This window comes from Miscanthus floridulus, chromosome 3 (genome assembly GCF_019320115.1).
Source record: "Miscanthus floridulus cultivar M001 chromosome 3, ASM1932011v1, whole genome shotgun sequence".
Taxonomy (NCBI): Eukaryota; Viridiplantae; Streptophyta; class Magnoliopsida; order Poales; family Poaceae; genus Miscanthus; species Miscanthus floridulus.
In genome coordinates, this window is record NC_089582.1 from 146,753,853 (window position 1) to 146,825,941 (window position 72,089).

Genomic DNA, 72,089 nt, shown 5'->3' on the forward strand with positions numbered 1-72,089 from the left:
GACAAACCATGGTTTGCTACGTGTGCCACAAGGAAGGTCACAAGTCCTATGAGTGCAAGGTGAAGAATGGGGGAGGAGCAAAGAAGAAAGAGAAGAAGCAAACAAGCATGCTCTCCAACACCTACACAAAAAAGGTGGATAAGAAGGTCTCCACACCATACTTGTTAAAGAAGAAGAAAAATGACAAGGTGGTGGCCATCAAGGTGAATAAGCAAGCCATCAATGGGGTCAAACGCTTTTGGGTGCTAAAGAAAATCATTTCCAACATGAAGAGCACCAAGAAGGTTTGGATCCTGAATGGGAAGTGAGAGGTCCAATGGACTTTAGGGAATTTGTAGACTTGGCAAAGTATGGGTGCATTTCATGGGGTACATCATGATGGACAAGATCATTGCCAAGTGGGTTAGTGAATACTATGAACCCGAATTCCCCTTCCCATGTTAGGTAACTAGATTCAATTTGCTTCAAGTGGTACTAGATTTAATTTCCTACAAATGGCATCTTTAAGCTTCTAGTTACTCTTCATGCCTAGGTTTGTATTTGCATGCTTATATCTTTTGTCATGCATACACTAGGTATATCTTATGGTAGGCTTGCTCGGTTTCATTCTTAACCCTTGGAGCAAACCTACATCGTTTAAAATTGTTCATCATCCCAACAACACATTCAACATTGACCGAACACTGGCGGCAAATCGACCGGACGCAGAATAGCAGCGTCTGGTGGCATGTGACCGGATGCTGGAAGCATCCAATCAGTTGATCACGGCTCTAATGGTCGGGACGACCAGACGCATCTGGTCATGACGTGATCAGCGTCCGGTCAGTAGCAGAAAAGCGGGATTTCGTCCCCAACGGCTACTTTCTCAGTGGGGCTTATAAATAGACCCCCAACCAGCCATTTGAGGTGTGTGGAGCTAAGGAAACATATCAAGGGTATTGATACACCATTTTAGTGATCTCCACTTACATAGTGCTTAGTGATTCATTAGATGATTAGCATAGGTGCTTTGCGAAGTGCTTATGTTGATTAGACCACCACTTATGTGCTTGCTCTAGGTTTAGGCCTAGTGTTTAGTGAGGTTTGCATACCTGTTACCACTCAGTGCTTGCGCACACCATTGTTTTATATCAAAGGGGCTAGTAGTCTTGCGAGATCACACCAACTATGGTTGTGGTGTGGCCACCACAGTGTATCGGAGGGAACAAGGCCCGCATGTCTCGATGCATCCACCTCTTCGCTCCGTGGCTTCAAATACCAGCAGAGGGCTCCGGCCTCGAACACATCCACACTCATAACCGCTCCTATTCCTTTGCACTTCTCTGCCCTCGTAGAACTCTATAGCGGCCTTCCTTCCTTCCTGTAGATCTGATCAACTTCATGGCCGACGAGGAGAACCGTAGTAAGTGCGTGGCGGCGGAGGTTCTAGAGGAGAACATGCCGGTGAATCGGCGCCTCTGACGCATGAGGTGAGATCGACATCTTCTGCTTGTGATGATGAACTATTCTGATTTGTCTATAGATTTGCCTTAAATGTAGTCTTCGTCCTCTTCCTAGGGCCGACGAGCCCTTTGACGCTGCATCTTCCACACTAGCCTCGTCGTCGGATTCTTTTGACTCGTACAATGGTGATGATGCTCGGCATTTCATCTGAGAGTGGAGGGTGGCCCAGGATCACGATTCTAAGGCGACTTAGAAAAGTGACCAGCTTGAGATCTGTCTCAGGGTCTTCCAAGTGGCCCTTCATGAGGCCGAGGAGGAGACCAGTGTCATTCGAGCATGGCTGGCTAAGTCTGACGCCGCGGTGGAGGGTAAGATTAGCTCCATGAAGGCTTCTATTCTGATTTCCACTGCCTTTTATCTTGATAGTTTTCTACTTTCTGTGATTGTCAGCCTTGATAGTGAAGTTGGAGTCCCTCCAACTAGCATCGAACACGGCCATGGATACCGTCAATGCTTAGGGTCCCCTTATCAACACTCGCCTCCAAGACATTCTGGCTCGCGTTTAGGAAATCACCCTCCATGACATTCGTCATGGTGCGTCGGTGGCGCTGACCGCGGCGCAAGTCTAGACCGGGTATGAGCTCCATGCCATGGAAACCGGCTTCCTGATGGGCGATGGCCCCGAGGAGCATGAGGATTTGCTTGAGGAATTTGTCGTTGCGGCTGAGGCCATCGTGGACATCACATCTACTCAGGATGTGGTGAACAAGGTCTTTGATTAGTCTGTACTTAGGGCAAACTAATGAATGAAACATTCTATTCTTTCATGAATGTATCTCAGTGCAATGCCCCTGTATGTGTCATGAATGTCTTTGTTTTTGCTCTGGAGGCGATACATATCGTATCGGCTTTTATATACTCGAAGATCTTTATTTTATTTTTTTGAACTAGAGGCGATACCTTTTCGGTACCGGCTATTAGAGGTGATGACTAAACAAATCGGCTATCAAGTATTGATAAAATGCTAGGATAACATCCCTTTAAATATTTTTCGTCGATCGCTATTGATAGGTTGCACCAAAACTTTTCAGACCAAAGGTTAAACGATCAATCAATCCAAGCCAAGCATCTCATCAAGCGAAACAAAACTTCCTTTAATAGATCTATCAACTCTGAATTGCACTTATGATTTGACTTAGTATTCACATATGTTGGCCTAAATCCATCTCTAGGACCAATGCTTATTCTTCCTTAATCCAATGGCCAACGTGAAGGCGTGACTATTTACTAGAACAAACTCTCAGAGCTGATTGCTTGCATCGGCTGTTGGCTTTCATTGCTGATTTTAATGAAGCCTCCTTCTCATAACTTGCCAAAAAAGCATTCAAAGTCTGCTAGCTCCCAAAAGAGTAGATCAGCTATTGCGATACTTACAGACTCATCAGCGTGAACCAGTTTGATATTATCTTCATGCCATTGAATCAAACATTGATGCATGGTTGATGGTACACTATAGTTCGCATGAATCCAATCACGACCAAGGAGTAAACTATATGACCCTTTTCCATCGATGATGAAGAACGTGGTAAGTAGAGTTTTACTCCTGATTGTTAGTTCAACGTTCATTGCTCCCGAGTCTTAGACGTATTACCCCCAAAGTCCTTAAGCATCATGTCGGTCTCAATCAAATCTCCTGGTCCCTTGCCAAGTTTACGAAAAGTGGTGTAAGGCATAAGATTGACAGAAGCACCTCCGTCCACCAACATCTTGTTCATCGGCTTCCCATCAACAAAACCTTACACATATAAAGCTTTTAAGTGTCGATGCTTGACTGGTTTATCAAATATTGCTTGCTGTATAACCGTCAACTTGACAACTACCTCCTCTTACTCTGATTCATCAAAATCCAAATAAACTTCTTGATCTATCAAAGCTCTGAACTCTGATGGCAACAGGAAAGCCATTTGAATATTAGCCGATGGTTGCCTTCTATCGGTTGTTTGTCTAGCACGCCATACTTGAGGTTTATTAGATGCCTGAGCCTATTCTAACTCTCTATTCATTAGGCATTGCACCCTTCTCTTCTGGCTTCTTGTCAAACCTCCTGGACACCATTGGCCTTCCTGCCAAACATATTCTCTCTCGTTACTTTCTTCTTCATAATCAGCCCAGTTTTGATCAACAATTCTTTTTCCAAGCCGATTATGAACATTTCCATTGTTTAAGTGCCGATCCATGTCATTATGATGATACACATCTTGAGCATGGATAGACCAGTGGTTGGCTTGAGATTGTCTAAACTCCCAATATTGATCGCTGCACTCTGGACAGTTATTCCTAGTAGGCAACTTCAAACCTTCGTTTTAGCAATGTCTGAAGAAAGGACAATTCCAATGCGATTCAGCTTGCCTTCTTTCATACCTCTCTTTTTCCAGTTGACGCTGGTATTCTTGCTCTTCTGACCAATGCTGATAATCCTTTTCCTTCTGTCGCTGGCATTTATTTAACAGAATTTGAGATATAATCTGTGGCTTTGTCGCCCCACCTTTTGATGTTTCTTCCTGCTCATATTGGCTCTTTTGCTTATCGTGATGTTTTCTAATTTCTCTGTATTCGTCAGCCGATATTTGCATCTTAGGATCGACTAATCTAGCTTCTCTTGATTTGGCTGATGTTAGGACCTTAGTCTTTTCTTTGAGCAGCCCAGCATTGACCATGTTTTGATCTCCTGGGAAATGATTATCATCAATTTTTATTTTTTGAGGCGTATCAATTTTGTGACGTCAAAGTCATAGCTCTCCTCGACTCCTCTTCTCTAAGGATTTAGCATCATTACTGTCTTTTGCCCCAATTCCATTCAGCCACGACAACCTCTTCATCTTCATAGCCATCATCGACTGAATATGGATTATAAGCTTCGGCCATAGTGGTACTCTTCTGGAATCGGGTATCTCTATGCATACTCTAGAATTGGCTATTGAGAGTCATCACTTGTTGAGCCAATTGACCCAAGTTGTCAAATTCTTGTCCTAGTAGCTTTTCTTTCCATGTTGGCAGCATCCCTTGAACGGCCAAAGCGGCTAGCTGATCATCAACCAAATTTAATGAGAAGCATAAATTCCTAGTTTCTCAGAACCTCTGAAGAAACTCAGTGCCCAATTCGTTAGCTTTCTGCCTTATAGTTGTCAAATCGGTAATCTTCTTTTCTTTAGTCCTAGTATAAAAATATGTATGAAATTTCTTTTCTAGGTTAGCCCAATTGGCAATGGAGTTGACTGGCAGCGATGAAAACTAAGTGAAGGCTGGCCCTGACAGGGACAAGGAGAAGAAACAAACTCGATGGGCCTCTTCAACGGATGCTTCGCCCAACTATGTAAGATACTGACTGACATGTTCTATTGTGCTTGTGCTGTCTTGGCCAGTGAACTTAGCAAACTCTGAGAGCCTGTAATTTGTAGAAAGAGCGACCAAACCATACCATTCTAGATATGGGCATTTGTACAAGAAGGTCAGCCCTTTTGGCTTTAGACCGAACTGATTCTTCATCATCTCGGTCACTTTTAGCAACAATTCATCAGCATATGAATTTGGATTTCCCTATACTTGCTGACCCATCTATGGATTGAAATCCCATGTGCCTTGATACCCTGGATTCAGAATCATGTGAAGGGTGTTATAATCTGTGCCATAATGATACCTCTGTGGAATCTCTATCTGCTGGGTCCTTTGCTGGTTTGCTGCTTGAAGTCTCTGGTTATAGACATTAGGATCTATATATCTACAGATCCTTTGAATTGATGATGCTATTTTTTAAGTCGACGATGGTATGTGGCCTGATGTGCCAAAATTAACCACTTGGTTCTGACCTTGCCCCACCGACTGTTGCACATGCTACACTAACGATCTAGGATTATACTATATCTGATTTATAGTAACTCCTTGAGCTTGTTCAGATGAACTCTAAACTGCTTGGACATTATCATTACCAGTTGGTGCTGCTTCTTGATGGCCAGTACTAGTTTGATTAGTCCCTTGAGTCGACGGATGTGGACTGTTGTAATAAGCCGGTCCAACCTGATCAACTAGAAACCCATAAAACACCTCTTTCATGGTGTTATGGAATGTGTTCAAGAAAATTTCATTATGGTTCGATATGACATCATGAACATACTTGTTTATAGCTTCCGTGAAGAAACGCCTATCTTTAGTCTCATCTGCATCTGTCTGCCCATGCAACAGAACTCTGGGTAGTGGAAATTTCTGAACAATTGTATTATCACATGTTTTGGTGTAGGACAACAAACACTTGTTCTAAAATTCTTCTATAGCTTTGTCGATGACATCTTTATCTCCATTAGGTAGGTCTTCATAAGGTACCATAAGGATGTCATTGTTGTTGTAAACCGCCATGACGATTGTGATGTCCCAGCGGGCATGCCAGAACGTGAGTCGACACAAAATTTCGTCCTATGCTAGGGCACACGAGCAAGCCAGAAGGGTCTGCTCGATGGAGCTAGAGATCCACCTAGCTTCAACGTAGGGATTATCGATCCTACATACTCCTCCCAAGATGTGTCAGTCAATTTGACCCTGCAATTGACAAGGAGAAAAAGCTAATCAATAATTTAAGGTAGAACATGCTGGTGTTGCTAGACAGTCCTGAATGTGTGGCTTTGAGAGCCGATATGGAAGGAGATCGACTAAATAGCCGATTCTAGCATACTCATAAGAATAAATCAATTAAAGCTCGTAGAGTTATGGAAGGAAAATCGGTTATCATTCAGGATGAATCTTGTTATTTAGATAAACATTAATCAATGACAATAGGGTGTCAACAATAATTAGTTTATGCTAAGCCGATGACTGCAAGTATCCGAATCCCTTTTTATATAAAAGAAGCAGCTCATCATCATTTAACCATTTAAAAGAGATAAATCTAATGAACATATTAGATCGCATCTATCGTTATGACCAGTGGAGCATGAGGTAGAATCTTGCAGGCCATAGAAACAGCAATAAATTCGATGACCCTAACATATTACTAATATCAGTGAGGCATGAGGCAGAATCATGCAGGCCATAATACAATAATAAGATCATGGGGCTAACACATCTTTCGACCTACCTTTACTTTAACGGTCTCGTGACATGAACTGCATATGTGAAAGCACTCAATATCGGCTAAAACAGCCGATTAAGGCATAGCGCACAGTTAAGGTCATGCCCTATCAGGAACAGATCTACCAAGTAACAATCCCCACTCTATGGTGCTAATAGTGGGGTGTTAGGCAAAATCACACAGGCCATGATAACGGGCCATGGAACGGTTCTCGTTAGCCAATAGATCTATTCAAGACTAGACATACCTTAACCGCACACTATGCATGATCAAGATTGACATAAAATAACCGATAAACATAACTTATCGTTTAAAGTGCAGATTAGATCAGTTTAGATTAATAAACAATGGACTAAATAGGATATAAGGCTGATCTAGATCAATCCCAATCAGGTGAAGTGATATTGCTGTAATTAAATAAACAATGAAAGTAATAAGCAATATCGATAACTTAATGAATCTATCCGAAGGATGCCACCCTTAGATAGAGCCGATAACTTGACCTTAATATAGTTTGAGCAGTTGAGGTCGATCGGATCAATACAGCCGTACTTGAACTAAACAAGAGTTGATAAGTAGCTTATACCAGAGTCGCAGTGGAGGTCGACCGGATCGATGCAACCATACGAACAGAAGTATAAGCCATGATGGTACTTACAGACAAGCCAGAGATCGGCCGGACCGATGCAACCCTGCTCACTAAAGAACTCGCCGTGATCTACTCTACTCTTACTCCTAAGGGGTGGCCGGAGTTGAAAAAAGTAAGTAACTTGTATTTGATTGATTGTGTGTCCTCTTACAATAGCCAGGGTCAGATATTTATACCCAGAGCCTAAACATGAATCCTACTCAAGCATGACTCATTATAATCTTTGGCATAGAAGAAAACATTCCTAATTTAAGATAACTTGGACCCTAATCTTTCCCCTTTTGTAGAGTCTGATATGTAGTTTCTTAGCACCAACCGTAGCTCATCATCGCTATCTGCTGACATTATCCAAAGAGACCCGATTCCAGAGTCGTATCTGAATCAGCTGATATCGATCCTTATGCAATCGATTCCTTGATTGGCACAATCTTGGAAGCCTTCGAATTCCTGCATTCTTCTCCCAAATTTTGGTGTAACCAAATGGAGATCATAAGGATTTTCTCACTTGTGTATCGTTCGACCATCAACGACCTGCTTACATCGAGAAAATTTATGCCATGGCCTTATAGCATTGTTATCTCTCCTCATGTATGTTGTCTATTGTTGTTTTCATGTATGTTACTGGTACTTATGCTCTTTTCTGACTTTACTATCTTTGTATCTCTGGGTTCATAACCTAACCTAAGTAAAAAGTAAAAAATGAGAAAAATTAATCACCTCTTTTATACGCTACCATCTAGTATTTGGCATAGACCATGCTAGGTAACAAATAATATCTTCACAAATACTGAAAGTGGTATATGTAGCTATGTAAAATGGCTTTTAACATAAAGGTTTCATGTAGGCATAGTAAGACATATTTGGAAGGAGTGAACAATTTCTTAGCTTTTGCATTTAGTAACTCAACTATTGGTAGAAAGATATTATGCCCATGTAGAAAGTGTGTTAATTCTTTTTGGAAAGAGGCTAGTGAGGTCCGTGAACATTTGATATGTGATGGATTTCTAAAAGGGTATAGAACATGGAATCTACATGGAGAACCTACTCCTTGTGTGAATCAAGGAGACTTTGACGGTGATGACGTTGAGGTTGTGGACGAGTCCAATGAAGATGATGACATATCTAACTTGCTTAGAGACTTAGCAGCTGGCTTAGATGATAGGGGAGATTATGAGGAAAATAGTTCAGTTCCTGATCCTTGTGAGGAGCTAGTTGCCATTCAGAAGTTAGTCATAGAAAACAGCAAAGAATTGTACCCTACTTGCAAGAAATACACACAACTTCAATTTATTATTAGATTACTCCACATCAAACTCCTTGGAGGATGGTCTGACAAATCTTTCAACCGGCTACTAGATCTACTTAATGATGCATTCCCTGAGGGTTTAGCACTAGCTAAAACATTTCATGAGGCTAAGAAATTGGTGAAAACTATAGGAACTGGGTATATTTGTATTCATGCAAGTGAAAACAATTGCATTCTCTATTGGAAGGGGAATGTAGATTTGGAATCATGTCCAAAGTGTAAGGTTTCATGATGGAAATCAGTAAGGAAGTCTCTAGATGGGAAACATATATATAAGGTTCCTAAGAAGGTTCTACGCTACTTTCCATTAAAGAAATGTCTCCAAAGATTATTTTTGTCCTAAAAAATAGCAAGTCTAACAAGATGGCATGATGAAGACCAAAAAAAGATGGTCTCGTAAGACATCCTGCAGATTCACCTCTATGGGAGGACTTTAATAAGAAACATCCAGAGTTCATCATAGATAGTCAGAATATCCGTCTAGCAATTGCCACTGATGGTTTTAATCCATATAGAATGCAGAATGTTAGCTACAACATTTGGCCCGGTATTTGTATTCCCTTAAATTTTCCACCATCAATGTGCATGAAGCAATCAAATTTCATTTTGTCTTTTCTTATACCTGGTAAAGATGCTCTAGGTAGTGATATGAATCTCTATTGTGAGCCACTTGTTAATGACTTGTTAGATATGTTTGAAAATGGTGTTAGAACTTATGATGCTTCAAGGGGTGAGTACTTCCAATTGCGGGCATCAATATTGTGGACTATTACTGATTTCCCTAGTCTGGGATATGTGTTGGGACCTATCACATCAAGTTTAGTAGCATGTCCTGATTGCCACTTCTTTACAGATTCATTTAGACTTGGTAATGGTACCAAGACTTGTTATATGGGTCATCGAAGATTCTTGGATGAAAATCACCCATTTAGGTTTGATGCCGATAAATTTGGTGGTAGAACTAAGTTTAGGCCAGCACCTGCACCACTTAGTGGGGAGGAAATTTTGGAGTGCACTAAAGATCTTAGCACTAGTTTTGGCAAGGATCCATCCGGAAAGAAACCCACACACAAGAAACACAAGGAAGGTGAACTATTAGTCATTTTCAAGAGAATATCCATTTGGTTCAAACTTCCATATTGGAAAGATTTGATGTTGAGACATAATTTTGACTTCATGCACATAGGCAAAAATATTTGTGAAAGCTTACTGAACACATTCATGGGCACTGTTGGAAAATCAAAGGATAATCTAAACTCTCGCTTAGACCTTCAACCTCTAGGTATTAGAAGTGATCTTCACCCAGTTGAAGTAGAGGACCAATTTTATTTATCACCTGCACCATACTCAATGAGTCCTGATGAGATGAAATTATTTGGTTATGCATCTAATATAAGACATAATGTACATGTCAATGAGAGAAAGATATTTGGTCTCAAGAGTCAAGAGAGGCACATTAGTCTACAGCACTTGCTACCAATTGCTGTGAGAAAAATATTACCAGAAATAATCAGTGCTGTAGTGATTCGTATATATAATTTCTTCAAGAAACTTTCTGCCCCTATCATTCAAATAAGTGATATGGAAAGTCTATAGGCTGAAATTGCTAAAACCTTGAGCCTTCTTGAGACTATATTCCTTCCATCTTTTTTTGACATTATGGTACACTTGATAGCACATCTTCCTGCCCAAGCTAAAATAGCTGGTCCAGTCCATTTTCGCAGCATGTGGCCTGTAGAGAGGTAACTATCATAGCCTATATTGCATCTTAGTGGATAGAAATGTGTACCTAGTACTTGTATAACGTGCCTATATTATTCATGTGTATAGGTATCTCATGAGATTGAAGGGTTCTGTACATACAAAAAGTCATCCTAAGGGATCAATTATGGAGTGGTCTAATTTCCCTGAGTGCCTCACACTTTGTTCTCGCTATCTACATGGTGACACACAATTGTACCACCAAATTAGAAAAGATGAAGATGATAGTATAACTCCTTTCTTTCGTAGCATTGGTCGAGGATTGACTAGAAAATGCACATTTAGTTTAGACGACAAGACTTGGATGCAAGCTCATAGATATGTTTTGTTCAACTATGGAAACGTAGTACCGTACTTGGAGTAAGTAATCCAAATCACTTACATCATATCATCAATTTTGTAACCAATCTTAAAGTCAAATAACCTTTGCAGTAAGCATGCTCAGTACCTTTATTAGCTTTCGAAGTCAACGGGAGATCAACCGCATGCATCATGAATCCTTTCGTGCGTGGTTTAGGTTGCATGTAAGTGAAAGTAAAACTTAGCACTTGATATTGAGACAAATGGCACATTTACTTTTATAATAGTAGTCTATCATAATCACAGGTGCAAGAAATATGTGAGGAAGCACCAGAGGAGATCAAAATTTTGGCCAAGGGGCCAATGATAAATGCACTGACCATACATCATACATCAGGTAACAGGAGCTTTGCTTGTTCAGGGCATAAAATGGTATGTCAAACTATATTTGAGTACTGAATGGGAAATAACATGATAGTAGGATTTCTGATTCCATTGGAAATTGGAAACCTTTGCATTGATGCTCCTTTGTTTGTTCAAATATTAGCCATTGTTTGCTCATTTTGGATTTCTGTTCTCTAGATTCAATATTACAATGTGTTTGTCCTATTAATTATCAAGACTGCGAAGGTCCTAATCTGTCATTGATTTCGATAAATTATAAATCTCATGACCTGTAGGCTGTTTAACTAGGGCGTCCTCCTCGAAGAGATGAACTGTATATCAAAACACATACGAGAAAGAGTGGAGGTTCATTATTGCCTGTAGAACCAATCATTGTAAGTTTTTTCTTCAACAACTATTATCGTAGCATGAAATTCTACTTTCTGGTGTATTTATAATGATATTCTATATATTTAGAATAAACTAAAATCAATTATTGAAGAACATCCTGAGTTGACACAAAGAACAATCCAAGAAGGCGATGCATTTGCTACTGCTTGTGGAGAAAAAGAGCCAAAAGGACATGTGCGTGTTTTGGGTCTAGGACCAACTCCCCAAAGTGTTGGTACCCCAGGGGTGAAATCTTACACATCAACAAGGATTCAAATGGAAGTTCTAGCCCATAGAAAAGCAGAAGCTTAGCAAGAAGCTCTATGACAACGCATAGTGGAGCTAGAAGAGAAACTGTTGGAGGAAATGTTAGCGCATGAAAGGTCAAATATGGAAAACATCTCACAGAACGGCTCTAATTCATGACATCACGTGGTAAATCATTTATACCTTCTCTAATTCATTGTGTATGTTTATCGCTTACATCATGTGATGCATGTGGCTTATATATGGTATATTGTGTTCATTTAGAAATTTGATATGTAGTGTACATAAATCTGATCTTTAGTGCATAGAAATCTGATCTATAATCCCTCTTGTATGTTTGTAGAGCCCAAGGTCTGAAAATGATGGTGTTGGGGCAAATCTTGATGCTAAAATTCATGAAGATGATACATATGCAGAAAATTCTAATGAGTGTGAATACATTGTGCGTAGGCATGCTATAGTCCCCCCAATCTAGCAACCCCCTTAGTCCAGCCCCATGAGTGCAGCTCCATTTGTGCAGCCCCATCTGTTCATCACTACTAGTGGAGCCCCATTAGAACAACCTTCTCGTCGTCAGTCCAGCCTTGTTCATGCAGGCACATTAGCCGCAGCAGCCTCCTCAGTCCACCATGAGAGCAGCTCCATTTGTGTAGCCCTGTCCAGACATCTCTACTAGTGGAGCCCTGTTAGAACAACCTTCTCGTCATTAGTCCAGCCTTATTCATGTAGGCACATTAGCCCAGCAGCCCCCTTAGTCTACCATGAGAGCAGCTCTATTTGTGCAGCCCTATCCAGGCATCTCTACTAGTGCAGCCCCATCAATACAAGCTTCTTGTTGTCAGTCTAGCCCTATTCATGTCCAGCAGCCCTAGCCTCGTCCAGGCATCCATACAAGGAATGGTGATACTAATCGTTTCTCACATGATGAATATATAAGTTCTCATTCATCCTACAAGTTTTTGCTTCTAGTTTAATGGTGTTTTTATTAATTGATACAATTCTCATACATCCATCATTCGCTTCAGATTAGCAAAGAAGTTATACTATATCCAAACATGAAGTCTGATCAAGCTGTGGCCAAGAGAATCGTTATTTCAACTAATCCTAGCAGCGTGTTAGCAGGACAGGCTCTTGGAAGGCAATATTGTGAAGTTGTTGTTAAGGTTGTGATGAAAAGAGATGCAATCTTGCCTCGCCCTTATGTTGGTGTGGAAAAGGTGGTTGATGCAAAGCACCTAACAATTGCATGGCCATATAATTGGGTAATAAACAACACTTGTTCTTGTTTTCATATGTGACGTGACAAGATTTTCTAATTAGTGATGTTTCTAATAGCTTAAGCTTAACAAGACATCAAAATCATCCCATGATATAGGTATGCAATTTTGAATTTCCTTAATCTTCATTCACAACATCACATAGTCGATAGCTTCATGTGACTAGCATTTTGAAAATAGTGATATAAAACAGCCTTGTACACAATTTAATTAAAAGAGCTTGTTGCTTGAGCAATCTTGAGCAATCAGTACATAACTATAAGCCTGGGCAAAATACCCGATACCCATTACCCGTACCCGAATTATCCGAACCCAGACCCGAATTACCCGAACCCAAGGTACCCGATCCCAAATTCGGATAGCGATTTTGATTACCCGAAATTAGTTTGAGTAATTCGGGTAATATCCCCCGGTACCCAAACTGCCCGAACTACCCAAAGATTTGTTTTTGTCTTTGTATTTATCATGTGTTGTTAGCTGAACCATTTAATTTATCACTTTATTAGAATATAATTCTCTCTATTTGAATGAGTGACTGTAATATATTATTCTCTACAAATTGCTATTGAAATTCTATACAAATTGCTGCTAAAATTATGTATAGATCGCTACTAAAATTTAGTGTAGTTTGTTGTTTTCTGTAAATTTGGGTATATCGGGTAATACCCGAACCCGAACCTGAATTATTGGGTACCCGAATTTGCGGGTAGTGTTTTTTTGGGGTAATATCGGGTAGCAATTTTCATTACCCGAATTTTGAATTACCCGAATTACCCGACCCGAAAAAATCGGGTAACCCAAACGCCCAGGCTTACATAACTACACATGTACATAATTTAATTAAAAGAGCAATGCAAGATGCAACTGTTGACTTGCTTGCCCACCTACCTGAATGCCTGAATGGCTGTGTGCAATAGCTATGCTGCCAATAGGGTGGTACTCACAGCATTCACTACAATGATAGGATGATAGGATCAACACACATCATATAGACAACTATACAGTAAGTTGCATGGGAGCATTTGGGCATCTGTGATTCAGTGTGATGCATGGGAGCATTTGGGCATCTGTGAGTGTTATGCTGCATCTATCTATCAGCTAGTCTGCTTTGCATGCCCTAGCTGGATCTTGAGCAATCATGTACACAATTTAATACAGCCTTGTAGGAATGATCGACTATCTGCTCTCATGATGCTCAGAACTTTGTAGGAGTTGGATCTCTAGTTTTTAGTTTACATGTTTATTTCAGCTTACATTTCTAACATAATTGAGAAAATGAGCGGGGCAATTAGAAGTACTGCTCAGTTTACATGTTTATTTCAGCCTTCCTATACCTGCATGGATAGGCTAAGTTTTATTTGTTTGGCAACAAAGAGGTAGCGGTATTTATGGAAGAACTTGAATGTAGTTCCTTATACCTAATTATGTTCGATCAGGAGGAGTGCCATAGCTGAGGTGCCTCCTGGTGCCAAATTTGTGATAGTCATTTTCTTTTTTTTGAACTTACTAATGTCAAGTTTTTGGTTGTACCACTGATGGATGTAATCTTTTATTTTCAGGTGGAAGGTAATGGCTAGAGGTAGCCTGATGCATGCAGGAAGCAGTTGGATCGAAGTGTGCATGGCCAGTGCATTATTTTGGACATCCTAACTAGAGATGAATCCTTTTGTTAAGACTTACTAGTGATGAATCATTTTGTAATGAGTGCAAGCAAACCATATGAGATGTGAGCTGTGCAACCAGTGCAAACATCTTTGAGCTATATATGCATTATTCTAGCTTGATGGCCAAACTGCCTTGATGTAACTTGTTTCTGCAAGAGTTGTGGAAAATGACACAAGACAAATGCTTATGGCTATAATATAATTGTGAGCTATGATGAGCTTCTGTGTCATGATTGTGTATTGTCCAAAATGGAAATGTTAATTGTATGATTCATCGATTGTATGATTAGTATTGATTATGAGGCTAATGTATAAACAAATGATATTATGTTGTCATTTTCTTGTATCGATAGCGTTTGGCAGTTGGTCGCTATATAAATATATAGTGTCAAACCATTGGTCGCTATATCTTTAAAATACTATCGGACGGTCGGCCGCTATAAGTGGGTCGGTCGCTATAAGTTATAGCGACGCCACTATCAGCGACGTAACAGGTTGGTCGCTATATATCTATAGGGACCGACCGTAGGTTGCTGTAGCCACTCATACCGACTGACCATAGGTCACTGAAGATAGGCTGTGGTATAGTGTGACACGCGCGACACCCTCGATGCCCATCGGCATACCCACAGTGATGCGGGGGAAGAGGCCAGCCGCTGCTACCACCCTCGATGGGGCGAACGCTATGACCACGAGGAGGACCGGAGTCATAGCCCTGAACCAATGGGGCCCCTAGCCTTTGGTTGGCATATCCTCAAGGAGGCTCTCCCACCCCGATCTGCCCGCCGACTAACATCCCAAAATACTCCAGAGAAACGAACCCTAGTTTGTGGCTCGAGGACTACCAACTCGCCTGTCGGGCCGGTGGTGTGGTCAGTGATGACTTCATCATCCACAATCTCCCCCTATTCCTGGCTGACTCGACATGAACATGGCTAGAGCACCTTCTGCCCAACTGCGTTCAGAGTTGGGCGGACCTAAAATAAATCTTTGTGGGGAACTTTTAGGACACTTACGCGCACCCTGGGAACCCCTGGGACTTGAAGAACCACCGACAAAAGTCAGGAGAGACTCTCTGTGAGCACATCCAATGCTTCTCTCGATAGTGCAATGAGCTCCCCAATGTCGCTGATGCCAACATCATCAGAGCCTTCCTATTAGGGACCACCTGCGAGTGCCTGGTCCATAAATTATGATATAAGGGCCCACGAACTACTAAGGAACTCCTCGACATCGTGACCAGCCACGCTTCTAGAGAGGAGGCGGTTGGAGCAATGTTTGATCGCTCTAGAGGCAAGGCAAAGTAGGATGAGGACACTGACAAAGGCCTCTTCGACTGTTCGAATAATAAGAAGAACTAGAAATGGCGTGGGGGCTCACTCGTGGCCGCCGTGGAGTGAAAAGTCAGTCGAGCACCGATCGAGGGCACCCCCAATCACTTCGACAAGCTGCTCGAGGGGCCTTGCCCAAACCATGCCTTCCCCGTCAAACACATGTACAAGGACTGCTCCCTCATGAAGCATTTCTTCACCAGTGGCTCCAAGAAATGGGAGCAAAAAAAGAAGCCCGAGGCAGAAGCCGATGACGTCAGAGAGAAGGACAGTGGCTTTCTGTTGCTGAATGGCTACCTCATGATCTTCAGTGGGCCAGAGGCATATGGCTCCAAGCACCGATAGAAGCTCATGAGCTAAGAGGTCTACGAAGTCGAGCCCACCATGCCCACTTTCTCAAATGGTCAGGGTGTCCCATAACCTTTGACCGATCCAACCATAGAGATAGCATCACACACCCAGGCAGGTACCCACTCATGGTCAACCCTATCGTCGGCATGAAGTGGCTCACCAAGGTACTAATGGACGAGGGTAGCGGCCTCAACATCATGTACACAAAGACACTTGATGGCATGGGCATCGACCGATCGCACATCCAGCCGACCAGGGCACCTTTCCATGACATCGTGCTAGGAAAGCAGGCCATACCAATCGGGCAGATTGGCCTACTCGTCACCTTTGGGAATCCATCCAACTATAGGATGAAGACCCTCACCTTTGAGGTGGTCAGGTTCCCCTCGGTCTACCATGCCATTTTGGGGCGACCGTGTTACGTGAAGTTCATGGTCGTCCCCAACTACACCTACCTCAAGCTCAAGATGCTAGGCCCACATAGGGCCATCAATGTTGGCACTTCTTTCTAGAGGGCCTACGAGTGTGAGGTTGAGAGCGGCCCTCGCTTCCGAGGAGTTCATAGCCATCGGGAAGGACATCGTTGAAGGAGCGTCCAACACAAAGCGGGCGGCCTGATCCTTTGAGCCTACGAAGAACATCAAGGAGGTCCTCGTCGACCCTGACAACTCCATCAACAAGACAGTGCGCATAGGCACCACCCTCTCCCCCAACTAGGAAGGCACGCTCGTTGACTTCCTCCATACCAATCGAGACATCTTTGCGTGGAAACCCTTGAATATGCTAGGAATTCTGAGGAAAGTCATCGAGCATTCCTTGAAGATTAGGCCAGGTTCTAGGTTAGTCAAACAATGCCTGTGTCGCTTCAACAAGGAGAAGCGGAGGCTCATCAGTGAGGAAATCGCTAAGCTCTTAGCGGCCGGTTTCATCAAGGAAGTATACCACCCAGAGTGGTTGTCCAATCCCATTTTGATAGGAAAGAAAAGTGGGAAATGGAGAATGTGTGTTGACTACATGAGCCTCAATAAGGCATGCCCGAAGGATTCATTTCCTTTGCCACTCATAGATCAGGTGGCTGACTCAACCTCGGGGTGTGAAACCCTATGCTTCCTTAATGCATACTCTAGGTACCATCATATCGCAATGAAAGAGTCCGACCAGCTCACGACCTCTTTCATCACCCCGTTCGGATCGTTCTGCTATGTTACGATGTCATTCAGACTCAAGAACGCTAGGGCTATGTACTAGTGTTGCATGACCAAATGCTTTGGAGACCTCATTAGGTGGACCATTGAGGCTTACATGGAAGACATTATAGTCAAGTCCAAGCAGACCAACCAGCTCATGGCTGACTTGGAGCAGACCTTAGGAAGCTCCAGGAGAATGGCATCAAGCTTAACCCTAAGAAATGCATCTTTGGGGTCCCAAGGGGCATGCTGCTTAGATTCATCGTCTCTAAGCGTGGCATCGAAGCCAACCTAGTAAAAATCTCATCCATCACAAAGATGGGCCCGGTTCTGAACCTAAAGGGAGTTCATAAGGTTATCGAGTGCCTCGCAGCGCTTAGTCGCTTCATTTTATGCCTCGACAAACGGGGGCTCCCCCTTTACTGACTCCTAAAGAAAACTGACCGATTCGTGTGGATGCCTGAGGCTCAGGAGGCGCTTGATAGGCTCAAAGTGCTCCTGACAAAGGCCCCAATTCTAGTCCCACTGGCTGAGGGAGAGCCGCTCCTACTCTACGTAGCAGCTATGACTTAGGTGGTCAGCGTCGCCTTGGTTGTAGAATGGGGAGAAGAGGGACATGCCCTCAAGGTATAGTGCCCCATGTACTTTGTTAGTGAAGTCTTGTCTGACTCTAAGACACGCTACCCCTAGATCCAGAAGCTCCTATATGCCATCCTAATCACCAAGAGGAAGCTACGCCACTACTTCGACTCAAACCAGGTAACCATCATGTCATCTTTCCACCTTGGTGAGGTTATCCAGAACCAGGAGGCCACGAGGAGAATCATGAAATGGGCGCTCAAGCTAATGGATCAAGGCGTCACATACGCCCCACACATGACCATCAAGTCTTAGGTATCGGCTGACTTTGTGGCCGAATGGACCAAGATCTAGATGCCACCAACGACCGTTGATCAGGAGTACTAGATGATGTACTTCGATGGATCACTAATGAAGAAGGGAGCCAGGGTTGGGCTAGTCTTTGTTTCCCCCCTCGAGGTGTGCATGAGGCATGCAATTCGCATCCACTTCCTGGTTTCAAATAATGTGGCTGAGTATGAGGCACTCGTCAATGGCTTGCGCATCGCCATTGAGTTGGGCATCCAATAGCTTGATGTTCGAGGCAACTCACAACTAGTCATCGACCAGGTCATGAAGGAGTCAAGCTGCTACAATGCCAAGAGGGCCACATATTGTCATCAGGTCCGATAGTTGGAGGACAAGTTTGATGACCTCGAGCACAACCGTATCTCGAGGCAAATCAATGAAGTAGCCAAGACATTAGCAAAGATGGCATTGAGCCAAGAGCAAGTCCCCACTAGCATCTTCACTAGCAACCTACACAAGCCCTCAGTCTGATACGAGGAACCAGAATAGATCGGCAATGAGCCACCAGTTCTAGGCTCGGGGGCTGACCGACCCTCAATTCCATCTAACCTCGAGGTCATGGAGCTCATCAAAGACCTAGTGGTAGAGCCCGACCCTCTGACCGACTGGAGAACACCTTATCTTGATTGCCTCCTCCATGAGGTGCTCCCTGTCGACAATACAGAGGCTCGATGGCTCACATGATGTGCCAAGTCCTTCATCATCATCAAGGGGAGCTCTACAAGCACAGCTACATTAGAATCTTGCAGCGTTGCATCCCTACCGAGCAGGGGAAGGACCTGCTGGAAGACATCCATGGAGGGGTCTATGGACATCACGCCACACCTAGAACCTTGGTCGGAAATACATTCCGGTAAGGTTTCTACTGGCCAACCACGGTGGCCGACACCGAGCAGGTTGTACGCACCTACAAAGGATGCCAGTACTATGCTCGGCAAACTCACCTGTCGGCCCAAGCACTCTAGACAATCCCCATCATGTGGCCATTCGTGGTTTGGGGGATCGACCTAGTAGGGCCCCTCAAGAGAGCGCTCGGGGGCTTTACGCACTTGTCGCCATGGACAAGTTCATGAAGTGGATAGAGGCTCGGCCGATTGCCGTGATTAAATCCGAGTAGGCTGTGTTGTTCTTCACGGATATCATCCACCGATTTAGGGTCCCAAACTCCATCATAACTGACAACGGCACATAGTTCATGGGGAAGAAATTCCTCTAGTTCTACGACGACCACCACATCCACATTGATTGGGCTACCATAGCGCACCCCTGCATGAACGGGCAGGTCAAGCACGCAAATGGCATGGTCCTCCAAGGCCTTAAGCCTAGGATCCTCAACCGGCTCAATAAAGCTAGTGGACGGTGGGTCATGGAGCTCCCCTTGGTACCCTAGAGCCTAAGGATGTCTAGCAGTCGGGCAACCGGTTACACGCCATTTTTCATGGTTTATGGCTCTGAAGCCATCCTCCCGACCGACCTCGACTACGAAGCACCAAGGGTCAAGGCCTACAACGAGCAGGGAAATGAAGCATCTTTGGAAGATGCCATGGATTTGCTTGATGAAGCACGTGACATCACCCTACTCAGTTCTGGCAAATACTAGTAGGACCTACGATGGTACCATAGCCGACGCGTGTGGGGTCACGCCTTCGGCGTAGGTGATTTAGTCCTTCGCCGCATCCAAATCAACAAAAATTGCCACAAGCTTTTGGCGCCGTGGGAAGGACCGTACATCATCCCAGAAGTACTCCGACTCGGCACCTACAAGCTCAAGACTAATGATGGCAAAGCCATCACCAACGCTTAGAACATCGAGCAGCTACGTCACTTTTACCCTTAGTTGTCCCGTTCTAAAGCTTTCAATATGCTTATTAAACTAAGTAATGTTTCTACAAAAACCAAAAAATGTTACCACCTATCGGGTTTGCTTCTGATCTAATCGGTCTTCAGTAACACCCGACCCCAGCAACTACCTGGGGTCGGGTTTTACTCGAGGGGCTGATAGGAGTACATATACTCAGAAACATTTTCCATCCAACCCTTCTTTTTTATGACAAAACCTAGAAATAAGAGTTGCTGAAAACTAACAATGAGTAAAACTGGTAGGAATGCAAAAAGCCTATGCCCCGACGGCTATGGCATCACTTGCTCACCAGCGTGATCATTACTTAGTCGCTCGCAACTTATGTTTCTAATGCCTTAACATAAAACAAGGGTCAGATCGCAACAAACTTTATATAGGAGTACATATACTCAGGAATATTTTCCCATCCGACCCTTCTTTTTTATGACAAGACCTAGAAATAAGAGTTGCTAAAAATCAACGATGAGTAAAACTGGTCGGAATGCAAAAAACCTACGCCCCGACGGCTATGACATCGCTTGCTCACTAGCGTGATCATTATTTAGTCGCTTGCAACTTAAGTTTCTAAGGCCTTAACATAAAACAAAGGTCGGATTGCAACAGACTTTATATATATGTATATAGAAAGGCCAAACAACATTTCCGGCCATAATAAAAGTCTTTACAAAAAGACTGACACCGGACTCAGCTATCTAACTAAACACCCTTGGGCAGGATTTCTTCTCCGCGCCGGGGGAGCCACTTCCTTCTCAATTTTGTCCAGCTCGGCGTTAGTGTAGCCAGGCGCGAAGCCCTCACTGATCACCAGTAGGTCGATGTTACTATAGTGGGAGTGGGCGATGGCAAATGCATGATGGACACCAGTGTATAGGGCCTCCCTTGCGAGCGCGCACGCCCAATCTGGGATCTGGGTAACCCAACTATGAGCAAGCTCGTCTCCTTGGCCAGGGCGACCCTAAGGTCATTGAAGACCAACCCGATGGTAGCACGCAAGGTGTCATGGTCATCTCTCTCCAACTGGAGTTCACCCCACACCTTAGAGAGTTGCCACTATAGGACTGCCCAAGCCGAACATCAAAGAGCATCAGAAAACTGATTGTAAATGTCAAGCAAAAAGATAACCAGAGCCTCACCTTTCACTTGCTCCTCGAGGACCATCTTCTCCCTCTGGAGCATGCCAACATCCTCGGCCAAGGTGGCGACTAGGCCCTCGGCTTCTTCCTTAAACTTCTGCTCGTTTTTGAGCGCACGCCGAGCGTCGGTGCTCTCTTAATGGGCAAGGTCAAGTGCCGAGCAGAGTCGTCCAAGCTCCATGACATCTTTCCCAGCATTGGCGACCATAGCCTTGAGCTTGTCCTCGGCCTCATTAGCATGTTGATGGGCTTCCTATTCCTTGGTCTGTAGGCTCGCCACCTCCTCCTACAGCTGCAGCACTTTGACAGCAAGCCCCCAGACCTCCCTCTTACGATAGAGGAATAGGGACTTCTCCCGGCTGCACATCACAAGGGACTACAAAAAAATTAGGTTAGAACTATATAAACAGGGCTCAAAAGTAGAAAACATGAAGGCATGACAAACCTGGCTGGTTGGGGTGACGTCATCCTTCAACACCCCAACACGTCGGTCAGAGAGTGGACAACGGACTCAAGTCCTGAGCACACACTCGTCTAGTCCTTCACCTCCGCTAGGTCATCAAGGGTGAACACCGAGTCGCTCAGGTCCAGCCACCTAGCCTAATGGAGCCAGTCTCTTCCCCACATGAGTGGATCATCGCCTAGCCAGACAAGGGACCGGGAGGGCCTAGCCCCAACCAAGGGGTCAACCGTCGCACCCATTGGCGTCACCCCGACGGGAGTCGATGGTACCTCCTCCATCACCGGTGCTCCCTCGGGAGCAGACCCTTTGATGGCAGAGGAGGCTAGCAGCTTGGGCTCCAAGGTCCAAGCCGTCGCCGCATCTATAGGGGATGCCTCGGTCGTGCCTCCTCCCATTTGCCCCACCTCGGGCGCGTCGATAGGCATGGGCGCCGATTCCACGAGCGCCTCCATCAGGACAATTAGCGCCTCCGCCTCCCCTGCTTCCTTAGGCGACACTGTGTCTGCCTTGGCGCCATCACGGCGCACCCCTGGCACCATGCTAGTCGACTCTTGGGGGATTAGCCGATGTGCCAGGATCTTCTACGAAGCCAACGCTAGGAGTTTGCTAGGGCTAGTCCTACAGAAAGCACCAACATCACACGGCAAAATCCAAGAACACAATGAAAGGGCAAAGAAGTCGTCAACTCAACTCGACGCCATTATCTGAAGATGTTTTGAGGGCTGGTCGCTCGACTCTAACTGCCACATCGACAATTGGTCGCTTTGATCCCCTGGTGGGGTCAGTCGGAGTGGGGCAGACTTGCTCCTCCGACCTCGGGGGTACGTCCTCCCCCGCCAATCTTGGATGCACATCATCTTCGGTTTGCGTCGGGGCTTGCTATGGAATCAAGGTCACCCTGGTAGGGTCAGTTGAAGCAGGGCGGACTTGCTCCGCTGACCTCAGGGGCGTGTCCTCCCCCGCTGATCTTAGAGGCACATCCTCTTTGGTTTGTGCTAGGGCATGCTGTGGAATTGAGGTCATGTTGGCCTACCCTACGTCGGCCTATTCATCCTCATGCGCAAGCGTGCCCCATGGGATGTTGGGGTCAGACTTGCCCTCCTCCTCTTCCTCCTCCTCATCGCCATCGCTCTCCTCTAAGCCTTGCCGGCGCTTTCCATGTTGTAGCTTCGCTCGCTCCTTCTTTGCCTTCTTACGCTCCTTCTTCCCCTTCACCGCCTCAGCCGTGGCGCGATTCACTGCCCTCCTAGCCACATCCTCTGGTCATGGCAGGTCGGACTCATGGGCGAAGAGGTCGGGCTACAAATCTTGACGCTTAGAATCTAAGAATAGAGGAGGGTCAACCCAGGAAACAAACTCGACAAAGGCTTACCAGTTCGACGAAACCCACATATGGCCACATCACGGGATGCCTCGAGACTAGGTACACCAGGGCAAGATCCACCAATGGATCTGCCAGGCACTCTATCACTTCCTTGATGCGTTGTGCCATTTCACCGATGCTGAGGACCTCACCAGTGACCATCACCGTCCCTACTAACATGGTACACTCTGACGACATCTTCTACATTGGAAGAGCACGTGCCATCAGCGGTGCCAACGTCCTGATGTGGTATGCTTCAATGACACCGGTCCCACAAAGACCACAACCCTTTAGAGTCATGATGGCTTTGAGAAGGTCGTCGAGCCTATTCTGATCCTTCGCGATGAGCCCATACCTCCACACGTCCAGCGCCTCCTCGATCAGGCGACTGGTAAAGATCGGTAGGGGGCGGCGGCGGCGTTCCTTAGGTAGAACCTAAGCTTATGCCACCCCTTGTTGGATTTCGACAATGGGATGGACATGTACTCTGATGATTGGTTGCCTCAAAGATGGATGCTCGCACATCCCATCGACACTACCAGGTCTAGCTTCTTCCTCTCCTTCTTCTTTAGTAGCTCGACAGCAAAGAAGTACTTCCATAGCTCGAAGTGGGGCTTGATCCCTAGATACCCCTCGCACAGCACGATAAAGGCCAAGATGTGCTGAATCCCATTGGGATTCAGATGCTGTAGCTCAAGCCCATAGTAGTGCAGCAGCCCTCGGAGGAATCGGTGGGGAGGAGTCATGAGCCCACACTCGTGGAAGGGGATGATGGAGATGACGTAGCCATCGGGCGGCAACGGCTCATCCTCGCCACCAAGTATGATCCACTCCATCACCGTGGTCCTTGCATGGAGAAGGCCCTCCTTAACTAGACCCTCCATGCGTGCGTGGAGAATGTCTGAGCGAAGCCACGGCTCCATCGAGGAATGGGGATGGCGATGCAGAAGATCTAGCTGTGGCGTAGGGCTAGAGAGCGAGAACTTCACTAGCGGCGGAGCAAAAATAGGGGAACAAAGGCTGAAACTCGAGAGCGAAAGGTAGAAAGACTGGAGGGGCAAGGATGCGGCTGTGCATATGAAGGCTAGGGAGAAATGGCTCCATTTATAAGGTAAGGGTGGAATAGATGAAAGGCGAACCATCCACCTAAATTAACGTGCCCCATGCCTCGCCAGATATGTTTCCTTTGGGGGTCATGCCCTCACTGTTCCACGCTGCATCAGTCGCATCCCTACCTTGAGAGACGAGTGCATGCCTATCCAAATCTTCCCCGCAAAGGATCCACCGAGCGATGGTTCGCCTTTAAAGGCTACGGGCCACCGCAGATAAGTGGGATATGGAGCTGAAAATGCTCCCATGGCCCATTAATGCCTAGGAGTTCGAAGGCTGGCCCACCAGTGGGTTCACAGCCGCTCTAGGGCACACTAGAGTGAGGAGAGGTTAAGGACAGGCCCGCTAGTGGCCAATACTCGAGGCGCATGAAGCACCACAGGTGTCTCGACCCTCGTTTTGAGTCTTGGATGATGCAAGGTCCATGGTTTTTCCCTGAAGAAAGGCATCGAGCCCTCAGACCGGTCGAACAGATTCGAGAACTATATGGACCGGCCACCAGAAATCTGAAGTCAGTCACTAGCTGATCTTGAACTAGGCCCCCACAAACGGGATGCCAGGGCTCCACTCGAATAAGCCTGTTAACAACTCATCGAGCACCGTGCTCCGTCTAGCGAGGAAAGCATGGCACGACTTAGCCCCTCTATTCTAGCAAATGGATGCATGAGGGATGACGATCACAAGACAAACCGACCCCCCGACTAGACCCCTACTACGCGCGGGGGCTCGGCATCGCAAAGAGACCGAACACGTGGTCGTAGACAAACAATGACTCACCTCCGGTTGCGGAAACCATGGACGGAGTGACGAATAGTACTCCCATGTGCCCTCAAGCACTGGATTGCAAAAAACCTTTGTAGGAGTGTCTCACTCCTCCAAAGGCTCAGGGGCTACTGTTAGATACCTATACTCGGGTATCTAAGCCAACAGATTAATGAGCGTCATGTCACCTCATTCGATGGTTAAGGGCACAACTACATCCTCGTCTTACCCCCAGGGGCTAGGCCATGCCTCGTCTGACTTAGAGGACAAGGTTTTCTCTTCGTCCGACCCTAAGGCATGGGCTCTGACTCTGAGGACAAGGTTTCTGCCTCGTCCGACCCTAAGGCATGGGCTCTGACTCCTCCGACCCTAGGGCGCAGGCTCTAACTCGTCTAGTCCCATAGGGAGGGCTCCGCCTCATCTGACCCCTAAGGGTCGGATTCCATCTTGCCTTGCCCCCAGGGTGAGATTTCTGCCTCGCCCGTTCCCTGGGGGGGTCAGATTTGCTACCGGACAAAAACAAAGGCCCTAGGATGGGACCTAAACTGCTTCAACCACTATGGCGTGGAGGCGCATGCCCGGGAGCACGTCTAGGGCGCGTCGAGATGCGACTGGCGGTCGCAACAGCCTATGCTAGGAGACTCATATTGCCCACCGCGTCAATAGGCCAGCACTGTGCTGCCAACTCCCTGCCTGACCATCGTCCAACATCAGTCGACTGGTGTTAGTTGACTAGCACTGTACCGCTAGCCCCCCGTATGGCCTCTGTTAGGGGACCCTTTGACCATTCCGTCTGCTCAGATGGGACGGAAGACAACAATGGCGCATGATGCCCACACGTATGCTGCAGCGACCAACAGGGCCCCGGTGCGACGACGCTGCCACCACGATCTACAGGGTCAACGAGACCTACGCGAAGAGGAGGATGGCACACCCCGGGAGCCTTATTTCTCTTTCTTTTTTCCCTCTTCCCTTCTCTCGATCTCTGGTATCCTGTTCTCTTCCCTTGGACTATAAAAGGGAAGGCAGGGCACTGTTCAGAGAGGGAGATCGATCGACTGATAGATCGAGCAATAGAAACATCAAGCAATCGAACCACAGAGACTTAGGAGCTCCTCCCTCTCTCGCTAGTTTGTAACCCCCTACTACAAACTTAGTGTTGGTTACACGAGCATCCCAAAACTAGATGTAGGGACATTCGGCCTGAGCCAGTATAATCCTCGTGTCCTCTTAGCACACCATCTAGGTCAGACACGCAATATACAAATTTACTAGCCGGTGGTAACTCGAAACATCGGTAGCTAGGGTGGTCTGGCCACGTGCGACCAGGCGAGCGATGGCTCTCCAAGCGTGGCACTGTCGCGTCATCACACCCACGATGAGAAATCAAGCCAACCTATCACGAGCACCAGCTAGAGTGGATCAACATGAGTCTAGAAACACCACCAATTGGGTTCTTTCCCCACGGATTGGGACTTACCCATGATCCACTAGCTGCGGCGATGCCCATGGCCGGCGGTGAGCAAAATGCTAAATTGGCGATCGATAGCGCTCGACCGGGCATGGGGAAGATGGGACGCCTAGTGGCCTCCTTATGCCACCTACCGGTACGAGGAATCAAACTATGAAGCCCTAAGCTAGGTGAATTGGAGGGCGGAAAGGAGGAGCTCTAGCCATGGTCATGTCGTGGAGAGTGCACCCAAGCGTGGGTGAGCGGATTAATACGGGGCGGCTCCATTTGATGGCGGTAGCTCGAACACATGCGCACAGGTGACAGTTTATTTGAATGGAGTGGCAAGACCCGAGCGGGGGCTCATCGGCGTCGGCTAGCGAGCGAGGTAGGGAAACATCTCATCACCACAGTGACCGGGTCGTCGACCCAGGTGCGGCGGTAGCGGCACACGTCCAGAGACTCGATGTGGTAGGTAGGATGAAATGTGGGGCGAGCGCCATGACAGCAAGGCGGTGACAGCCATAGCTCCGCTATGACCCTGCACACGACTCGGTGGCTGGCGTTGACGTGCGCAGACCGTGGCCGGGTGACCAGACCACTGCTAGCTGGGTTGGGCCATGCATGACCTAGGCGCAGTGCGGCACAGGCCTGGCCCACGCGTGGGCCAGCGACCGTGGCTTGGTCGCAATGTGACCCCGACGCCACCACGTTGTGCCCGTGGTGACCGCAATCCCAGTCCGAACGGCTGCCCAAGGTGACGTGCACACATTTCAAAGCGTAGCAAAAGTCACTAACGATCATAGTTGAGGTTCAACTAACTCCCCTATCGTAAAGTCTATATTGCTAATGACCTAGCAATGCCATCGCCATGACCAGAGGACCACCAGGGAAGGAGGTAGATAGATGCCAATGTGAGCTCATCACTCTAACATCAGTTCACGAACAGAGCGCCAACGACATGACTTTGACACGTTTTAATGAGGTTCGGGCAATTTTTTTGCGAAGGTATCGTGACACCCAACACCACTACCACCTAAGCCATGCTCAAGTACTCACTTAGAGGCAACCAACGGTACGAGAACATGTAGTTAGTGTATAAACAATTTGGTTAGAATTTGAATATCACAACGGCATGGTCTACTATCATTTCCAGACTTAGAAGAGGGCAAGGTTCGGTTAGAACTAACAACTATTAGCACTTTTGTATATTTATGTGTATATCAAAAGCTACGTATTTAGAAAAATCAAAATATCTTATAATTTAGAACAGATTGAGTAATAACTTTAAACGCACGCTCGTATCAAGTTTAGCAAAAGAGAATAAGTATACGATACGTGTGGGACATGATACTCAAAAGTTTGACGTGACATAATTTTTTGATAGTGAACCAAAAAATAGTCCCTAGTTGGCATAAAAAAATACTATGCTTGAATCAATCAAATAGTCCCTGGCCGCCGCGAGAAACGTAACGCAAAGGGGCAGGTGACGGCGCGGGACCGCGGGCGCACGGGTAGTTGCGGCGGCGTGCTTGGCCTGATATGATGCCTGATGGCCGGCCGACGTGCGGTGCAGCCGTGTCCATACGTCGGCAAGGGAAGGGACGCTACACGTACGGCAAGATGCCACGTAGGCAGCCAAAAGGATAGCAGATAGGGAAGACTGACTCACGGGTATCTTCTCCCGTTCTCCGAGACTGCTGTTCCAAGGTATGTATGGGGGCGATGTCTGAATCCAGAGTTGCTACTGCCCATCACGCACCGCTCCAAGATTCCTACCAGCATTTGCATGCATATCGCTGCACGAGTCTAGAGAAGATCCCTGCCATGAGAGCTAGTAGTGCCATACAGGCGTGATTGATTGGCCGTGTACGCTCTAGCCAGGCCTATGAGATGCATGTTTGTTTGTACGATACTCTGGCCTGACTTTGCTCATGCAAAAAAAGAAGAAAAAAACACTTCAGCCTGGCTCCCGAAATTTGCGCATTTTGAATGTTTCTCACTCATAATAATATTGTTTGTGCATAATTAGTGTATATTAATTGATATTAATATATTTTAGATAATATCAAGGAATCATATAATAAATATCATGATTATGTTATTGACCTCAAGCAATAATAATTTATCTTATGCAATATATTCTCATGAAAACATCATCTTAACTCGACTAAGCTAGCTAGATGTAAGCAACCAAACATGATGGTGTTGCATGCACTCAGCCAAGGGGATAGCTCCTCAACGTAAGTCAAACCGGACCGATAAGCAAACCAATCATTTCGGTCCCATTTGGATCTAGGGATTTTAAGAATCTGGATAGAAAATCTTAGAATCGTAAAATCTCATCCAAACAAACTAGATTCTAAGAGATTTTAACATATGAATACAGAATTCAATAAAACACATTAGTTTTTTTTATCCAAATTCTTAAAATTCCTTTCAAATCAATCGGAGCCTTCATGTGCTAGTACAGAGAAGTCACTGGGTGATGACCCGATGAGGAGCGAAGCAACAACGCTCGACAGGGAGGCTCAGCGGTGCTGCTGTCCAGTGGCGGAGCTCGTCGATTTTGGCGCCTAGGGCCACTGTCAAAGCGCATAAATGTTCTGCACCGAATTAAAATACTAACCACACCGGACCTAATAATAATGATAGATAATAAACTAGCCTATAAATGTATAAATTTAGATGATATCTCAATTCCATGCTGCAATACACAACATAATTGATACGAATTATTTTCATCTTTGATGCTTGCAAAGATATCTAGTTTAACATAACAAATCGTCCTATAATTCAACCAATTACCCCCTCCGACAATCTTATTCCTCGACTCAGACTTGACAAATATCAACATAATAATCAATTAATCATTTAGGAATATCTAGATCGGGGAGAGTTAAACTTTAAAACAAAACTCAGATTTGAGAATGGGGAAGAATTACCAAGGCTTAGTCAGTTAACCCTCTTGCAATCGGCGAGTAATAATAGTCTAACAGAGCACAAAGGCACAGACCAGTACTATGTACTCCAGCACACCATAGAGATAGAGGCGCCTGTGGCCTGCGCTTGCGTTGTTGCCACTTGCTTGCGCCAAAATGCTGGTCTGCCGGGCGCGGGACGCCATCTAGTGCGGCCTGTGGCCAGGTCCAGGTGGCCGCCGCCGTGCTGGTTGCAGAGCAGTGGCGCCGGGGCCAGAAGAACTGGTGCGTGGAGAACCAGCGTCTGATGGGACCACGGGAGGACGGCAGACAATGAGCGAGGGCCGAGGTTGGACCGACGCTTGGCTCTCGGTGGAGGACGGCCGCCGACGCTAGGGTTAGCAGCAACTTAGAATGCGGAGTGGGAGAGGAAGCGAGGAAAAGGAACGGCCGAACGGAGACGGGCGCCGCGCCCGCGCCCACGATTTCCCATCTGTGCGCTCTGCCTCTCTTCTCTCTGTGCTGGACTTCTGGGCCGTTTGGGGTGTGCACAATTGGCCCAATATCTGGAACCAGGCTGGATAACTACATATGCTATAAGAGACTTTTTAGGCCACGCCTAGGGCCGTGGCACTAGTTGCCCTAGGCCTAAATCCGCCCCTGCTGCTGTCACTGCACGCTCTGAGATCTCGGGGACCTTTTATAAAGAGATGGACGTGAACGCACTTGTCAGTGTGCTGCTGCAGGAATTGTCGACGTACACCTCTGACAGCATTCTTCAATAGCACTAATTAACTAGCTACGCTATGATCGTTTGGCTTATAAACCGTACTTTTTCAGCCAACGAACAATATTTTTCTCTCACAATAAATCAGCCAGCAGTACTTTCAGTCATGGCTTATCAGCCAAGCGAACAGAGCACTAATCCTCCTTCCCGGATCTGCAATGCTCTATCTCTCATCTTTTGCCGTTTATGGCAAAACTTACACACTAATCTGATCTGCAAATCTCACCCTGCTGCAAACACAGACAGGATTCCTCCTCTGCTCGCACTTTAATTAATACAGTACACTAGCAGTGCAGGTGCAACACGAGCTTCAGTCAGGCCTTCAGCTCAGCCAGTGATGAGCGAGTGACAGATCGCTTCACCAGATCTTCCGGACGCCATCCTTCGTTGTCACTTTCCCTGAATAACCAAGCTTCTCAACGCGACAAAACTGAACAGATCCAGAGATATTCAGCGAGAGGGGACACCCCCAGCCCCAGCCCCCAAGGGGGAAGGGAGAAAAAACAAAACTCTCCTTTCATGGCGAGATCTGCAAGTTGCAGCAGCAGAGAGCCAGAGAGCGTTCGTGCCGCATCTATCTAGACTACTCCACGTCAGGAGGCAGCATGGCGCGGTAGAGTTCGGGAGAGGCTGACCGCTGACGGACGGGCAGTGGCGGAACCGACGCGCGCGCGTCGTCCTCACTCCTCACCTCACGTGTAGCGGTGTCACCGCCACCACCGCTCCCAGCCACACAAACGGACGACCCGAGCAGATTGCTTTGCTATTCTTCGTCGTCTCAAAATTAGGAGTCGGATCCACGAAGGGAGGAGAGGGAAGGAGGGGGAGAAAAAGGCTCCTTTTTTATGCTGCCACTGCGGATGCAGGTGACGCTTTCCCAGGCTCTCCCACCGTCGTAGACGTCGCCTTCGCCCTCCACACGCACACCCATCCGCTCTCCTCGCGTCGCCTTCTATCTTCGAGGGAGAGCCGTAGAGCCTTTGCCGCTCTCTCACTCGCTCTGTTTTCTTTGTCTCCGCCCTCGCTGATTCCCTGCCCGTTTGTCGCCATTGCCGCCGGTCGTGCCGGTCAAGGTACGTACCCTATGCGCCCTTCTCTGTTAACTGGCCTGATTGGTTTCTTCTTCTTCTCGCTGTGCTTGATCTGTTCCCACGGGCTCCACTGAGCTGCTGCTGGTTACTCGTTCTGGATGCGTGGGTCTTCTTGGCCAGGTCAATACTAGCACGGGAAGGCGTAGTGGCATAGGAATGTGGGCAAACTCTTGGTTCCACGAATCTGGGCCAACTTTTTTTTTCGAAGGAATCCGATTCCTGAATCTTGCATGCCTTGTTTAAATTACTGGAGAGGTCGGCAGGATCAGAGCAGAGAGAAGAAGGAAGAGGAGGGATGGAGGAGGAGAGAGAGAGAGGGAGCGCGGAGCAGAGGATGGGGAGGAGGGAGCAGGCAGCGCGACGGCGTCCGGCGGCTCGGTACTGCGACGGCAGCAGCCAAGCGGCGTCGGCAGCAAGCGCGAGCGCGGCGGTGCTCGGCCTCGGGCGGAGCTGGCTGGGTAGCGGGGCTCCTGCGCGGCGACCTTGGTGCGGAGAGCTCGGGAGCGGCTCCGGCCACGTCGGGGCGCCGGCTTGAGCTCGAACCTCCGACCTTCTTCTTTTTCCTTCCCTCCGATGATCCTCGACAGCGACCATGGCCGGCCTATTTATAGCCGGAGTAGGTCGGTTCGGCGGGGAAATATCTTGGCGGCCAAGGGAGCGTTGCCGGCAGCCATGGTTGAGCTGTCGACGGAAATCTCGGAGCGGATGAGATCGACCGCGGGAGACGACGACGGACAGAGGCGGTTGGCGGGAAATATCTTCGGCAGCCCTGTTTCACGTGCTCGAGGAGGAAGACGGCGTCCGCGGAGACGACACGGTGCGTACGCGGATCGCAGGGGCAGGGCGGTTACTAGTATTTTACAATCGGCCTGCGGACAAGTATGCGAGCTGGAAAAGCAGACCTGACATGCCACGCGAACAAAGTGGCAATGTGTTTTGATGTTAAAAACATAGCGCCAAACCTAAAAATACTATTTTAGAAGTTGTTATTAATAATAATGGTAAAAAGTTAAATATTCTGAAGAAATGGAAGAAAAATGAAATAAAATGAAAGGGGTAGAATAGAAGAAGGTATATATGTACGGGATCTTGTATAACCATTCGTTTCATGGAATCTTGATTGATCATTTTGGGGGGCGAGAAATTATGGGATTCATTCTTCAGTCGTGCCAATCTTACATCTTTGAATCTTTCGCACGCGTACACTACACATTCAGCTTCCTGATTTCTCTCTTCTTCCCTGCTTGAAGGACATGGCGAACTCGGGGCCAACGTCGGGAAAGAAATCTCTGAATTCGGTGACTTTGCTGTTCAAATTGCCGTATTACACACAATGGGGGGCAGTCTCTTCTGATTGCTGGGTCGGAACCAGCACTCGGGTCGTGGAATGTCAAGCAAGGAGTGTCTCTGAGTCCTGTCCATCAGGACAGTGAGCTAATCTGGTGTGGGAGCGTGTCTGTTGTTGCTGGCTTTACCTGTGAGTACAAAATACTATGTGGTGGATGATAGCAAGAATGTTTTGAGATGGGAGGCTGGGGAGAAAAGGAAACTAGTCCTGCCGGAGGGCGTTAAGGAAGGAGATGTAATTGAAATCCGCGACTGGTGGCAGGTACTAATCATTTTTATCAGTAGCGTCTGTATATTTATGTTCTCTACAGTAAGCAGTGAAGTAGCAGCAATATATGATCTTACATTTTTAGCTGAATGGGGCTGCATCTGATCGTTTTCTTCTGGATAAGATGTGGATTGTTGTATCCATTGTTGGTTCCCTTGCTATATTAGAAGGCTGGTTATGGGGCATTGCTGTTTGTCAGGTTCACAACAAAGAAGTTTCTTTGCTCTGTATAATGTTTACTAATGGTCTTGTTTGCATTCAGGATGCTTCTGAAGCTTTATTCTTTAGAAGCGCATTCAAGAATGTCATTTTCAATGCTACTGAAGGTGTTAAAGAATCGCAGTTCGGTGTCCCTCAACAAAAGTTTGGATCCTGAAGGTATCATTTATATGAAAAAACCAATTGAGTGAGCAGGATCAGAGTGTTAAATCTACAAATATCTGAGATTTCGTGATGAATGTATTGCTGAAAAAGAATTGATATAGCATCATGTCTTCACATGTTAAATATATCAAATGAAGTTCTTCCTACTCTAGATGTCTAGAGTTCTCTTGTCTCTCTCAGATGATTTATTTTTGGTGTGCTCTTATGTATTGTTATAAGGCAAGTTCCCAGATAAGATTATCCTTGGGGGTTGGGGCTTCTGATTTTTTCTTTCTTTTGAAAACATGCAGGTTACATGTATTATAATAAAATGTAAAAGGGAAATAAGAAAAAAAGAATGAATTTCTATTTTTGGAGCACCACATCAAGTTATCAGTTTTTTTTGTCTTATATAATACTTTCCCTGAGCAGATATCGTTGTCCAGTTTGTAATTAGCTGTCCTCGGCTCGTATCTGGCTCTACTGTAAGTACACTTTAAAGATGTCTTTATCTTTTATAAACTATCCTTAATTGTTTTAATCAGTAACTTATTTAATTAATTCATACCTCTTGCTGATGTCCCTCACGTCCACTGATAAACGAACTTTAGGTCGTCGTCACTGGAAGTAACCCTCAATTAGGAAGATGGCAAACTCAAGATGGTCTCAAGCTGAGCTATGTTGGGATTCCTTGTGGAAGCAAGCTGTGCGTTACGGAAGTCTGAGTTCCCTGTAAAAATATCCTTTTGCAAATGATTGTTCCCTTAATCTTTTATTGGATGTACCATATTGATGAATATTGTTTTGCCAGTATTCCTCAATGCACCATCCTTTTTAGCTGTTGGCTAATATCACGTCCTTAGATTTTTCTCTGAGATGATTGTCCTTACATCTTTTCCACATACAAATACTGTCAAATCAGTCAAGCAGGAACTCTTCATTGAGCTTGGTCCAACAGGGAGGTTAATGTTGATTTATCGTCACCCAAGCAATCCAGATATATTGTGTTATCTGATGGTGCTCTCAGGTAATGTATCCATAGTGTTATCTGCAAAGATGCATGGGTTCATTGCAAGAGAACTTTCTAGGAACTGCTTGACCATATTAACTAGAACCATTGACCATGCTGATGATGCATTATAAAGCAATTAATAGTATTCAGTATACATGAGCATGTGCTTGACATAACAGAACCATGGAACTTCATACTTGGCTAACAAATCAGAGAATCAGTATGCATCATACACAGCCAACATTGTGTACTAATACTTCATCTGCATTTACCAGGATGCACCATGGAGGGGTGCAGGGTGTTGCTGTACCCATATTTTCAATCAGATCAAGACGAGGACCTTGGCGTTGGAGAATTCCTAGATCTTAAACTTCTTGTTGACTGGGCAGTCAATTCGGGCTTCCATCTTGTTCAGCTCCTTCCAATCAACGATACTTCAGTTCATGGGATGTGGTGGGATTCTTATCCATACAGGTACGACTAATATTCAATACCAAAGGTTTCCTGCTTATAATGGTGGTCTTTTCTTGAAATCAGTAAGGACATTATCTAAACAGTAGCAATGCCCCTCATGTGTAGCTCCCTCTCTGTCTTTGCATTGCAACCCCTTGTACCTGAGAGTACAAGCACTTTCAGATGCAATTCCTGCGGATGTTAAGGTATAACCTTTGTTATGCTTTCATATTCATTCATTGTATGTCTTGGCTGTGTTATTTTATTTCACTAAATGTTTGAATGAGTTGTTCCTTCCTCACCTCATTTGGTACTCAATTTAAAATTTATTACAGGAAGAAAATTCAGGCAGGCGAAGAAGCAATTGGATAAAAAGGTTATTGCAATTTGCATATTGTTGCTGATTCTTGCATCTATTTGACTAAATCTCTAATATTTAGGTTACTTTCCTAACTTGAAAATGATCTGTAAATTAGGACGTCGACTATGAGGCAGCATTGTCCACAAAATTGTCGATTGCTAGAAAAAATATTCAATTTAGAAAAGGACAAAGTGCTAAACTCCAGTTCTTTCAAGCAGTTCTTATCTGAAAACGAGGTACATTCACTGCCATTTCATTTATCATGTGTAATCATGGTACTTGATTTCCTATTCCAAACTGTATGTGATAAGCTTTCACACTGAATTCTAATAGGAATGGTTGAAACCATATGCGGCATTTTGCTTTTTGCGGGACTTTTTCGAGACATCTGACCACAAGTCAATGGGGTCGGTTTTCTCAGTTTTCCAAGGAGAAGGTATTGAAAATATTATTCTGCATTTGGTACTTGAATCTTTTCAGTCGCTATAGCTTGCTAAGAACATATGTTGTTCTAATTTTTTATGAGAGCACATGTGTACTATGAGCACTAAGATGGTTTCCTTCTGTAATGTGTTTCAGCTTGACAAACTTATTTCTGAAGGTACTTTACACCATGACGTTATACGTTTTCATTACTATGTTCAGTACCATCTATATATACAAGTAAGTGTTGTCATTCTGAATTGCTCATAGTATTACTCTCGTGTATATATTTTTTTGACATTATTTTTATTCGCTTTTTTAGTTGTCAGAGGCAGCAACATATGCAAGAAAGAAAAAGGTTATCCTGAAAGGTGATTTACCTATTGGTGTTGATAGGAATAGTGTTGATACTTGGGTATACCCGACCTGTTTCGCATGAATACCGCTACTGGAGCACCCCCTGATTATTTTGACAAGAATGGACAAAATTGGGGTTTTTCCTACATATAACTGGGAGGGAGATGTCAAAGGATAATTATGGGTGGTGGGCGAGGTCGTCTGACACAGGTTATTTAGAATAACAATCGTTGTATGTCTGATTGGTCACCTTTTCCTTTTATTATTCATATCCTACTAGCATGTTGCAGATGGCAAAGTACTTCACAGCATACAGGATAGACCACATCTTGGGTTTCTTTAGGATATGGGAGCTTCCAGATCATGCTGCACAGGTTTAGTTGGGAATTTAGACCTTCCATTCCTCTTAGTCAGGTTAGTTTCTGTATCTGTTGGGCAAACTAAAATGGGCCAGAAAGAAATCTTTCGGAGTAGTTTATTAACTTGTTCTTGACTTCCAGGAGGAAGCTTTTAAGTGAAGGTCTATGGGATTTTAAATCGAATAGAGCCAACCATACATTCGTCAGGAAATTCTAGAGGTTGCTGTGTTCATAATGATGTTCATGTTTCAGATTTTTTTTCAGTGAAATTTTAGGCCACAATCGTGAAAATTCTTTTTTTCTCAGGAGAAGTTTGGATCCTTTTTGGACAGTCATTGCAGGCCAATTTTCTAAATGAGTATCAGAAGCCAGTGTTATGAGGTAATGCAATGAGTCATATTCTTTATAGATAACATATCAGTTACCCAAGAGTAAATTGCAAATCACAGTATAAAGTGTCTCTATTTTGTATTGTCAGTTGTGTGTACTTTTAATGCAATATCTTTTCTAAAATATTACTAGTTACTTTGATCTCACGTTGTTTTTTCTTCTTTGCTTCCACTTATATAGTTTAAAGGACGATTGCAACACAGAGAAAAAGATTATTGCAAAGATTCAAACAAGTGCTGAAAAAGTCACTGTGGCTAGAGAAAGAAGACAGTATCCGCCGTGGCCTTTTCGATTTACTACAGGTAATTTGGGTTCTTTCCGTTGTGATTTAATTTCATTGTTTGCTGACAACACTTTATTCTCCGTGTTATGACTTCTCCTAAGATATCCAGCTCCTTTCTGACTTGGTTTAAGTACATGTTGTTCTGCAGAATATTGTCCTTATCAGAGATCCAGAGGGACTCCACAAAATTTTATCCCCGTTTCAACCTGGAAGATGCATCAAGTTTAGGGACCTAGATGAACACAGGTGATGTTAATGGTTCTAAACTATAGTTTCTCTATTCTCCATTTCAAATTTGAGGGGGATTTGATCTTCCCACTTGTGATTAAATTTGGGTTCAGTTACTAAATGTTAATGACATAATGTAACAGTGTAAGGGCATTTGCCTATCTTACTTTGTTGTCTACACTCTTTGGGTACCCTTCTACCCAGAAATGAAATTAGTGTATTGGTATTTTGCAGTAGACAGCTTGTTCTCAAGAAAACAAAATTAGGGTACACCCATTTTAGGCTTTGCAATGCGTTTCTAATGAATCTAAGTTCATGAAATTTCATCCTCTCATCGGACATCATTTTACAGCAAAAATGTCCTCAGAAGATTGTACTATGACTATTATTTTGCTCGCCAAGAAAATCTCTGGCGTCAAAATGCCCTGAAGACTTTGCCTGTCCTGTTGAACTCGTCAGATATGTTGGCATGTGGAGAGGACCTTGGCCTTATCCCTGCTTGTGTTCACCCTGTATGACCCCTTCTCTAGAACTGCAAAGTTGTTAAGCCACTGGTTTTTACTTGACGTTAATAATAATAATGAAAACTTCTATACAGGTTATGCAAGAACTGGGGTTGATTGGACTGCGTATCCAAAGAATGCCTAGTGAACCAAACTTGGAATTTGGTATTCCTTCTCAGTATAGCTATATGACGGTGTGTTCCCATCCATTATTACAGTATTACACTCAGATAAATTGGAAATATACGAAAAGAGTGTTCTGATTGAAAATGGCTATGGAGATTCAGAGAGGCTATGTTGATTTATGATGATCAATTTTTGATGTTTTCAGGTTTGTGCTCCCTCATGTCATGATTGCTTACATTGTACGCGCTAGGTGGGGAAGAAGAGTGAAGGAAGAAGAAGTCGTTTCTACAAGACGGTAGTTGGCAGTGATGAAGAGCCCCGTCCCGTTGTTTGCACCCCGGAAGTAGTGCACTTCATTGTTCAGCAGCATTTTGACGCTCATCAATGTGGGGCAATCTTCCACTTGCAGGTGTGATAACTTGAACTTACATCAGTAGATTCAAGGATCTCTGTGTCTAAAATAAGCTGATGAGTCTACTTCGGATTTGGCATTTATCAGGACCTTCTTGCACTTGAAAGACAAGTACACCACAAGACCAGCACCAGTGAGAAACAATCAATGACCCCACTAACCCAAAGCACTATTGAGATTCCGTAAGTCAATTCATCATTCCCCAGCCTCTTTATGAAAATAAGGCATTTGAATAAGAAAATTATTTTAAGTTACTCTTGAAATGTTGCCTTCTTTATGGAAAAGCCTCCCATTCAATTTATTGACATGAGACGATAGCGCATATTTTAATTGTTGTATGGTCTGTGGTAGTCATGATGATAGATGATTGCATGATGTAGCCGCTGCCTGAAACTTAAACAGTTCAGCATATGTGTTTGCTACTATCTACTAACCATTTGATCTAGGCTCATCAGAGAGGTGGCAACAGTAGCTGAATTTAATATTTGGAGCATGATGCATATAGCCTGCCTATCAAATTTGAATGATTGAATAACAATACCAAGCTTTTAGGATACCATTCATTTTCATATGGGCCATTGAGCATAGCTTTCTATGCTAAAGTGGTATCTCTCAAGCTCCACATGCGTGATTTGCACTCCTGTTGTGAATTAATCTCGTAGAAGGCAATTCTTTTCCTTGGATCTAACTTCTCTCCCAACATTTTCAGGTGTCCATGTGACGTTGGAATCTCTGTTGGATGACAAGGACATCCAAGCAGACCATCAAGGACCTTGTCACAAGTAGCGGGAGGTCCTTCCCTGGAAAGAAGGTGGAAGGTGCCGACGAAAGCAGAGAGAAGCTATCTAAGGTGCAGTTGAATGGCAAAGCTTAGGAAAGGATTGCAAGAACAGCTGAAAGCGACCACGACTAGAAGTACATAGAATAAGTCGACAGATTGCATTACCATGTCGATTCGGGTGACTGTTTCTGGTAGAAAATTCTTTACCCCTGTGAAGTTCTTCCAACTCGGAAATAAGAAGTATCATCTATCAAGTCAGCAAGTGAAATAATTCATCCAATTTTGGTTTTCATTCGTAAATGTTCTTTGACGACCCAGTTATTTCTTGTTGGCGTATTTCTGCTTCAGCAAGTCATTGTAATGGCATCTTGTGCAGTTTGTGTTGTCCTAATCAACCAAAATCGGTGTCTGTGGTGCGTGTCGCATGTGAATAAATGCTACTAGTTCTTTTAGTTGTTTAATTTTATCTGTCTTTGGGAATAGATTCTGTTCCAGATTTGTGTTACACTAGAACTCGTAGTGGGGACAGTTCCATTTATTTTGGTGCTACTAAGCAAAAGAAAAGGTCATGGTTATGGATGGTTCTCCTCCAGCTGCTTTCCCTGAGAGCCTCTACTTTTGGAGCTTGTTTATTTATGCCAAATGCCAATTGACAAGAACATTAGGTTTTCCTTGCTATTGACGTGATGGCCCAAAGTGTTGGTTACACCAAATTCCAATTCAAATAAACACATTATTAGCAGCAACCCCTTTAATTGATGCTGTGGTCCTGTGGGTGTGAAGGTTTCTTCCTTGATTTCCAACTGGTTGGGCACTGTCATCTGAAAGGACAGCTTGAGCACTCTTTCTTGCTTCTGCAATTAGCATGCCCCTTCGTACTAATAGCATTGAAAAGGGTAAGCAACTGAACAAATGGACTTTGCCAGCTTCCCTGGCTCACAGTCACAGGTCAATCTTCTTCTAGAATCTAGAGTCTAAAGAATTTTTTTCTCTCCGGTAAGAAGTCTAAAAGATCTTTTTCTTTTTTCTTTTGGCGACGGTAATGAAGTCTAAAGTCTTTATTTTTCTTTCGGCCACAAGTCTAAAGCAGAGATATTTGAAGTTGAATGGGAATTGAAGGGGCAAAATGGACTTGCCATTCGCAATCAGTACTAATCTGTACTCCATGAAGTCTCGTGGTGGTACAAGTACAATGCAGCACATGTGTATGCTGCCCTGAAAAGCTCCGAAAGGGCCTGGGCAGCTGATTACCTCGCTGAAACGGCACAGATGCAACTGCAAAAATTAAAAAAAAGTTTATAATAAACCACACCTGTCGTGTGCTTTGCCTCCTTTAACGACGTCGCTTTACAACACCAAACCCATTGTGTAATATAATCACTTAATCAGTGGTTACAATTTCCACCTCTATCTTTTTTTTTTTTGTACTACTGTTTTTTTTTGGAGCAGACAGAGTCATTTGACACTGACAGCACCGACCTTGGAGTCTCTGACAGCAGTAACTGGCTGCATTCATCAAGTAACTGAAAACGAAGATCATCTTGGAAGGCACCGCTTATTTGCTCTTGCAGGCCCTGTCTGTATTCCTCCTCGGTGCCAAATAAAATTCGGTGGCAACACCACCACTGAATTTGGAGTTGGACGAGGAGGAAAGCGAGTTCCTCTTGTCTGCCACCACTCTCTCTCTCTAGAGGCAGTTGATGTTGGCATCCACTGCTTTTCTCGGAAAAAGTTACCTTTTTCTTCTTCTATCCGTTCACTCATTCACTAAGATCGAGCATGATCACGTTCTAGATTCTGGAATAATGAATGAATGTCGCAATTATCATGGTTTAGGTTGAAGGTTGAATTAAGAACAAAGTAAGCATCCTACCTCACCAACTAAACCATCAGTTTCTTCAGAATTCATATCATCATCATGTATGCTGCCGGTCAACGTTACAGGAGCCCAAGAATTTCTAAAATATTCGCTGTACAAAGAAGACCAAGAGGGTAAAAAAAAACATACTACATCCGTGTGTGTCGGCACAGCGATTTTGGCCTTTGCCGTCGTCGTGTATCTTGTGTTGTGAGCATGGGATTGCGATGAACTCGGATGCATGTCAAGGGGGTGGGTGGGTTCATGGGTACCCGGAGGCGAGGCAGTCCTCCCAGAACTTGCGGTCCTCCTCCTGCCGCTCCGCCGCGCGCTTCGGGTCCTCGGCGGCCTCCGGCGCCCGTGGGAGAGGAAGCGCCGTGATCGCGCCGCCGCCCGCCATCTGCTCCCACCAGGCGCCGCTCCCCCTCCCCGCCTTGTTTCTCCCCTCCCCCTCCTCGTCGCAGGCAGCTTCCTCTTGTTCTTGGTAGCTGCTGTACTCGTCTCCCTCCACGCAGCTGCTGCACCCGTCGTCGTCCATCTCCGCCTCGTCGTCTTCGTGGCAGCACGCGCTGCTGCCGCAAGAGGAGAAGGAAGAGGAGCAGGAGTCGGTCGACGCCGCGCCCGCGCCGTGCGGGCGCGGGTGCGGGCACGACTCCGCGACGCTCTCGCTGTCGCTGTCCTCAATGTCGTCGACACGGGGCCTCGGGAGCAGCGCCAACGGCGGCGGCGGCGGGTGCACGGCGGAAGCCATGGCGTGGGACGGGCGCGGGGCGCGCACGCGGACTGCGGAGCGGTGGCCGTGGCGAGAGCGACATGGACAGACACCGCCAGTATTTATAGCTGACCACGCGCCGAATTCGCCAAGCGGACGACGACTGCAAAATCCTTTTTATTTATTTATTTTGGAATGGGAAAAAAGAACGACTACAAAATCCTACTGCCGCAGATACGTATAACTATGAGCTTTATCGAAGCGCTCAGATCTCCTCTTATCTTCTCCGTCCACACGTAAAAAGACTCTAACATCATCATATATACAGTGATATCAGTCTTGATATCTGCTCACGCTTCCGTAACCATATGAATCATCCTCCACTCAGAGTTCACATGTCCACGTCCTACCGAGTTCCGATACCGATACAAAGACTGAATTCATATGTCCGTGTCTCTGATACGAAGTCTCAAAAGCCCATGTGTCCACATCCGTATTCTCATCCAATGAGGTTCAGTTAAAAAATCATACTAGACGCAATACACGTGTGCATATATATAGTATATTATGATCTACCAGGTTCCATATGAATTTATATCTAATTGAACTTCTCATAAATTATTAAACGGCAAGAGTGATAGGTATTAGCTGTAATAACACAACTGTTTACTCACTTACTCACAATTTAAATTAGTTATGAGCAATTGGTTAGGTTTCTTATGGGTACAACTTGCGTGCCCATCAAGATAGATTCGCCACGTGTGCTTGCAATTATTTAAAAGTTATATTCCAAGAAGCAGAAGACGCTATTCGATCAGTCGGTGGTATGAAACATTTTTTTTTTTTGGCAACGAAACACAAGTGAATCGTGGTGAACTCATAATTTCGATTTTACAGAAATAGGTTGTGTTCGTGTGCGTTTAGAGGGATATAACGCGTCTGTACTACTGTGTGTTAGAAAAAAAGGATAATTGCATTGCCAGTATTCAACTGCTCACTTTCGCCATATTTGTTTGGGCTTGTTTGGCTTATAAGCCGTATTTTTTTCAGACAACGAACATTATTTTTCTCTCATACCAAATCAGCCAATAGTACTTTCAGCCATAGCTTATCAGTCAAACAAGCCCAAACGAACACGACATTTGCCTAGAGTAATACGCCAAATAATTGAATAAACACCTGTACAGCTGGAGTAGGTATGTAGCATCAATTAGCAGAAGTTTCAGAGAGAGAACGTACTATCACAGCAAGAAACACTCACCTAACCTCGAAATTTTCATGTGAGTTAATGATCGGTCGGAGTGCAGACCACGACGTACGATCGCTGAAACATGGAGGCGATGTGATGTTTAGAATGATTCTATTCTACGTGTTCTAGAAGCGGTAGTACGTTTGACTATAGCCTACTATAGGTCGATTTTGTTGCAAAAGGTCACGCGGTATTGTTGTTGGGAGAAAGTGGCATGAATCGTCCCACACTCCAAAGCGCCAAAAAAGAAAATAAAAAGAAATATATAAATATAATCGTGTGGAAGTGATAGCTCTGTATCTCTACTGAATTCATGCTCGCGCACGTGTTTTAGCTTTACTCCCTCGTGTCACATAAAAAATATTTCCTTAAAAAAACCTCGCGCTTTATTAGGAACAAGGTTAAGTCAAACTTTGTAAACTATGGATAAAAAAGACTCACCGTTCATATTTCCTTAAAAAAATCTCGCGCTTTATTAGGACAAGGTTTAGTCAAACTTTGTAAACTATAGATAGACATCAATAAAAATTAAAATTATTTAGCTTGAAAGCATGTGTAAGCTATATGTATAGACTTGTACTTCAAAATATTTGTGACACCCTATGGTGGGTCTGAGCGTTCATGTAACTCTTCTGATCTCCTAGAGCGTCGCTAAGACGTGTTGTATTAAACTTTTTCTCTACCTAAATACAAAGACGTGCAAACCTTTTGCGTGATCAAGAACAAAAATATTTGTGAAATACTTTAGATTCAAAGGATTTATTTTTTTTCAAAAACATTGGTCAAAGATATACAACCGTGCAAAATCAAATTTGTCAAATATTTCTGATAAAGGTATGTAGTAATTTTTATTTCCTCAAGAGAAGTAGGACAACAAAAATCAATTGATAAGGGTCCATATATTTAAGACAAGCAGAGAGGAATTTTTGTTTCTATTTTATAATGTTTCAAAACAAGAAACAAATTTATCGTAGAAACATAATAAGGCGGCTGAAGTAGTGAACCTAATTGTTTTTTGTTCAATATGTATTAACCAAAATTTATTCAAATAGAGGAGTGCGAAGCAGGTATGGCGCAGTGGCGAAGCAAGAGCTAAAATGGAAGGGGACAGCTGGGGTGCATCTGCCTCTTGTGTGCGCATATTTTTTTTTCCTTGAACAAAGGGGGTGTATAATATGGTGAAAATTTTGATCATGAGCACGTACGGCTGGGTAATTTGGAGATAACCTGCACCTTTATTTGGCCCTGGTTCGGCGCACATACGCGGATGGTGGCTTGGTTTTTTGCGAGTTTGAGATGGAACTTCAAATCTCCAATCCAAATTAACATAAAATTGATTGATATGATTTCCAATCCAAACATAAAATTGGTTTGGCGCCGTTGTAAAAAGTTATCTTGACGGCTTGACGTATACTGGTCTCGGCTTCTTTAATTATCATCTGCCTCTTGTGTGATTAATATTTATTAATTTCTTGTGAAAGAAAGAAAGAAATTAAAAAACTGGTTTGTTTTACGTGGGTTTGGAATTAACATGTAGATCTAGAGGCAAGCAAGGCACACAAAGCACCAGATTGCAAAAAGGCAACAAAAAAAGATTTTGTCAAAAGCAAAGCAGAGAAGAAAAGAAAAGCTAAGGACCGGCGGCACTAGAGCCGGGCTAGACCTGCTAGCTGACCAGCTAGCTGTGCGTGTCTGCGCCAGCTTTGATCTAGGCCCAGTTTAGATGCCAAATTTTTTGTAAAATGCAACTGTAGCGTTTTTCCGTTGTTATTTGACAATTAGTGTCCGATCATAGTCTAATTAGGCTTAAAAGTTTCGTCTCGTGGATTTCATCTAAACTATGTAATTAATTTTATTTTTTATTTATATTTAATGCTTCATGCATGTGTCCAAAGATTTGATGTGACGAAGAATCTTAAAAAATTTGATAAAATAAAGTGGAACTAAACAGGCGAAGCGCTGACCCAACCCAATGCAAGAGAGGCCGGCGAGGTAGCACCCCTTCTAGAAGGTAGCCTTTTAAAATTGTCATCAGGTGGCTATAGTGGCTGCATACACGCGCCGCGTACGTCTGTGTGGATGTCCCCATCGACGACTCCATAAGTTACGCGTATTTTCTTCCATGACCAACTTGTGAAGGGCTTTTGAGACGGTCTCCGACAACATGTCCATATGTGCAGTGGTGGATGCACGATGCGGGACAAGGGGGCTAAAACAATGGAGATGTTGATTTACACGAAGATTTAATGGTAAAATAGTTTTTGCTACAGTAATTAGGCTTGAAATCAAGTTATTAGGGGGGCTGGAGCCCCTCCAGCCCCCCCTTTGGATCCGCCGCTGCATATGCGCATCTAAACCTAAAATAGGTAACAGAAATTTAAAACCAGCCTCCAACAAACTATCTATTTAGAAGATTTATTTTAGGTTATCTGATAGACACAACTCAAATATAAGTATCATTTCTCCTAAAAATCTATTTATAAAAAGAATTTTCTTTTAAGTCCTCTTGTTGGAGAAGGTGTTGAATAGATATTGAACCTATTGTTAGTAGCGTTATCCAAAGATTAAATAGGTCTTCTATTTTATGTGTTGTTATTGAACCGATGGTGATGGATATGGGTCGCCACAGTCCCTTCCCTCGTAGTACTGCGTGCGTACGTACAGGTACAGGCCGGGGACGCCACGCCACCGCCGCCGTTTCTTGGCCGCCGGCCTGCCGCCGATTTTTTCAATGTCCTCCCCTTCAAGACGTAACGTCGTACGTAGTCTGGCTACTGCGCACGGTAGCTATCTCGGCATAATTGTTTGACTGGCTGAAAAAACGACTTACACTGATGTTGATGTTGATTCGTTGTGAGAGAAAAACATTGTTATTTCGTTAAAACGGTACGCTGATAAGTTCAAGCGAACATGGCGCTAATTAGACACCGAACAACATAGTAATTTGCATTAGAAAGCACCCAACAAGAAATTATGTTCAAATAGAGAGAGATATAAATAATGCACAAAATAAATAATGCCAAAACATTCATCGAATAAACCATGAAATTTCGGTTAACTAACTGTTTCTTGATTAAATCAGTTTCGGCGATATTTTATCGGCCCCTATACTTCCTAGCTTTACATTCTTAATTAAGGTTTCAGCACCTTACCAGAGTACCCTACCTGTCTGCCTGTCTGGCATTCACACAGCAGCCTGCTGAGCATGACTGCATGAGCAGACGCTGCATGCTAACCAGTCAAAGCTCACAATACCTGCAGTCGATCGAGAACTGAACGAGTGGGCGTACAAGATTCAGACATGGAGACGCTATTTAAAACCTTTAGTATGATGTTTTAGAAAATATAATCGACATATCAACACAACAGTGCTTTTGGTCTAGTGGTATGATTCTCGCATTGGTTGCGAGTTCGAATCTCGAAATGCCCCTTTTTTAATATTTTATATTATTTCTAGTTTGCTCCTGTTTTGTTTTTCTAAACTCTGATACGAAGTCTTCGAGAACCAGCAAACCGGCCTGCTCCAGGAGGCAAATCTAACTGTGTCTGTGTGCGTCTTAATAAACATCACCTGGTGTGTGTATTCAGGTGAGAAAGCCAAATAATACTGTTAGAATTTATATGAATAGTTCTACTAAAATCATATGAAGATATTCTAATAAATCTTAAATATATATATATATATATATATATATATATATATATATATATATATATCAATTCTCCTAAAAAAAGACACATAAAAAATTATTATTGGGAGTTCTAGTTTAAAAAATTCAAAAGTAATAAATTAGTATTTTTCTCTTCTCGTTGCTGTGCTGCCGCTGTAGTCTCATTCTGGTGTCTGCGTGCACCGACGTTCGGGAGAGCAGGTCTTCAGAACCCTCGTCCTTGTGATCCTGCACCGAGAGAGGACGAATAAGGTTTTTGGGAAGCGCTCGTCGCGCGACTGCTCCTGACTTTCACGACGGTCTTCCATCCAAGTCAGGCGGCGCTACGTCCTGGCGTATTTGTCGTCAACTGCTCTGAGCTCTTCCTTCACCACTCATCGATGACTTAGTACCAGCAGCAGCAGCGTCTCCCTCTACATCATCTTCACCAGCAACACCATTTTCTTCTGCAAACAAAAGGTACACACCACGTGACCAATCTATTATTGTCGTTCGTCTACTGTGTTGATCATGATGATCTTAGCTATTTTGCTAGCTATATTGTTATTAATGCTGCCTGATTTAACTAGTATGTTAGAGATCTGCATGTTAGTTTATGAGATTATTATGATTTGTATTCTACTATTAATCTAGAAATTAATCAAAAAATTGCCTAATTATTCGACAAATACAGGAGCCAACCGGATGGAAGAACGATTCTTCTTGCAAATATCAAATATATATGCGATGAAATATAAATACGGCCATTGAACACACAAAGCCAGTCGGATGGAATGAACAAAAATAGATGTGATGAAATATAAATATGGCAAGAGAGAACTGCTATGGTGTGCAAGCTTTACACACCACCTGTTATAAAAGAAAGATGCAAGTGTGTGGAAAACGCAAAATGGAATAGAAATTTTTTGAAGGCAAAAAAAATGCTGAGGATAGTTTGTCCTTCGAGATGATGCTAGCCAAAATCTATATATATGAATAAAAGAAAGTGCTTCTTGTTAATGAACAGGGCAGAGCCAAGGTCGTGCGAGCAGTGCATGGGTACAGAGCCCATAATTTTTAGGGACCCCAAGTTCTGATGGATATATCAGGGGCGTGGCTAGCGGCCGGACGTCCGAATGAACGCTTGCGTCCGGACATCGGCGCTGCTACTCCATTTCACGCGTGTCTTGCACACGTGGGAACCTCTATGCCTCCTATTTGGACACATGTGTCCCCTCTACTTCCAACGCCCGCATGCACGTGGGACCACACGCCCGTTCCCCTTCGCTTCCAGCACTCGGTGCATGCACGGTGCTCCAGCAACTCCCATTCCATGCGCCTGAGAACTCTCATTTCACACGCCTAGGACTGCCCACGCCGGGCCCCTGCCTCCATTGTCCCCCTCCACTTTCCATGCGCATGCACGACGCCCCAGCAACTGCAGCAGGCGACTACATTAAATGGGTCCTGTTGCAACATGTGCAACCTTAGATCTACTTTTGCAACACCCAGATGAAACACTTGCAACGTACATCCGAAACCACTAAAACACTTGCAAGATACGTCTAAAACACTTGAAAAACACGTGTATAGCCATTGCAAAACGTATGCAACATCTAGATGAAACACTTGCAATATACATATGAAGCTCTTGCAACAAACATGTATGTATATGCAATATCCAGATCTACTTTTTGCAACATCCAAATGAAACACTTGAAACATACGTCTGGAACACTTGAAAACATACGCTAGCAGCTTGCGTATATTGTCATTAGAACATATGCAACATCTCAAATATACTTTTGCAACATTCAGATAAAACACTTTGAAAGCATCTAGGCCCCTAGTTGGGTTTCGGTGATTAATGACAATACAAGATTACTGTGACTAACGTGTATTTTGCAGATGTAATTAAGTTAGGTCATGGTAATGACAATTGATTGGGTAATCATGGTTGTCATGCCCCTACGATGGAAATCATTTTGGTTTTCAAAGGATGGACGACAAGGTTAAGGATGGACTAGTTCTAAGTGTCGTTTGGTGTTGAAGAGACACTTAGAGTAGTTTAGGACTTTGTTTTTCCTTTGGCCATACTATTAAGGGGGTATGGACGGGTAGCTTGACCTAGATGAGTCTAGTGAGTTAGATGTGGTACACACTTGTCAAATCTAACACTAGGTAGCTCCAAAGTAGCCCTTAGATCAATTAGAGCAAACTTCATTCATATATGATTATGAGTTGGAAGTGAATGGAGGGTCAAATATTGATCGGATGCTGGTTCTGGTGTGACCGGATGCTGGCGTAGAGTCCGGTCAGTTAATTTGATTAAGGTGAAGTCATCTGGATGTGACCGGACGTTGAGTGAAATATGACCGGATGCTGGGTGCCAGAGTCCAGTCAACTCTATTAAGGTCCTAGAGAGAGAATCTTGATCGGACACGTCCGGTCAGTACTGACCGGATGCTGGTCAGGTTCCGGATACTAATCGGACACTGAGCAGCAAAGTGACTGGACGCTGGGTTCTAGAGTTCGGTCAACATCAGTAAGGTTCCAGAGGGCAGTTTTTGTGATCGGACGCGTCTGGTCACAACTTAACTGCTCGGTGGCGGGGAGAACTGACCGGAGTGTATGGTCACCCCGTAGAGGCACATAACGGTTTATTTTGGATGTGGGTGTATAAATACTTTCTCTATTCACTTGAGGGATGACTTTTGCTCATTTCAACAGCTGAGAAACACCCTGGAGAGTGCCAAGAAGAGCAAGATCCTAGTGAGGTGATTGAGATTTGAGAATCCAAGAGAGAGGCCTCATTAGTGAAAGCAAGAGTAGTAAAGTGTGCATTCACCCTTCTCATTAGGCTTGTCATGGTCAAGTGAGAGTTCATGCTTGTTACTCTTGGTGATCGCCATCACCTAGACGGCTTGGTGGTGATTGGGAACTTGGTAATCATCCGACAGAGCTTGTGGATGACCCAACTCAAGTTGTGAGCGGTTGTGGGTAATTCACCATGACGGAGTGTCAAAGAATCAACCCGTAGAGAGCACTTAATCCTTGCGTGGATCAAGGGGGAGCTACACCCTTGCATGGGTGCTCCAACGAGGACTAGTGGGGAGTGGCGACTCTCGATACCTCGGTAAAACATCGCCATGTTCCTCCTTCTCACTTTACTTTGAGCAATTCAATTCTTGTCTTTACATTCATAGAATTGCCATGTTAGAGTAGGATTAGAACTTAGGGTGTAAAATTTTTGTGCGGTAGAACATTAGAAATACTTTCTAGACACAAGGGATGAAGTGGGCTAAGTGTAGGGTTTAATTATTGCAAAAAAATTTAGAACTAGCCCAATTCACCCCCCTCTTGATCATCTTGATCCTTTCAATTGGTATCAGAGCCTCGTGCTCACGTATTTAGGCTTAACCGCCTAGAGAAAGATATCTCACGGGGATGGTCCTCCTATCTTTGAAGGAGATGATTTTCCTTATTGGAAAATCCGTATGGAGGCATATTTAGAAGCTCTAGATGTTGAAATACTTAGAGTCGCCTCACAAGGATTCCTAAAACCTCAGAATCCCACGCACCTTCAAGGCGATGAAGTGAACTACGAAAAATAGAATGCAAAGGCTAGAAACACCATCTTTAGAGGCCTTTGCAAAGATGTGTTTAATCGGGTGAGGAACCACAAGGACGTCCATGCACTATGGTCGGACATTTGTGCACTCCATGAGAGAACTAAGAGCGAGCGTGAGGAACGCTATCATCTTGTAATGAAAAAGCTTAATTCTTTTGAGATGCTTCCTAAAAAGAGTGCTAATAAAATGTACTCACGCTTGAATGTTCTTATAGAGGAAGTCAATGGGCTTGGACTCACTCAAATGCAACCATCCGATGTTATAAGAAAAATCTTGAGTGTCCTCCCCATTGATAAATATGGGTATATTATGACCGTGCTTCATCAAGGTGATCTTTCCACCGCTACACCAACTTAAATCTTAGGAAAGATCAATGCTCATAAGATGTACATACACATCACTCCACAAGATGGCTCATCCTCTACCAAGAAGAAAGACAAAGACTTAGCATTCAAGGCTAGCCAAGAGAAGGGCAAATCAAGAATTGAGTATGAGAGCTCAAGTGATGATGAAGTTGATGATGCAAGTCTTGCTCTCATGGTGAGAAAAAACACTAAGATGCTAAAGAAGCTCAACAAGAATGGCGTCAAGTTTGATGGCAAGAAAAAAAAGTTCTTCACTAGCATAAGAAGGAAGCCAATCTCCGAGATGGATTGTTACAATTGTAGAGAACTTGGTCATCTAGCTCATCAATACACCAAGCCCAAGAAAGACAAGTATAAGGGCAAGAAAGATGACTCAAGTGATGAAGATGAAGATAAAAAGAATAAAAACAAGCCATATAAGAAGAAGGGTGGCAAGAAGGACTTCCATAAGAAGAAGAAAAATGACAAGGCATACATCGTCGGTGATTGGCTCACGGACATTGACTCATCTAGTTGCTCATCCAATGATAATAGTGACAATGAGAAGGTGGCCGCCATTGTGATTGACTCTTCATCATCTTCATCGACACCATCACCATCATCCTCTACACACCTATGCCTTATGGCCAAGAGTGAACGATAGGTATCAAATGATGATGATAATAGTGGTGATGATCATGCTAACAATGACAATAGTAATAGTGATAGTCATGATGATGAATTTGAATCACCTTCATATGATTATCTTGTCAAAGTGCTAAACCAATACACTAAGATCATTAGAAAGACTAGAGCTAAGAATGAAAAGCTTGAGATTAAGAATGACTCTCTTTTAGCTAAATGTAACATAGCGAAAAAGACTAGTATTGAGCTTAGAGAAGCAAATGATGCTATGTCATCCAAACTCAAAGAGCTCAAATCTTCTAAGAAAGAGATTAAAGATAAACATGATAAACTTGAGGGGATGCATAAGGAGCTCATCACTAGCTACAAAATGCTAAAAGAAGAATATACAACTCTCAAGATCAATCATGATAATCTTGTTATCGCTCAAGAATTTTTATCCAATGAGCCACATGATGCTACTAACTATGTTATTAAGATTGATATAGCTACATCATGTGATGATTTAATTATTGAGAGCATTAAGCAAGGATCTAGTAGCAAAGGCAAGCAAGTGGTTGAAACCGACAACTATGATAAGTATGTCAAGCTCAAGCATGATAATGAAAAGCTCAAGAAAAATCTTGAAGAGCTCAAAACCACTAACACTATAGTGTTAGAAACTCTTAATCGTGATGGTGATTTGATTCTTGAGAATGAGAAGCTCAAAGAAGAGAACAAGAGACTCAAGGAAGAGAAAAATGATGATGCACTCAAAGAAGAGAACAAGAATCTTAAGTTAGAAAAAGAACATCTCAAGATTGGATTGAGCAAGTTCACAAGAGGCAAACATCTTTAAAGTGAGTTACTAATGAACACCATCATGAAGATGGATAGAAGTGGCATTAGGTACTTGGCAAACCAAGAGAAGAAGGTTCAAGCTCAACAACAACAACACAAGTCAAAGCCAAAGCCAAAGAGGTGTTTTGAATGTGGACAAAAAGACCACTTTGCCTATGAGTGTCAAACTCCACCACCACAACACTTGCCCAAACATGCTAGACCCTTTGCTTTCAATGCTCATTACATGCTTAGAAAAAGGACTCTAGTGAAAAGATGAAAGTTATGTTTTTAGGACCTTCCAACAAGAATAGGCCTAAGAAAATTTAGGTAGTAAAGTCACTCGGTGAGAAAGTCAAGGGCCCTCAATAAGTTTGGGTTCCTAAAGCTTGATCTCTTGTGTGTAGGTGAACTATAAGACCGGTGGAAGTCATTGGATAATTGATAGTGGTTGCACACAACATATGATCGGTGATCCTCGTATATTCACCTCACTAGATAAAGAAGTAGATGGACAAGAAAGAATCACATTTAGAGATAATTCAAAGGGTAAAGTTAAAGGATTGGGCAAAGTGGCAATATCAAATGATCATTCAATCTCAAATGTGCTATATGTTGCTTCATTGAGTTTCAACTTGCTATCCGTTAGATAATTGTGTGATCTTGGCTTTCAATGCCTATTTATCGAGAAGAAAGTGGTTGTATCCAAGAAAGATGATGATCAAGTGATATTCAAGGGATTTAGACACAACAACCTATATCTAGTGGACTTTACCTCTGAAGATGCTAATTTAAAGACTTACCTATTCACCAAAACAACACTTGGGTGGCTATGGCATAAAAGACTTGCTCATATTGGGATAAGCTCACTCAAGAAGCTAATGAAGAATGATTTGGTGAGAGGGTTGAAGGATGTAAAGTTTAAAAAGGACAAGCTTTGTAATGCATGTCAAGACGGTAAGCAAGTTATAAATACTCATCCAACAAAAGCTTTTATGTCAACAACAAGAGTGCTAGAGCTCCTTCATATGGACTTATTTAGACCAATAACATATAAGAGTTTGGGAGAAAATCTTTATTGTCTTGTGATTATTGATGACTACTCTATATACATATGGGTATTCTTCCTTCATGACAAATTCGAAGTTGTATCATGCTTTAAGAAGTTTGCCAAGAGAGCACAAAATAAGTTTGAAGTGAAGCTAAAAAATATTAGAAGTGATAATGAAAAAGAATTTGACAACACAAATATTAAAGCCTATTGTGATGAAGTTGGAATCAAGCATGAAGTCTCCGTAACCTACACTCCTCAACAAAATGGTGTAGTTGAGAAAAAGAACCAAACACTAATTACACTTGCAAGAACAATGCTAGATGAGTACAACACACCCAAAGCTCTATGGGCAGAAGCTATCAACACTGCATGTTATGCATCTAACTGTCTATTCCTTCAAAAGTTTCTTGGCAAGACACCTTATGAGTTGCTCAATAGGAAGAAGTCGGACGTCTCCTTCTTTAGGGTGTTTGGTTGCAAATGCTACATCTACAAGAAGCGGCAACACCTAGGGAAGTTTCAAAGACGTTGTGATATTGATTTTCTTGTTAGTTACTCATCAAAGTCTAAAGCATTTCGAGTATTTAATCATGCCACTGGTTTGATTGAAGAAACATATGATGTGGAATTTGATGAATCTAACGGCTCCCAAGGAGCACATGAGAATCTTAATGATGTAGGTGATGAACTATTGAGGAAGGCTATGAAGAATATTCTGGTTGGAGACATCAAGCCTCAAGATGATAAAGATGATGTATAAGTGATCAATCTATCTTCTTCATCAAATGTGCCACAAGATAGTGATAAAAGATGGGAGAGTAGAAAATGAAGATACCTATATCTCCTATGAGCAAATGGTGACATAAGCACAAGATGTTGATTCTCCACAACCTCCCAATCAAGTGATTGATAGAAGAAATTCACCTCTACTACAAGCTCATCCACAAGATCTCATGATAGGGAGTCCATCAAAGGGTGTAATGACTCGATCTAAAAAACTTCCTTCGTTTATTAAACATCACTCTTTTGTCTCTTGTTTTGAGCTTACTAAGATAGAAGAAGCTCTTCAAGATCCAGATTGGATAAACGCCATGCATGAAGAGTTGAACAACTTCATTCATAATGAAGTTTGGACTCTTGAAGAGCGACCACAAGGTGCAAGAGTCATTGGAATAAGTGGGTGTTCCGCAACAAGCAAGATGATCAATGCGTTGTTGTGAGGAACAAGATAAGACTAGTTGCAAAGGGGTTCTCTCAAGTTGAAGGGTTGGATTTTGGAGAGACCTTTGCACCGGTTGAAAGACTAGAAGCCATTCGTATTCTCCTTGCATATGCATCACATCATGAAATGAAACTATATCAAATAGATGTGAAAAGTACATTTTAAATGGCTTTATAAATGAACTAGTCTATGTTGATCAACCTCCTAGGTTTGAAGACTCTAGATATCCTAATCATGTTTATAGGTTGTCCAAGGCGCTATATGGGCTTAAGCAAGCCCTAAGAGCTTGGTATGAGTGTCTTTGGGATTTTCTCATTGAGAAGGGCTTCACCATTAGAAAGGTCGATACCACACTATTTATCAAGAAGCTTGATGGATATATCTTTATTTGTCAAGTGTATGTTGATGATATCATATTTGAATCATCAAATGAAGATTCTTGCAAGGAGTTTGGTGAATTGATGTTAAAGGAGTTTAAGATGTCAATGATTGGAGAGCTTACATTCTTTTTTGGTTTTCAAGTCAAGCAAATGAGAGAAGGGATTTTCATCTCTCAAGAAAAGTATACCAAGGATCTTCTTAAAAGGTTCAATATGGATGAATGTAAGCCAATCAAGACACCAATGCTATCTAATGGACATCTCGACCTAGATGAGGGAGGTAAAACAGTTGATCAAACTCTCTACCGCTCTATGATTGGTAGCTTGTTATATTTAACTGCATTTAGGTCTGACATCATGTTTAGTATGTGTATGTGTGCTAGATTTCAAGCTAATCCTAAGGAAGCTCATTTGATTGCCGTTAAAAGAATCCTTAGGTACCTTAAGCACACACCAAGCATTGGCCTTTAGTATTCTAAAGGAGCTAGATTTGAATTAGTTGGCTATTCCGATTCAGATTATGTCGGTTGCAAAGTTAATTGAAAAAACACATTCAGAGGGTGCCATTTGCTTGGTAGATCACTTGTGTCTTGGTCCTCCAAGAAATAAAATAGTGTGGCTTTGTCTACCACTGAAGCAAAAGATATTGCCGTGGGGGCTTGTTGTGCACAAATACTTTACATGAAGCAAACTTTGCTAGACTATGGTGTAGTTCTAGAAAAGGTACCTCTTTTGTGTGATAATGAGAGTGCAGTAAAACTTGCTAATAATCCGATTCAACACTCTCGCACCAAGCACATAGATATCTGCTATCACTTTCTTAGAGATCATATTGCTAAGAATGATATTTCACTAGAAGGTGTAAGGACCGAGGATCAATTAGCGGATATCTTCACTAAACCGCTAGATGAGGCAACTTTTTGTCGGTTGAGGAATGAGCTCAATGTGCTTGATTTTAGCAACATCACTAGAAAATGAGCTTGTGTTGTCCCTTGCATTGCATTATAACATACCACAAGTTTAACTTTTGGTAATGCATTTAGGGCTTGTCTAACATGGTTAAGATAACCGCCGAAAAGCGTGTGAAGAAGCTTAACGTTGGATCAAACTTGACAAGCAACTAGAATTACTTTCAAGTATTGCATTGCATATGCATGAATGTTGTTTTGCCGTTTTTCTTCAATTACCCTTTTATTGCCTATTTTCTTAAAAAGAATTATAACCTAAGACAAAATATTTTGAAAATTTTGAGAGTTTGAGAGACGTCACTCACATCAGTCCCAATTGGTGTTTATTTAGGTCTTATTGAAGTTAGGACTTGATTGGGAACAGGCATCACGAAGGAACTTTAAAGATCTGCTGAAAAAGAGTGACCGAACGCTGCACCGGACTCTGATGTCCAGCGTCCGGTCAGTTCACAGGAGGTGAACCATTACTACAAAGGAGTGACCAGACACTGTAATAGTATTCTCCCTGCGTCCGATCAGAAGGTGATCCTATGTCTGGTCAAGCGAAGAAGACGAAGATAGGATCGACCGAACTCTGGCTGCGTTCGATCAGTTGGGATCAGACGCGTCCGGTCACGACTTAAGGGGATTTGGACCTCTCTAGAGTCGATCGGACTCTAGGTGTCAGCGTCTAGTCGTTGCCACCAAAGCGTCCGGTCAATAGTAAATGTACGAGATCTGAACTCTTTTCTGTTTCCTTTTCTATTCCATCACGAGGACCCCATATAACCCAATCGCCGTATCGTCGTGACCTAAGCCCGCATCACAACTGCCCGCACCAACATCACCAAATATGTGCCCTAGCCGCCGAATCCACGCCAGCACCGCTTCTTGCCCACGCCGCTGTGTCACACAGCCATGCCAGCACTGCCATCGCATCCTGGGCCACCGTGCCTATGCTACTCCCGTGTCCATGCCTCTGCTCCACAACACCGTCGTGCCCTAATCCACTACCCTGCATCTTCTCGGCTGTCACTGCGCGTCGCTAGAACCCTAATTGTCGATTTAGTGGTGCCCGTGATCCGTTTCTATTCTCTTCGGTCACCAGTTCATCAGGTAGCACGCCATCGTCTCTAATTTCGTACCTATTGCTTGCTTCTTAGGGTTTCGTATCTCTAGATATATTGTAATTATTCATTTATTCGATCTATTCTAACGTGCAGCGAGTCGGTGTTTTTGAGGTCACTTTAGTAGTTGTCAGTCAACTCGGAGCCAAGCTCGTGAGTACGGATCGAGGCTAAGCCTTGAGAGTGTCAGTGATAGTTGTTTCTTGTCCGAGGCAGCAGATCGTTCCAGATGGCTCGTGTCAAGAACACCAGAGGTGGTCCCAGTGATGAGGATCCATGGCCCCCACCTCGCTTGCCTACTGATGTGAAAGGCAAGGCAACAAAGAAGATTACGTCGAAGAAGCGGAAGTATGCAGATGCTGATATAGCGAGAGCAATAGTAGTGGCAGCTGCCGTAGAGCCTGTAGAGAGAGGAGGTGCTAGGAGTGGAATCCAGATTGTAGATCAGCTTTCACCAGCATATAGGGCAGCTATTGAGCAGGTTGAGCATCGTCATAGTAGTCCAGCTAGGACTATCATGCTTGAGGGACACCGTGTTGCTATGGAGGAGACTCAGCCTCAGGGGGAGCCACAGCAGTAGATAGAGCAGACATAGTAGGCAGAGCAGACTGAGGAGACAAAGCAGGCACCTCAGCCACAGTTACACCGCTCTGGTCGTACTCGCACCCAGGTGACACCGAGGGCAGAGACAATGCGGAGGGGTTCTCGTCTATCTCCTAGACCATAGGGTCTGTCTCTAGTGACTTACTTGGATTTGAGGGCCGCCACAGCCAAGCAGGTTCAGTAGCTCAGATTTGTGCCATTCAAGGATTGGTTCCCGCCGAGGAGGGATGAGCGTGCTACATTTGCACAGTTCAGGCCAGAGAGGATGAGTTCCAGCACCAGCAGCAGGCTATCTAGCAGTAGTAGCCCATGCAATAGCAGCAACTCCTCATGTAGTAGCAGTTACTTAGATTTATGCAGCATGTAGTTACTGTTATTGGGGCTCCACCACCACAGCCTTCACCCCAGATCGTCCAGCCTGCCACCACTTCTATGACACCAGCTTTATAGCTCAGTGGGCTTCAGAGTCAGGGACAACCAGTGATATAGTTTTCTTCACCTATAGAGCAGGTGTCCTAGTGGTTTGCCTCGCTAGTGACAGCCCCGCAGTTCACACCTCTTCATACGGGCTTCACACCAGCTTAGAGTTCGTTGTTTCTTATGCCAGATACCCCAGTCTCTAGGAGCCTTGGTGCGATATTCAGTGAGTTGATAGGGTAGCCTACTCTGCTAGATCTACATGTCTCTAGTTCTTCCATAGTTGCTCCTATCACTGGGACTACAGAGACGCTCCCTTCTTTAGTTGCATCATCAGAGCCGCCTGCTTCAGTGATACCTACAGAGTCACAGGCTACACCAGTCCCTGCTCCAACCCAGACCGCTTTAGCATCGCTTCCAGCCATAGAGGGTCAGACTACACAGAGCTCAGGATCAGATGATGCTGCTACACAGTTCTAGATCGCTCATCGCACCTCAACGCTTGACTCATCCGCTATAGCCCCACCGACCGACCCTTAGGTTTTGGTGTTTGACGCCAAAGGGGGAGATGGATCGAGTATGATAGACTTAGGAGGAGCGAGCGATATATCTAGGGGAGCTTATCTGTATTTGGCTTTTTATGTGTGATACATTTTTATGCATTCATGTTTACTATTATGCATTGAGCTACATAAGTGTGATCATAATCGTGATATTAATGTGATCATGATATTGATGTGATATGTGACATGTGTGCTCTCTACTTGAATTATTTATATGTCATGTCACTTGGTTATGCTTATTTGCTTTGCTTCCGTATTTTACTCCGATGCAAATGGGCTTTATTTCTTGTACTCATGCTTATTTCATATTTATTGAGTATATCATATTGGCTTGGGTCATATAAGCATGCCTAACTCTTTTATTCTTATTGTCAAAAGCTTATATGAATCAGGCATGTTGAAAACCTTATCTCTTTTATATACTCAAGGTTGTATTGTCATCAATCACCAAAAAGGGAGAGATTGAAAGTATCTAGGCCTCTAGTTGGGTTTCGGTGATTAATGACAATATAAGATTACTGTGACTAACATGTGTTTTGCAGATACAATTATGTTAGGTCATGGTAATGACAATTAATTGGGCAATCATGGTTGTCATGCCCATACGATGGAAATCGTTTCGGTTTTCAAAGGATGGACAACAAGGTTAAGGATGGACTAGTTCTAAGTGTCGTTTGGTGTTGAAGAGACACTTAGAGTAGTTTAGAACTTTGTTTTTCCTTTGGTCATACTATTAAGGGGGTATGGACGGATAGCTTGACCTAGGTGAGTCTAGTGGGTTAGGTGTGGTGCATACTTATCAAATCTAGCACTAGGTAGCTCCAAAGTAGCCCTTAGATCAATTGGAGCAAACTTCATTCACATATGATTGCGAGTTGGAAGTGAATGGATGGTCAAATGTTGACCGGACGCTAGCGCAGAGTCTGATCAGTTCATTTGATCAAGGTGAAGTCGTCTGAATGCGACCGGACGCTGAGTGAAATATGACCGAACGCTGGGTGCCAAAGCCCGGTCAACTCTAGTAAGGCCCCAAAGAAGGAGAATCCTGATTGGACGTGTCCGGTTAGTGCTGATTAGACGCTAGTCAGGTTCCCGCTACTGACCGGACGTTGGGTTCCAGAGTTCGGTCAACATCAGTAAGGTTCTAGGGGGCAGTTTTTGTGACCGGACGCGTTCGGTCAGTGCTGACCGGACGTTGGTCAGTGTCCGGTCACAACTTAAGTGCTCGGTGGCGGGAAGAACTGACCGAAGCATCCGGTCATCTTGATCGGAGTGTCTGGTCACCCCATAGAGGCACATAACGGTTCGTTTTCAATAAGGGTGTATAAATACTTCCTCTATTCACTTGAGGGATGACTTTTGTTCATTTCAACAGCTGAGAAAACACCCTTGAGAGTGTCAAGAAGAGTAAGGTCCTAGTAAGGTGATTGAGATTTAAGAATCCAATAGAGAGGCCTCATTAGTGAAAGCAAGAGTAGCAAAATGTGCATCCACCATTCTCATTAGGCTTGTCGTGGTCAAATGAGAGTTTGTGCTTGTTACTTTTGGTGATCGCCATCACCTAGACAGCTTGGTTGTGATTATGAGCTTGGTGATCATCCGACGGAGCTTGTGGGTGACTCAATTCAAGTTATGAGCAGTTGTGGGTGATTCACCGCGACGAAGTGTCGAAGAATCAACCCGTAGTGAGCACTTGATCCTTGCGCGGATCAATGGGGAGCTACACCCTTGCGCGGGTGCTCCAACGAGGACTAGTGGGGAGTGGCGACTCTCCGATACCTCGACAAAACATCGCCGCGTTCCTCCTTCTCACTTTACTTTGAGCAATTCAATTCTTGTCTTTACATTCATAGAATTACCATGCTAGAGTAGGATTGGAACTTAGGGTGTAAAACTTTTGTGCGGTAGAACATTAGAAACACTTTCTAGGCATAAGGGGTGAAGTGGGCTAAGTATAGGATTTAATTATTGTAAAGATTTTTAGAATTAGTCCAATTCACCCCCTCTTAGGCATCTTGATCCTTTCACACTTGAAACATAAGCTTGAAAAGCCTAAAACACTTGAAACACGACGTCGCTGGTGGGCACGATCTACTTGGTGTGGAACTGCGGTAGCCAACAAGCTCGGGTCAAGGGACATCGCTCCACGCTCTCGGCATGGCCCATCGCTCCTCCTGCCATTCTCCAACAACTGCTCACTGCCCAAGCTCGCGCCCGTTGGCGCAGCAGGGCTACTGCAATTCCAGCGCTACTGCTGCTCGGCCGTAATCATCTAGCGTTGTCCGCTCGTGGGGATTGGGGTGTGGCGCAGCCAGTGATGGGGTGCGGCGCGATGGGGGGAAGGGTATGGCGTGGCGGAGGGCAAGCCACGGTGGGGGAAGGGGGCGTGGCAGGGTGGAGTGGGACGGACAGATGCGCAGTGAGGCCGCAACACCAATGCAAGGCGAGTAGGGAAAGATTTTGGAGGTAGAAGTAAGCATAGGTGAGCACGTCTATTAGACCTGTCCGCTACGCAGGCCTAGTAAGACAAGTTGCGGATGGGATGGACGACCCTGTACAAACATTTGTGATATATCAGCTATTATCAGCCATCACTACTATTGCTGTAGTTTGCTATCAGGTGTCTGCAAACTACTGCTCTCCTGACTCCTAGTGACTACCACCTAGGCCTAGCTAGGGGATCATGGATCAATTCAAGACCATAGCGTTAACTTTCATGCATGATCGATGTATTAGCACTGAACACTAAGTAGATATAACATTTGAGTCTGGAATACCGAGCAAGACCTATACGTCTAGAGCCGGTGACTATTACTAGGTCATTTTAATCTTTTCGTTCAATTTTGAATTATTCTACTATCCCTCATAACATTACATCAACTAATGGTTTTTTTCCAAACAATCGTCATATGAACTATATAATTATCCTTCATGTATAATAGTTATCTCTACTATAGTACCAATCAAAATTATAAGTCTTCTTAGAAAAACATCCCCACTGAAAGCCTTCGACCGTTATACATCAAAAAAATGCACGTAGCGAATCATCTCCATTAAAATAAGGATTAAAAAACATCCTAATCCAATCCAATAGCTGATGTTGGAAAGTTTGATGCGAGGCTTCTCACCCGCGCGCCCTCTGCCCACGCACGCGCGGCTTCAAACGTTCCCCACGCACACACCCCGTCGCGAACAGGGTTCGAAGTCTGCGAACACGAAATAAAAAAAACGAAAAAGAAACGCCAGGATCAGGAGGCGAGCAGGGATCACGCAGGCCGGCCGCCTCCTCCCGGATCCGCCAGACCAAGCCGGCCGTGACCGTCGCGAGCTGACCTCGACGCCCTGGTCCGAGGCCACTGCATCGCTGCGGAGATGGAGGAGGGGGCGGGGGCCGGGGCCGGGACCTGGAACGCACGGCGACGACGACGACGACGAGGACAGGCCGTGGAGGAGGACATGTGCCTTGGCAGGGCGTTCGTCGAGGAGATACTCATGGAGGAGGAGCAGGGCACCAGGGGGACCACGTTCCTCATCTCCAGGCTGCGAGGGCCGGCGCCGTGCGAGGTCGCGCGGGGCCGCCACCGGGCAAGGCCGCGCGGGGCCACCACCTCTTCAGGTTCGTTCCCCTCCCCATATCACGCCTCCTCGATCTTGTCTTGCTAGGCTTCTGTTCTTTCCTTGTGAGCTGATGACTTCCCCGTCGTGTGCTTGGCTGCCAGAGCATGGCTGCCCGTTCGCGGTCAAGGTGTTCGATTTATTGACTAGCAGGTGGTACTTCTTGCCTGAATGCGTTTCCCTCATTTTTCCCATCTGCTTCTCGATTTCACTCAGTTTTACATTCTCTGAACGTAATGCAGGGTGCTGCTTCGTCATATGCCCGTCAAGGGAGGAAGCTGACAAGGTGGTGAATGCCTGCCACAACAAGCACACACGCTCTGGGGTATGCGAGCATTCTTTCTGGTAGCAGGTTCCTTCTCGCCAACTTTTTGTTATTTAGGCCTTGTTTAGTTCCTCCCCTAAAGTTTACTTCCTATCCCATCAAATGTTTTGACATGCATGGAGTATTAAATATATACTAAAAAAATAACTAATTGCACAGTTCGCGACTAATTTGCAAGACGAATCTTTTAAGCATAATTAGTCTATGATTTGACAATGTGGCGCTACAGTAACGCATGTGCTAATGGCGGATTAATTAGACTTAATAAATTCGTCTCGTGGATTACTGACGGATTCTATAATTTGTTTTTTTATTAGTATCCGAACACCCCAAGCGACACTCCCATGTGACATCCGATGTGATAGCTCAAAACTTTACACCCTGGATTTAAACAAAGCCTTAGTGACTGGGTCTTTGGTGGTTGGCTCAAAATCTTGGAATTGGATTTGTTAAAATTTTTTGGCTCCAAGTTCTAACCAGTAATAGTTTGTCAAGGTGCGTGTGCAAATGATTGCAAGGTGTGAACCCATTCTCAGTTTGTAGACTATGTGTCATTGTTTTGGCAGTGTTTGTCTTCTGTGGGGACTGTTTCTTTTCTGATTTCGAGGATATATCTGAATAGTGTCAAGCCTAGTGGCGATCGTTTTTTCTTTCTTTCTTGTGTATCCAATAAGAGGAATATGCACTTTAACTTCTCCTGAATGAGTCCTTCCTGAATGAAGTTGCTCGGAATCTACTTCCTAATGCAGATACGTAGTATTGCTTTTAAGAGCATGCTAAGTAGACAAAGCAAATACACACGTAATACAACAACCCTTGAGTAGCCTTTAGGTTGGCTAAATCTGTTCTTTGCTACTTTGAGTAGGATAAACTGGAGAACCATTACAGACATGGATTATGAATGTGATGTAAAATACATCTTATTGAGTCTTTCTGTCAGGCTGGTACCTGGTATCTGCAGGATGCTATTATAGTATCTTGGCATCAACTAATATATAATTTTTTATTTAAATGTTCTTGCAGGTATATTAGAAGGAATCAGTTAGATGATGCGTAAATGTTCTTGCAGGAGACAATTAGTTTAACAGTTTTTCCTTTGTTGCTCATCAGACTGCACAAGATAATATTGATCTTCAGACGACCATTCTTTCTCGATTTGATCTAATCTTTATCGTCAAAGATATCAGAATGTATGATCTAAGATAAGGTATGAAACAAAATTCTTTGTACAGCTTTTCTATTCTAGCAGCTGAGAGACTAGTGCAACTTCAAAATACAGCGAATAGCAAGCCACATTATCAAGGTGCATGCCAGTTGTGCTGCAGCTTCATCCACAAACACTGAGTCAATTGAAGGAGAGAATTGGCTGAAAAGGTGTGACCCGTGTCGTGCGTGTATGTTGTAAATTTGATTTTATTTTCTTGTCTTCTACTACATAACCTCTTCAGGTAAAGTTAATTTTTTAATTTTCTGTATAGCCTTTTCAGAGTGCACCTTTGCGTTCTAAAATGAATATTGATTTCAGTAGCTTTTGAAAAACAAAAGAATTTTGTAAAACCAAAGTATTTCTCCGATACTTAAAAAATACTTTACAACCAAACAGGGTTACATGTATTACTTTTTCTGAATAATGTGGCTATTGATTTGACTTTTAATTTAGACAAAAAAAAATCATAGATCAATTTGATGGTATGATAGCCAAGTATACTTTGGATTTGCTGTGGACACTTTAACTTAATTTCTTGTTGGGTTACTCATATTTGGTCAAATGGAGCATTTGGAGCTTCTAGCACTTTAACTTAATTTCTTGATAAGTCACAGATAATTGGTCATGGTTTCCGTCATTACATCAAACCATTGAAGAAGGTTGGAGGCTTTTGTTGCCTCATTCTGGCTATATGCATAGTGGAGTAGCTTATGTATATGAACTTTGGGCATTGTGTGGTTTCTCTTATCACTTTTCTTATCAGATATAGCACTTGTAATTCAGTGTACAACAATATGATGTATGTTTGACAAGAAAATTTATGTTTGTCTGGCAATCTAAGCATGGTTGTTTCATGACCGAATGACTACCTCGATGATCATCTTTGCAGAGTCATGGAGGAGTCACCAAAATTTAGGAGAAATCAGCCATCGTTAAGGCCTTCCCTGCTGATTGCAGTCGTCGAGGCCTCCGCGAAGCATGATTAATTTTTTTCTAAGCATGATCGTCTAAGGATGATTTATTTTTTCGTAACGTCACCGTGGCGTTAGCACGGGCAATATACTAGTGTATAATTAATGTTCCAAGAGATTAATACATGTGTAAGATATTCATGGAGAAATGGTAATTAAGCAGTGAAGGACGATTGAACACAAGCCTGAGAGCACCAAATCAACAACGAGGTCTGATGTATATTATAAAAAAAAACATAACACAAAAAAAACATAACACAACCTGTTTGTAAAAAGCAAGAGGTTAAACGTTGGAGTACAAATTTAATCCTGACGTCCTCCAAGAAGCTAGCTGTGCTGTGCACAAAATCCTGCAGGCCCGAAGGACCTATATGTAAGGAGGCGACAACACAGCCAAGAACAAAGGAAAGGCCTGGAAGCCCGAATCACCTGTTTGTAACACATCCAAGGAGCAGGAGGACCTATCTGTAAGCAGGCAGGGACCAGCGCGTAAAATCTCAAGGACCTGTTTGTAACAACATCCAGGCACCAGAAGGACCTATCTGCAGCTAGGTAGGGACCGGCGCGCAAATTCTCAAAAAAATTTGGACCATTTCTCGATTTGTGCGTGTCATCCTTGCGCAGGGGCCATGCTAATCTTCTCTGTATCGTTCCAATTTTATCGGATGTCTCCGAAGAGACAACGCGGCCAGTGCGCTCGCGAATATAAGCTGGTGTTTCCGTTACTGCGCTTCCGAGGTGGTGCTAAGCAACGTCGACCCTCCTGCTCCGGCTCCGCGCCGCGCCCTCTCGCAGTCGCACTCGCATCTCAGGAGGGGGCCCGAGCGGAGGCGTTTCGCGCAGCCAGTCCGTGGGCTGGTTTGTTTCTAGCGGCCCGCTCAGTAGAGCCACATGGACCTCTTTGTTGTACCGCATTGCCTCGTGTTTCTTTTTCTTTTCCTGTTTTTAAATAAATAAATAAGATAATATATAAATAGCGTGGTCGAGTAATCGATATGCATGGCAGCCCACGGCAGAAACATGAAACGTACATGCAGACGGTGTACGTGCATGCTTTTTGCATTGCACACGTAGGAAGAACTGAACTGCCCGTTGTCGTTGTCACTGTACGTGAATGGATTATATATGATGCAGTATAGCTAGGTAGCAAGGGACTTGCTGACTGGCCGTGGCCGGCCGGGCGTTGTATATATGGTCTGGGCTGTCGAGCGAGTAAGCAGCCTGCATTGTGCCCTCGTATAGTATCGTACCGAATATTCGAACGTGCTTGCATGATCAATCAATCAGGCGACCGAAACTGATGAATAGTACAAGACCAAATTAGCTCCTCGGCCCTAAAAAAAAAAGTTGAGCTTAGTTTCTTGGCCCTATTTCCGTTGAACTTTGTTATTTGGCCCTGGATCGAATTTTTTTTTTACATCCTTGGCCCTGCCGTCCAATCCGTCCGCCTCTATCGTCAACCAGCACAGGGATCGTACGCGAAAAGACCAGAATATCCCCGTACCCCTTCGTCACCCATCAGAGCCGCGTGACTTCTCCTTCCCCGTACTCCTTCGTCGAAGCGTGGTCGGAGGCGTCGCTAGTTTGCCTGAATGGGTTTCCCTCAATTTTTCCCATCTGCTTCTCGATTTCACTCAGTTTTACATTCTCTGAACGTAATGCTTCGTCATATGCCCGTCAAGGGAGGAAGCTGACAAGGTGGTGAATGCCTGCCACAACAAGCACACACGCTCTGGGGTATGCGAGCATTCTTCTGATCTTGTTCTGGTAGCAGGTTCCATCTTGCCAACTTTTTGTTATTTGGGTCTTGTTTAGTTCCTCCTAAAGTTTACTCCATATCCCATCGAATATTTGATAAATGCATGGAGTATAGACTAAAAAAATAACTAATTGCACAGTTTGCGACTAATTTGCGAGACGAATATTTTAAGCCTAATTAGTCCATGATTTGACAATGTGGTGCTACAGTAACACATGTGCTAACGAGGGATTAATTAAGCTTAATAAATTCGTCTTGTGGATTACTAACGAATTCTGTAATTTGTTTTTTTTATTAGTATCCGAACACCCCATGCGACACCTCCATATGACACCCGATGTGACACCCCAAAACTTTACACCCTGGATTTAAACAAGGCCTTAGTGACCGGGTCTTTGGTGGTTGGCTCAAAATCTTGGAATTGGATTTGTTAAAAAATTTTGGCTCCAAGTTCTAACCAGTAATAGTTTGTCAAGGTGCGTGTGCAAATGATTGCAAGGTGCCCAAACCAGCTCAGAAACCAACCAGCGAACAGGCCGTATGTGTCATTGTTTTGGCAGTGTTTGTCTTCTGTGGAGACTGTTTCTTAATATGATTTGACAATGTGGCGCTACAGTAACGCATGTGCTAATGGCGGATTAATTAGACTTAATAAATTCGTCTCGTGGATTACTGACGGATTCTATAATTTATTTTTTTATTAGTATCCGAACACCCCAAGCGACACTCCCATGTGACATCCGATGTGATAGCTCAAAACTTTACACCCTGGATTTAAACAAGGCCTTAGTGACCGGGTCTTTGGTGGTTGGCTCAAAATCTTGGAATTGGATTTGTTAAAATTTTTTGGCTCCAAGTTCTAACCAGTAATAGTTTGTCAAGGTGCGTGTGCAAATGATTGCAAGGTGTGAACCCATTCTCAGTTTGTAGACTATGTGTCATTGTTTTGGCAGTGTTTGTCTTCTGTGGGGACTGTTTCTTTTCTGATTTCGAGGATATATCTTAATAGTGTCAAGCCCAGTGGCGATCGTTTTTTCTTTCTTTCTTGTGTATCCAATAAGAGGAATATGCACTTTAACTTCTCCTGAATGAGTCCTTCCTGAATGAAGTTGCTCGGAATCTACTTCCTAATGCAGATACGTAGTAGTGCTTTTAAGAGCATGCTAAGTAGACAAAGCAAATACACACGTAATACAACAACCCTTGAGTAGCCTTTAGGTTGGCTAAATCTGTTCTTTATAAGCGTTTTGAGTTATGAACCATCTGTTATAAAAATCCTTATAAGCGTTTTGCATATATTCTCCTGTTTCCCACGTCGCATCACCATCATCGTGATGACTCTACTGTATCTTATATGTTCTCACCACTTTATTCCGAGTGACTCGGTCCTTAGTGTCCAAAACTCGAACCGGTTGCTCACGGTATTCCAAGTCTGATTTGAGCCGAATGCTGTGAGGTTCTATTCTCTCTTCCGGAACACGCAAGCACTTCTTCAATTGTGATACATGGAAGACTGGAAAGATCGAACCTATCGCTTCTGGTAACTGTAACTTATAAGCCACGGGACCCTTCTTCGCTATGATCTTGTACGGTCCTACAAATCTAGGAGCGAGCTTTCTCTTTACTCCAAACTGTTTCTTCTTCATTGGGGTAACTTTCAAATAGACATAGTCACCAACTTGAAATTCTAGCGGTCTCCTTCTCTTATCTGCATAACTCTTCTGGCGTGACTGTGCCACTTTCATGTTTTGTTGGATAATACGGACCTTTTTCTCAGCGTCATCAACAAAATTGATTCCGTAAAACCTTCTCTCTCCAGGCTCAATCCAATTCAACGGTGTCCTACATTTCCTGCCATACAATGCTTCAAATGGAGCCATCTTGATACTCTCTTGGTAACTGTTGTTGTAAGCGAACTCTGCCAAAGGTAACCATGATTCCCATGAACCCCTAGACGATAACACACAAGCTCTAAGCATATCTTCAAGAACAACATTAACTCGCTCTGTCTGCCCATCTGTCTGTGGGTGGTAAGATGTACTACGAACCAAGCTAGTACCCAAACCTTTATGAAGATGCTCCCAAAAATAAGCGGTAAACTGTGACCCACGGTCAGACACGATAGTCTTTGGTATACCATGTAATCGGACAATCTCTGCAATGTACTTCTCAGCATACTGAGGAGGTCGAAAAGCGTTCTTGACTGGTAAAAAGTGAGTTGATTTGGTAAGGCGATCTACAATCACCCAAATCGAACAACATACGCTGCAATCTCCTTCATCTTCGTCCACCAATAACGAGGTCTCAATTTTTGGTACATTTTGTTACTTCCAGGATGGATAGACAACTTAGAGTGATGAGCTTCATCCATCAATTTGTTCTTGAGCTCTCGATCTTTAGGTACAACCAGACGATCCTTAAATCATAACACTCCTTGTTCATCCACTCTAAAGTGCTTGGTCGGTTCTTTCTTCATTTTCTCCTTGATATGGAATATTCCCTTATCTATTTTCTGACCCTCAATGATCTTGCTCTCCAAGGTACAACTAACCTAGATATTATGCAACATAGCAGGATTCAACAAATTGAACCCATCTTCAAACAACGGTTGCACAGCAAGAGAATGTGACTTCCTACTTAAGGCATCTGCTACTACATTTGCCTTTTCTGGATGATAGTGCACATTCAGATTATAATCCTTTATCGGCTCTAACCATCTTCTCTGTCGTATATTCAACTTAGACTGAGTAAATATGTACTTGAGACTCTTATGATCTGTAAAGATATTCCACACATTCCCAAGCAAGTAGTGTCTCCAAATCTTTAGAGCATGCACAACGGCCGCAAGCTCTAAATCGTGCGTAGGATAGTTAACCTCATGCTTCCTCAACTGATGTGAGGCATACGCAATGACCCTTCCATCTTGCATCAGAACACATCCTAAACCATTCTTTGATGCATCACAAAACACATCAAACTACTTTTCTATATCTGGTTGCGCCAGAACAGGAGCAGTGGTTAGCAAATTCCGCAAGGTGCAGAAAGCTGCCTCACACTCCTCTATCCAAACGAACTTATGATCCTTCTGTAGCAAACTTGTCATTGGCTTGGCAATCTTCGAGAAGTCTGGTATAAAACGACGATAGTAACCGGCTAATCCAAGAAAACTCCAAACCTCATGAACTGTGCTTGGTGCCTTCCAATCCATAACCTATTGTACCTTACTAGGATCCACTGAGATTCCATTCTCAGATAACACATGACCGAGAAAAGGAACTGTCTTCAGCCAGAACTCACATTTACTAAACTTAGCATACAGCTGGTGATCTCTGAATCTAGTCAAGACAATTCTTAGATGCTCTTTATGATCCTGTTCATTCTCTGAGTATACTAGAATGTCATCAATGAACATAATCATAAACTTAGCCAACTCCGGCATAAAGACCGAATTCATCAGATGCATAAAGTATGCAGGAGCATTTGTCAAACCAAAGGACATGACAAGGTACTCGTACGAACCATATCTGGTGGAGAACGCGGTCTTGGGTATATCTTGTGGTCTAATCTTGATCTGATGGTACCCTGATCTCAAATCTATCTTGGAGAACACCTTGGCTTTTGACAATTGATCAAACAAGATATCAATCTGAGGTAGAGGATACTTATTTTTAATTGTCACCACATTCAGTGGCCGGTAGTCCACGCACATCCATAAAGAGTTGTCCTTCTTCTTCTTCACGAACAGTGTGGGACATCCACATTCCGATGAACTTGGATGAATTAAACCCTTAGTCAATAGATCTTGGAGTTGTTTCTTCAACTCGGCTAATTCATTTGGAGGCATTCGATAAGGCCTTCTTGAGATCGGTGGTGTTCCAGGGATTAACTCAATGGCAAACTCAACATCTCTGTCTGGTGGAAGACCGGATAACTCATCTAGAAACACGTTTGGAAACTCGCACACTACTGGAATTTTGGCTAGAGGAGTAGTTTGGACTACATAAGTGGTACTGGCTAGATCTATTCTCCGAGGTAAGGTTACTTGAAATGTACCTTCTCCAACAGGTTCCTTGAGAGAAATGCTTCTTCCTCCAACATCAATTACTACACCCATCTTATTCATCCAGTTCATTCCTATAATCACATCCAGTCCATTCCTGTAATCACATCCAGAACTAGCCCTGGCATAACTATCAAGTTAAGCTTATACTGCCTGTCTGCTATACTCAGGGTTACCCCCTGGATTATCTGATTAGTTAACAGATCAGCCCCAACTGAACTTATCCGATAAGCATATTCCAATTCAACTATCTTTTGCTTATACTTTCTTACAAATGTTTGACTTATGAATGAATGAGATGATCTAGAATCAAACAAAACGACTGCAGAATGATTATTGATAGAAAACATACCGGCTGTCATGGGCTCTCCTTCCAGGATGTCATCAATGGTGGTGTGGTGCACATGAGCTTGGTACTGATTCTGGTGCTTCTTGGGACATGGGCAAAACTTCGCAAAGTGCCCAGGTTGATTGCAGTTGAAACACGGTCCTCTTACTTGAGTAGCAGCTCCAGATGAACTGCCTTGTCCAGTCTTGGCTTGTGGCACCGCCATCTTGAATGGCTTCTGATTCCTCTAAGGTTGCTGGACATTCTGATTCCTCCGCTAGGGTGGCCTAAACCTTGCACCAGGGGTAGGCGGATGATATGCAGAACGATTTGCCATCGGGGCCCTTAGCTAGGATGGACCTGACTCAAAAGCCCTCTTGCGAGTCTTGGATGTAGCATATACATTGTTGTTCTTTTCTTGCTTTAAGCAGTCACTAACAAAGTCATTGAAATCAGTTCTTATGTTGGTACCTATGTGCTTCATCATCTTGGGATTCAGACCTCTCTTGAAACTAGCGATCTTTTTAGCATCAGTATTCACCATGTCAGAGGCATAGCAACTTAGATTGTTGAATGCATGTAGATACTGTGTCACAGTCTTGGTGCCTTGATTCAGTGCTAGAAATTCTCTAAACTTCATTTCTGTCAAACCAGGGGAATGTAAACTCCACGAAAAGCCTCAGTGAATTCCCTCCAAGTAATGTGGGCATTGGGAGGAAAAGTGGTGCGGTGGTGCTTCCACCACATTCCTGCAGGGCCTTGTAGTTGATGAGCTGCATACTCAGTCTTCAACACTTCGATCATCCTTAGAACACGAAACTTATCTTCCATGGTGTTTATCCACTCTTCTGCATCCAATGGCTCTGCTGCTTCTTTGAAAATTAGTGGTCTGGTGTCCATAAAGTCCTTAAAACTGCTATACTGATTCGCTTCATGTTCACCTAGGTTTAACCCACGGCAGGTGTTGTCAGCAATGTGGCGCAATGCAGCTTCCATGTTCTGCTGCATGCCCTCCATGTTGCGTTGACTTCCAAGAAACTGTGCAAAGAACTATTCCGTGGTGTACGGTGGAGGAGGAGGTGGTGGTGGTGGATCACAGTTCTCATTCCCAAGGGCACTGCCACCTATCTCAGTAGCGTCATACACAGTACGGCGAGTGTTCGGCATCTGCATATTTCAGCAACAGTAATTATTAGGCGATGTTGTAGAAATTACAGGTGAATAAAAAATTATGCCATACCGAATTCACTGGAGAGAATAAATTCATACAATAAAATAGGGGCACAATAAGTCATTCCAATTAACACAACATCACTAATTAGATTACTTAAGTGCACACATCGCGTCCATTACAACTAAATTGACAGCATACATACACTGGACTTTTGATGTTCAGATATCGCCATAAACACATCCAAGTTTTCCAATATTACATCAAGGTCTTAGTCTTTCTACTCATTATTATATGTCAGACATGCCAACCATGCAAAAGGTCATCGCAAATGAAACCCTAGTAGCTAGCGCAACAACTACTAGCCTACTCATCGTGGTCGCTGTATAAGTCGAAGATGTCGACATTGTCACTATCCACATCATTGTTGTCATCATTAGCTGGTGCCTCAGGCTCTTTGGGATCCTC

At 44.0% G+C, this 72,089-nt stretch overlaps 3 protein-coding genes, 1 non-coding gene and 1 pseudogene across 10 annotated transcripts; 3 read left to right on the forward strand and 2 right to left on the reverse strand.

The window, feature by feature from the left end:
* The first annotated feature begins 16,367 nt into the window (after positions 1–16,367).
* LOC136544654 (uncharacterized) lies at positions 16,368–16,754 on the forward strand. Its single transcript, XM_066536739.1, has one exon. It carries the CDS (start codon positions 16,368–16,370, stop codon positions 16,752–16,754), a length of 387 nt encoding a protein of 128 aa, XP_066392836.1.
* A 15,796-nt stretch (positions 16,755–32,550) lies between these two features.
* On the forward strand, positions 32,551–39,218 carry LOC136544655 (4-alpha-glucanotransferase DPE2-like; annotated as a pseudogene).
* Positions 39,219–39,930: 712 nt separating this feature from the next.
* Positions 39,931–41,638, reverse strand: LOC136547422 (uncharacterized). The gene is made up of 2 exons (XM_066539371.1): positions 40,837–41,638; positions 39,931–40,760 (listed from the first exon to the last, which is right to left on the reverse strand). The coding sequence occupies exon 1, from the start codon at positions 41,570–41,572 to the stop codon at positions 41,084–41,086; it is 489 nt and encodes a 162-aa protein (XP_066395468.1). The 5' UTR covers positions 41,573–41,638; the 3' UTR covers positions 39,931–40,760; positions 40,837–41,083.
* A 19,718-nt stretch (positions 41,639–61,356) lies between these two features.
* Positions 61,357–64,476, forward strand: LOC136547423 (uncharacterized). 7 transcript variants are annotated; one of them, XR_010781561.1, is made up of 6 exons: positions 61,357–61,801; positions 61,905–61,953; positions 62,043–62,125; positions 63,149–63,332; positions 63,405–63,499; positions 64,222–64,476. XR_010781561.1 is itself a non-coding variant. In XM_066539372.1 (4 exons), exons 1-3 carry the CDS (start codon positions 61,558–61,560, stop codon positions 62,080–62,082), a joined length of 333 nt encoding a protein of 110 aa, XP_066395469.1. In that variant the 5' UTR covers positions 61,357–61,557; the 3' UTR covers positions 62,083–62,125; positions 63,149–64,476. The 7 variants fall into 7 exon arrangements, 1 of the variants encoding a protein (XP_066395469.1); XR_010781562.1 differs by having other exon boundaries at positions 62,043–62,152; positions 63,236–63,332; positions 63,405–64,476; XR_010781559.1 differs by having other exon boundaries at positions 63,149–63,499.
* Positions 64,477–64,881: 405 nt separating this feature from the next.
* On the reverse strand, positions 64,882–64,984 carry LOC136547721 (U6 spliceosomal RNA). Its single transcript, XR_010781682.1, has one exon. It is a non-coding gene; the product is annotated as a U6 spliceosomal RNA (small nuclear RNA).
* Positions 64,985–72,089: the final 7,105 nt, after the last annotated feature.

Excerpts from the sequence above, each read along its gene's own strand:
- LOC136547423 (XM_066539372.1), top strand. The coding sequence starts at position 61,558 with ATGGAGGAGGGGGCGGGGGCCGGGGCCGGGACCTGGAACGCACGGCGA. Across the intron at positions 61,802-61,904 it reads CGGGGCCACCACCTCTTCAG|AGCATGGCTGCCCGTTCGCG; the intron begins GTTCGTTCCCCT and ends CTTGGCTGCCAG. Across the intron at positions 61,954-62,042 it reads TTCGATTTATTGACTAGCAG|GGTGCTGCTTCGTCATATGC; the intron begins GTGGTACTTCTT and ends AACGTAATGCAG.
- LOC136547422 (XM_066539371.1), bottom strand. The coding sequence starts at position 41,572 with ATGGCTTCCGCCGTGCACCCGCCGCCGCCGCCGTTGGCGCTGCTCCCG.
- LOC136544654 (XM_066536739.1), top strand. The coding sequence starts at position 16,368 with ATGGTCAACCCTATCGTCGGCATGAAGTGGCTCACCAAGGTACTAATG.